General features: G+C 37.1%; 2 protein-coding genes across 2 annotated transcripts; both read left to right on the top strand.

Annotated features, from left to right (window-relative positions):
• Positions 1-10176: 10176 nt before the first annotated feature.
• LOC127791637 (uncharacterized) lies at positions 10177-12520 on the top strand. Its single transcript, XM_052321618.1, has 3 exons — positions 10177-10200; positions 10995-11205; positions 11877-12520. The coding sequence occupies exons 1-3, from the start codon at positions 10177-10179 to the stop codon at positions 12518-12520; spliced, it is 879 nt and encodes a 292-aa protein (XP_052177578.1).
• Positions 12521-14436: 1916 nt separating this feature from the next.
• Positions 14437-68068, top strand: LOC127792073 (transmembrane E3 ubiquitin-protein ligase FLY1-like). Its single transcript, XM_052322403.1, has 15 exons — positions 14437-14911; positions 17653-17725; positions 24480-24607; positions 25771-25886; positions 27705-27765; positions 30748-30814; positions 30895-30969; positions 40810-40967; positions 41145-41204; positions 41409-41502; positions 63314-63481; positions 65383-65711; positions 66935-67051; positions 67130-67294; positions 67744-68068. Exons 1-14 carry the CDS (start codon positions 14732-14734, stop codon positions 67229-67231), a joined length of 1728 nt encoding a protein of 575 aa, XP_052178363.1. The 5' UTR covers positions 14437-14731; the 3' UTR covers positions 67232-67294; positions 67744-68068.
• The last annotated feature ends 938 nt before the right edge of the window (positions 68069-69006 follow it).

The raw sequence follows: 69006 nt of genomic DNA, 5'->3' as shown, positions 1-69006 counted from the left end.
TCAAACCCCAAAACGTTTTTCAAAAGATGTCCCTACTCGTTGGAACTCAACTTTTAAATTACTTAATCAATCTTTTGAATATAAAGATTTATTGTGTTCTTTTGCAGCAAATTATATTCCACAATATCCTATTTTTCCAACTATGTGGAATGTTTGTAGTTCAATTTTGAATATTTTACGAATTTTTAATGATGCTACTCATACACTTAGTAGTGTTTATAAACCAACTTCACATCAATTTTTAATAGAAGCAATGAATGTGGCCGGTGTATTAATGGAAGGAATTAATGTTGAAGAAATTTGTCATGCTGTTTTAGAAATGAGAGAAAAATGGTTACGTTATTATCAATTTATTCCTGAAATTTTTCTTGTTACTATGGTATTTGATCCTAGGTGTAAATTTGATGGTTTAATTGAGTGTTTGTCTAACTATTATTCGTTGTTAGGATTAGAAAATAATGAAGAAATTGATGTGAATATTATAATTTCTAAGGTTAGAACTTTATGCAATCAATTATATGAAGCATATGTTATTGCTCCTAGTAGTGAAGAATCATTTCCATCCATGGCTCCGCATTCCTCTTCCTCCCAACCAATGAAATGGGGTCATAAATTTTTAGATCAAAGGAGGAAAAAACCTAGATCGAGCTCACATTCGGAGCTCGAAACTTATCTAACCACAGTTTTTGAGTTTGGTGATGATACAGGTTTAAATTTTGAAATTTTGGAGTGGTGGAAAAGGCACAAGGAGACATTTCCAACTCTTGCAATTATTGCAAGTCAACTTCTTGCAGTTCCAGCTTCAACTGTAGCCGTTGAACAAACATTCAGTAGTGGAGGCAACATTTTGGACGAAAGAAGATCAAGATTGGCTCCAGAATCATTGGAAGCTCAAGTTTGCCTCGATGATTGGGAAAGAGCTAACATGCGACGTCAAGAAGAACTTATCCATTCATCATCATCTGACGAATGGGTTAATGATGGTTCAACAACGGCGACTTCCGACTCCAATGAAGATGCGTAGGATCCAAGTCCATATTTTATTTTTTTTCACATTTGTAAAAATTAATTACTTGTATTACATTTTTGTTGTAATTATTTTTTAATGAAATTAAGTCTAATTCTATTTTTTATTTTTTATTTTTCACATTTGTAAAAATTAATTACTTATATTACATACTTGTTTAGTTGTTTTAATTATTTTTAATGAAATTATTACTTATATTTCTTCAATTTTTAGTAGTGTTTTTTTATTAAAAATATGGTTGAGAATATTTATATTTACAATTACATTTAACAATTAAAAATCGAAACCAAACCGAACCGAACAACGGAACAAGGACCAAAATTGAATACAACAATATTTAAAAAAAATTAAAAAAATTCGGTTTGAACCGGAACCGGAACCGTTGACCGAACCGGCTCAAACCGTTGACCGAACCGGTCCAAACCGTTGACCGAACCGGCACGAACCGGAACCGGAACCGAACCGTCCCAAACCGCCCTTGGGCGGTTCGGTTCAGGTTCAAAGATTTCTTGAACCGGAACCGGCGGTTCATGAACCGGAACCGGCGGTTCATGAACCGTGGCCATGTCTAGGTCAATAGTATATTTTAAAACATATTTCTTAGTAGAGACCTGTAAACGTAACTCTGTATGTATGAATCTAGTTGAGTAATCGATGAGTTTGTGTCAAAATTGTCTAGTTTACATGCTCGGGATATTAAACAAACTTAATTAATGTGCTTATCTTATTCATATAATGATTTATCATCTACTTCTTATTTTTAGTCATGTTAATAATAACAAAAATAATGGTAATAATTAAAATAATTTTAATTTATTTTAACTTCAACGTTTTGTCTTCCTTGATTTCATAATAATATATTGAATAAAAATTAATGAAATACCTAAGGGTAAGTTTTATATATCTATATTCAATTGAGTATCATTGTATTTTAAAAAATAACACGTACTTCCCTTTTTATCTCTACCAAAATGAAAAAATTAATATTTATCTCCATTTTAAGCCATATTTTTCTTTTCCTTTATCTTTTCCCTTTCACCTTGATGGTTTGTCGTTGGCAATAATGGTCGTCACCAATGACAAATTTCGTTTAACAAACCTTATTATCATTCATGACAAAAAATAAATTCCATCACAATGGGTATTCAGAAATAGAAACCTATCATGAGGTTTATTCTCATCATAATAGTTTTTAGCTTGTGTGAGATATACCAACCACCATTATAAGAAAATATCACTTACTAATTCTTATATATCTCTATATCTTCTCATGATAAATAACCTATTATCACCATCACTTATATAGTATTTATTGATATTTTTCTTTTCTTTTTTACATGAATAACATAAACATTTATCGCAATTGACGAGCTTTCTCTAAAATCTCATTGGTCACACATGAGAACTATTAAATTTGCGATTGATGGGTTCCATTGAAAAAATCATAAGATTAAAAACCATTATCACACCCGATAAATTTTATAGTGAAACCCCAATATTTATCATGAGCCCCCACTATAGTAAAGAACAATAATTAGTGATATGATAGCAATGGTGGCCAATTGGTTTTGGTAAAAATGAACATTATTTTTATTTTTTTACTATAGTATAAAGAAAAATATAAGGTATTTTTATTTTTATGTATTTGTTTTCATATGGTCATATTTAATATATTTTTATTATAAATAAAAAAACTAAACATGTTATCTTCTTATTTTTAAATATAATGATTAAACATATTATAATGATAATTTATATAATTCCAAATATTATAAAATAACTTTAAAAGCTATATAGGATATGTTGTTAGTTAGTGTAAATTCTACACACCATTATTAAGATTCGTCTAAATTACATTGATTATTTTTATGTTTTAAAAAGTAAGACTGACATCTTTTGAAATTAATTACCTTATCTTTGCTTTATTTTTTTCTAAAATCACATAAAAATTACAAAAATATATAAAAGAAACAAGAATCATTTAATGATGCTAGCAATTGGCATTGCCGACACTGTGAGAGAGATTGAATCTGGTTCGAATACAGTTTGAACTTAGATTTATAGATTCGAAATCCTTGATATATAGGTTGAATTGAAAAAAAAAAAAAAGAAATAAGAGAAAGTTGTTATAATTCATCGTCTAATAGTAGGAGCCCCAAACTAGGGTCCCACAAGAAAATGACATAAATGCCAAAATCCATTAAAACATTACACATCCTTATTAATATTGACCACGGAAGCCACACTCATACATTATTACTCATAGATAAACACAATAGTGTTCACATGCTTGCATAAACAATAGCAACTCAATATTACACACTACATCAGGCTCTATAAACTCACCATATCCCTTCAAGGTACAATCTAAAACAAATACAAGCATAATTTAATATTACACAACACAAAATACCCCTACGGATCTTTGAATGAGACGGCTCTGTACACATTGCTACCCCATGGATCCTAACTCATTTGGCTCGCTCTCTATTTTAACTTTACCCTTACCTGGAATGATGCAAGCAAACATGGGCCACAAGATCCAACAAGTATAACTGAAAGAAAGCCAGCACAAGAGTCATGGGTATTAAGAAGCAAAAGAGTCATGAATGCCTTTTAGAGTACTTTCACATGATAAAATGATGATACATGCATCCATGCTCATATGTAGTGCTTTTTAGAACTATAAACATGGGACCGAACTCTGAAACCTTGGGACCAAAGTCCATAACATAAACTTAGGACTGAAGTCCAACTTTGAATTCAACACTTTCTTTGCGGATATATCATGCAGACTTGTCCGCTACGTTCATCATAAGGCCTTTACACATTTATTTAAAAACCATTTTCATGCACATGTTTCATGCATCCTCATAACATGCACTTTTGAAATAACTTCTCATATATAACTGACATGCAATTAATGAAGCAAGATACAAAATGGGACAACATTCATGCAAGACAACATCAAACCCTTGCATGTCCACAATAAAGTATCATTCCCAAGGAAAGATAGGGTGATACAAACCCTATTTGAGATTCAATAGGTATAAATGTAAATCATGGAATAATTTACTGGTAAAGGGGGAATAACTTGTAAAATAAGAAAATATTATGGAATTTAAAAAATTAAGAGGTAGGATCTTGCAATGACAAGAGTTAGAAAATAAAATTTGTAATTTAAAACATATATTGAGAAAAAATGAACTGAACTTGTAAAATAGGAAAAGAACTTGCAATTTAAAAGATCAGGAACTAAGAGCTTGCATAATAATAAGAAAACTAAGATCTTATCCCTTAAATAAAACAAAGAGTAAGAAGAATTTGCTTTAATAGGAATAAAAACTTGCAAATTAAAAACATGAACTTAAAAAATGGGAGAAACTGAACTTGCAAGATAGAAATAAGAACTTGCAAAAATTAGGAAGAGAACATGTCTTAGGTATTCTTCTTTAACCTCTACTATGAATCAATGTTGCTTACGTCACAAGCTAAATTTACACGGACAGAATTTCCCTTAATTTCTCCCAAAATTCTCCCAAACTTTCCTCAGATTTTTCCCTCCCCAAAATCCCCTCATTCACTCAAAGTCATATCCTATTTATAAACCAATTGGTAGGAAGGTCGTGGGAGAAAAATTCCCTTTTTTTTTTTTTTTTTTGGAAATGGGTTGCTGGATGCTTGGCTACAGGAGGCAGCCATGTGGGCGCGTTTGGCTGCACGCACTTGGCCATGCGGCCGCCCGCATGTGGCCCACATGGCGCACATGCACGCCTAGACCTAGGCTGCTCCGAAATTTCTCTTTTTTTTTTTTTCAAAACACTTTAAATAATTATTTTCTTTAAAATTTTCACATATTCCATAATATCCTCAAATAATTATTTTTAATCCAAAAAATATACCAAATTTAATTTTTTCATTAATCTCCATAAAATCTCACATAACTTGATAAATTACCCTAAAATTCATAAATTAATTATTTTACTTAAATCCTCAAATCACTTTAAATGTCAAAATTAAAAATGACCAATTATCTTAAATTTCGAGATGTTAGAGTTAATTTTATGAATAACATCTTTATGTAGATTCAATCACTACGAATAAAAAGAAAACTTTTAAAATATAGAGAGATTCAATTTGAGTTGATTCAGATTTAGATTAATAAATTGAATTAAAAAAATATATAAAAAGAAAGATATGTTAGATGATGGAAAAAATCCCAATCAGTCTATCGTGATTGTTGACTACCAGCAAGAGATATACATACACACACATATATATAAAAGATTAGGCGATAGGATAAAATAAAAAAAATACAAGAATAAGAGAAAAAATAAAAATTAAAAACCTACTGGATGACCATAGCCTGCAGTGGTTGTGATAGAGAGAGATATAGAAAGACGAGGTATAGGAGAATAGAGAGTGAGAGAGAGATAGAGGAGAGAAAATAAAAAATAATTTAAATAGGAGAACAAAATGTTGAATTTAGTCAAATCTTTAATTAAAAAAAAGAGATAAGTGACAATTTTTTAAAATAAAGGGATATTTAGTACAATTTGACCAAACTTGAAGTACGTGAAATTTACCCCATTAGTCATAATTTCTATAGGAAAAATGACTAAATATAATAAAAACATATTAAAACAATTATTATTCCAAAATATAATCTCACTTAGTTGAAATTATTTTAAAATTAATTTATTTTTTATCATACTAAATTTAGCATTACTATGTTAAAAATAATATTATATTTTAAAACTCATATGTTAAAAAAAAATGCTATTGGTACATCCATTTTGTACATCTTGAACTACGTAAAGGGGTATTATGACAAAAAACTCCTCATGAGACGCATAGAGGCGCGTGAGACGCATGTGAGACATATGATATTTTGGTCATAATACCTCCTTATATAATATAAAATGTACAAAATGAGTGTATATTTAGCATGATTCTACGTAAAATAACGAGCATAATTTAATTACGCTATGACACGCTCGTATGATGCCACGGCTGCCTACAATTTTAAACACTCATTAGTCAACTAATATATATAATATAATAGCCATAGAAACCTAATATGATATAATATAATATAATACGTGTTTTTATATTGCGTGGCCAAGCAAGCACGCGCATCGAACGAACCAGCGTGCACGCGGGCCCCTAAAGCAAATTGTGTAAAGAAAATTTAGAGGCGCAAGTGTGAGGTTGACAATTATTTTTTTTTTGACATTATCTATATTTTATTTATTTTCCAAACTAAGTTATAGTTTTATGGGTAAACTATTATCTGGCATAAAGTACCCTCGTATTTATGAAAAACAACAAACATCTATTTTGTCCTTATGAATTTGTTATACTTTTTTTAGGCATTACTTTATCATTATTAAAAATATTAAAATACCTTTATTACTATTTATTAATCTATTTTCTCTTTTTGGTCTTGACGATGAACTGTGAGACCGACTACCATGCGCTTATAGATTTGTCACGTGTCAGTCTCTTAGGCAATCTACATGGCGAGTGAAATTTCTAGTACACGGGGGTATTTTTATAATTTAGATAGTGTCACATCGCGTCTTTACATCATTGTAAAGTTCAATCAAATATTCAATAATACATATTTTTCTCCTGCTTTATCTTTATTATTATTATTATTTGTTATATCACGGTTGAGAAATATAAAAGATATAAAATAGATAAGAAAGAAAGAGATAGGAGACAATGAGAAGGATGAATAAGTAAGTTTAAATCTCTTATTGTTTTCAAAATAATGACAAAATAAACAATAATAATGAATAGGTCTCTTGTTCATTTTTCTAATTCATTATTTTTTTTAATTTTTAATTTATATTTATTTCTCTCTCATATAGAAATGACAAAATCTCATTGGCAACGATTGGGTTTTATATTCCCATTGTTTTGGTAATGAAAATCTAGTATACAAATCAAGGGACCTTATTAGCCATGAGATTTATGCCGAGAGAGAGAGAGGAGTAAATTGTACAATAATTTATAAATCAGGTTGTATAAATCAACAAGTAAAATGTGTAAGAATTTGTGTAAATAATATTAATCTTAATTATAAAAGAGACTAGGATAAATTACAAAAGTACTCAAATTTCATTGTGTTTTAAAAGTTGGAGTTAACCTTTTAATTTTACTTTTCAATAGAGACATTAAACTTTTTATTAAAGATTTGTTATAGAATGTTATATAATTTTGCTAATATCTATTATTATTAAATAATGTATGTGTAATGTATTCATCACGTAAATATGAAAGTATGGGAGAAATCCACCCGCCATTTAAACAAAAGCGAACCAACCAAAATCAAGAAAGAGCTCTTAGTTAAGAAAAAGCTCTCAGTCAACTTTGGGGTTAAAGATAGAGGCTCTCGTTGGGAGAGGGTGATTTTCCGTTTCCACTTCAGTGCTGCCTCAACTTGTGACTACGTTGCTTGGTTCTTCATGTGTAGATCGACGAACCTTATCTCAGTGGTTTATTGATTATTGGTTGTTTATTGTTGAATGACATCGTGGATCTGCTCACAATTTTAAAATTCAGAGTAGGTCTCAGACTACTTTCTAGAAAAGTAGAGTACAACATTTCAAAAGTGAGAGTTCCTACTCTTGCAAATTTGAATTTTTTGCACTGATTTAGGAAGCAGTGGCCATGCATCTGCTTGAGAATCTTCTCTGAAGTGGTCCCCGACCTCCATTACGATCATTCTTCGGTGTTTTCTTCATTTATTCTTCAACTAATTGAAGAAAATCTTTCGAGCCATGCCAAGTCAGTGGGGTTCTGGAGACATCTAGGTGGCTAAATTTTGTCTTCATTTACTTCAGTCAACTTTCATGGCAAAAAAGAATATTAATGCTTCAAGCAAGTTGGTCCCAGTTGTCGAATCGAAATCTAAAGACGATGGTCTACCATCATGCCACCCGTCGCTCCTAAGTGGGGTCGATATTGATTCATCTACCAAGTCATGCACCCTTGGCGATGAGGACACATAATCGAACACCTTGGCTAACAATCCTAGAGAAATCAGCCTTATTAATCCATTCGAACTCAAAATGGCAACCCCATGGATGGGTCTGTTCAAAGGCAACAATAAGTAAGTGTAAGGTTTTCCTCTGCCGAAGTTTGAAGACTTAGGCGAGATGTTCGTCGTTGACCCCCTAGAGCTGAACAATGTTGAGAAAGTGATGGGTTATGCTTAGTCGGCTACTTTGCTAGGAAGTTCCCAGGGAATCTGCTTTGCTCAAGCTTTGCAACTCATGGGAAGTTCTTCACTCCAGCGGATGGTTGATTTTTAAGTTTGATAATGCAGAGTCGAGAGACCAAGTGCTCAGGGGCGGGCCTTATTTTGTTTTTGGGCGTCTCTGCTGCTTAAAGTCATGCCAAGCTATTTTGAATTTGATGATATGCTAGATTTTTGGATGCCTTTTTGGGTTAGCTTCCCAGGTTTCCCAATCGATTTCTAGAACCCAACTCTTCATGGGATGATTGCTTCCAGAATGGGTTCACCCATTACAAGTGATAGGAACATGGCATCTAAGAAGGTTGATGTTTCTAAAAATCTTGTTTGCAAAGTTAGATTCATGATGCCATTGAAGGATCATGAACGAGGAAACAAAGCATGCAGCGGAAGCGTTTTAAAATCAAAAACGTTCCTCGTATTGTTAAGAATCTAGGAGAACTTACTTTTGCGGCGGATTACCGGACGGAATGGAGCGATGGGAGCTTCTTCGCGTTGTGGAGACGACGGCTGTCCTGCTAGCCTTCGGCTTCGTCGCATCAGAAACTCAAACGCACCCTTTCGATCTTCCGGAGTATGACTCGAACTCGTGGCCTCTCTTCGGTGAAGAAGAATGAAAAATGACTTGGATAGAAAAAACAACTAAAGAGAGATATATATAGGGAGAACCCTAGGGTTAAAACCCTAGTGGGCCAAACCCTAATGGGCCAAGATCTTTTAATTAATTTTCTAATTGGGTTAGCCCAATTAATTAATTAAAAACCCTAATGAACTATTATTTTATTCTAGCCCAATGGACCATTCTGAATAAAATAATTCTCTCTTAATGTGATTCATCCAACAAGCCAAATGTATTAAAAAATACATGAGTTACATCGAGCTACCCCGGGGACCAAAAGACAAATTATTCACGGCTACTAAAATGACCAAAATATCCCTGCTACCTAGTAGCTATATTTTGTCATTCTAAGTGTTCCAACTATCACCATATGGTAACACTGACCCCACGAATAATTTTGCATATGCCATGTCCTTGACCTACTAGTGTAATGACGAAAATACCCCTCTGCGTAACACCCATCATTTAGAAAGGAATAATGTACTAACACCTTTCTAAATGACTTCTACCATCCTTAGATCACTAGTCCAATAATCCGTGACTACTCGAATGTACTTGCTCATCACTGGGAGCTACCCAGAAGCACACACTCTTAAGTCACGTTCCCAGGGCCCTGGATTATTCGATTATTCTTGGACAATCACAAGGGGGTGAATCACAGAAACTATCTTGTATTAGTCTGTCTTAGCTAATTAGAAACCATACTCCCAACTCAAAAGGATATTGATCTTTGACAGACCTCACCTACAATGAATCTAAGAATATAGCTCTAGGTTCACTAGACCACCAACTAATACTCAAGTATTAGAGTACTCGTCCACGTAGTAGCAGTGATAGACTAGCTCCATGATAATTAGTACTTTGTCATTAGCTTCTATCACAGGTCCACTCTACGCATTCCAAATGCGCTTGTACAATTAGAGTAAACGGACTGTTTACTGGCTAAGGCAAGCCATCCTCCATTAGGATCTATTGCACAATGATCTTATCATGATAGAATGCCCAGTTCTATCAAAAGATCAAGAGTTATATTTTCTTGCTTATTAAGTACCCATGATTCATGCCTAACTGTGAAGAACGACCCATCACATGAATCACTTACTTAATAGCATGGACACCTTTCCAACAATTAAATGCAAATAATATATGTGCCATAAACTGAATAAAAGAAACATCATTACCATAAATTAAACAAAACGTGTCTTTAGGGCATACATTTCCAACAGCCATGTGGCAAGATTCGACACCAACAGGTTGTTTATGACTATGAGCCCAAATGCTGCTCGTTCTGTAAGTCTTTCAGCCATACCCTTAGTGGATGCAAAGCCAATCATCAGGAGCCACTTACTCAGAGTGCCCCAATAGAGAATCCTGAGGCCCCCTATCCTGAAAGATGACAAGGTCTTGACAGATCCATGAATTATTAGCTCAAGCCAAGTGGATTCTTTCTCAAATGAGTAAGAGTATATTCATGTTGCGGATAGTGAGAATGTTTTGGAGCATGCTTCAGATAAAGGCCAAGGGGACACTCCGACGTTAGAGGATGAAGGACAATTTTAGTTGGTGTCGAGGAAGAAGAAAAAACCTGGCCAGCCAAAGCAAAAAAGCAAGGTGAAATCCTTTGCAAAAGAAATTGACAGACCCGAAAGCCACAAAGCTTAGAAGCATTCCTTCCAAAGCTAACAAGGTATCATGATGTCCAAGATTTATGAGGATGATGACAACCATTTGGCAGAGAATTCCAAATTCCTACAGGATTCAAGGAAAAAGGGATCAGCCCTTCATTCTCCATCATGATTATCTCTTGTTGGAACATTAGGGGCCTCAATATGCCCCTGAAACAAAATGGGGTTAAATGCCTCATAGATCAACACCAAATTAATGTTATGCCAATTTTAGAGAACAAGCTTAATCTGATTAAGTTGTAGCATGTTATGAACCGAAAATTCCCTGGATGAGAGAAAGTTAATAACTTCTAGACTCATTATGCTAGTTGCATTATGGTGTTATGGGACTCGTTAAAAATTAGCTTGGAGCCCCTGGGAATAACTCATCAAGTTATTCATTGTCTTATTCATTGTAAGGTTTCTGCCTTCACTTTTCACCCTAGTTTTGTTTATGCTTTTAACTCTGTGTTGGGCAAACGTCCTTTTTGGCAAAATCTGATGGATTTCAACAGCCTTTGCTCTAGTTTGTGGATTTTCATAGGGGATTTGAACTGTGTGCTTAGAGCTAAGGAGAAGATTAATGGCGCAAATATCACCCCGTATGAAACCAAAGACCTTTTTGATTGCTGTATCTTTCATACCTTTTTGATTGTTGTATCTTTTCTGGCCTCATGGATATGGCTTCAATTGGATTTTTTTTACATGGACGAATAACTTTGTTTGTTCCAAATTTGACAAAGTAATGATTAACCAATCCTGGTTGATGAGAAGCCTTATTGGCCAAGCCAATTTTTTACCAGTAAGGTGCTTTGTCGGACCATTCTCCAAGTGTTGTTTCATTTCTCCAACAAAGCAGCCCCCCAAGCAAGCATTTTCGATTTTTTAACATGTGGGCTAATCATGGTGATTTTCTTAATATCATAAGATCCGTCTTCCAGCAGCATGTTCTAGGAACCAAGCAATTTAGTTTGTGTAAGAAGTTGCGACAGCTTAAGGGTCCCTTGAGATGTTTGAATTCAAAGCATTTCAGCCATATCTCATCTAGAGTTGCTAGAGCTACAAATGAGATTGAGGAGGCCCATTTATCTCTCTAAAATATGTCGCATGACCAAAGCCTTCAATCTCGGATTTCTTTGATACATAAGCAAACATTGTTCTTAAAAGAAGCTGAAAGATCGTTCTATTATCAATAGGTGAAGTGCAGATACCCGAAGCTTAGCGACAGGTGCACCAAAATTTTTCACGCCATTGTTAAGCTTAACTTAGAGCGGAACTTTATTATTGCTATCTCCTGAGCAGATGGGTTAGTGACAACTTATACGAATCGGGTTGTTGGGGAGTTTATTCGATATTTTGAGGACTTGTTGGGCTTTTCCAAGTCTTGTGATCTCATTGACCTTAATGTCCTAAGATCTAGGCCCTGCATTTCAACGGATCAGACAGCTTTTCTCTCGAGTAATATTTCCTGCGAGGAAATTAAATCTACTCTATTTAGTATTGGCGATGAGAAGGCTTCGGGGCTTGATGGCTACTCTGCATGTTTCTTTAAGAAGGCCTGGCTTATTATGGATGAGCAGTTCACTGAGGCCATTCATGAATTTTTCTCTTCGGGCTTCCTCCTTAAACAACTTAATCACTCAGTCATTTTTTTTGTGCTGAAGTCCAAGCATGCCAACACGGTTGGTGAGTTCAGACGTATAGCTTACTGCAATGTTGCCTACAAATCCATATCCAAGGTTTTGGCTTCAAGACTTACTGCTGTTTTGCCATCCATCATTGACCATGCCCAATTTGCACTTGTCAAAGGCATGAGTTTAATGGCAAATGTGCACTTGGCCCAAGAGCTTCTTTGTAATTACAATCACAAGCGAATATCTCCGAGATGCCTTATTAAAGTTGATCTTTGCAAAACCTTTGATATTTGCAAAGCCTTTGATTCTTGATGGGCTTGGATTTCCCTCAATCTTTTCCAAATGGATTATCGAATATGTATGTTCAGCTTCCTATTCCATCATGATTAATGGTGGTATGTATAGGTTTTTCGAAGGTCGATAAGGCCTCATATAGGAAGACCTTTTTTCTCCATTTTTATTTGTTCATCTGCATTGAATATCTATCTAGATCTCTTAGAGTGGCCACTGTGGATCTTGATTTTAATTTTCATCCGAAATGTATTAGCCTTGGCATCTCTCACATTGCCTTTGCAAATGACTTGTTGCCTTTTACTAGGGGCAATGTTATTTTAGCCAAGATTCTCATGGATTGTCTTCTCAAATTTGGAGCTTGCTCTGGGCTGAGTGCTAATGGCCTCAAATTCAGCATCTATCCTGCGGGTATTAATGATAGAGATTTGCATGATATTCTTGTTGTCACGAATTTTTCCAGAGGCATAATTCATTTTCGATACTTGGGTATTCCCTTTGTTGCGGAAAAGCTCAAGGTCATTCACTATAGGCCCTTCACAGACACAAAATTTCAGACTGCATTAAGGCATGGATTGCATCATCTTTCTCTTATGCAGACAAATTTGAGCTTATTAGAGCAGTTCTCAAAGGCGTTGAATGCTTATGGCTTTCCGTCCTGCCCATGCCTGCTGCTGTCATTGAAAAAGTTTACAGGTTATGCAGGCTCTTTTTATGGAAACCCAAGTCGGCTCTTGTTCCTTGGCATGAGGTATGCCTTCCCAAAAATGAATGGGGGCTTGGCCTTAAGGACCTCCAGAGTTGGAATTCGGCTCTCTTAGTCAAGGTTTTCTAGAATATTCACCGTAAGAAGGACTTCTTATGGGTCTAATGGGTTCATCACCGTTACCTTGTTGCCTTTTTGATCTGGGAGCTGAGGGTTAAGAGAGATGACTCGCCCCTCATCAAAAAGATCCTTGCCATTTGAGATGCCCTTTACTCAGCACAAAGTTCTCCCTCGGTTGCTGTTAATCTGCTTTCCAAATGGGCTAAAGCTAAGAGTATCAATCTTTTAGATGCTTTAACTTCTTTAGGCCCAAGGGTAGAAAACAAATTTGGGCTTCTATTGTGTGGAACTCTAACATTATTTCAAAGCATTCTTTCATTTTATGGTTGTGTTAAGGAGAGGATTCTCACAAAAAACAAGCTCTTATTCAGGGATATAGATAGTAGTTGCCAGCTATGCAGTTTAGCAGATGAATCATTGCATCATATTTTTTTCCAATGTTCTACAAATTCGCTGATCTAGAGCCATATTAAAGCATGGATGGGGCTCGCTTGGTCAATGTCCACCATGACTAGTTCCCTCAAGTGGATGAAGAAAGAAGCTCAAGGATATTCTTGGCAAAGCAAGGCCAAGCGGATTGCGCTGGGATACACCATCTACTAGACTTGGTATGCCCACAACTAGCTTATTTTTGAAAGCTTGTCGGGCCGTTCTGATTGTATTATTCGCATGATTAAAATTTGTGTATACAAGGCTTTGTTTTCCTTATATCTATAGGTTTTAGTTCATTTTGAGGTTTATGCCATTGATCGTTAATTATTTTGACAATTGATTTGATTTCTGGATATATTTGATGTACATGGTACATTTTAATTAAAGAAAATGCAACCAAAGATAAACAAAGTGAGTTTAACCACTTAAAACAAAACAAAAGAGATGGATGGATCTCTCTCAATCTCAATTGATAAACTTAAAAAGAAATGTCCGAATTTCACCATGTTTTCGAAGGGAGACGTGTGGGGCGTGCAGTTCACCTTCCTGCAGGCACGTATCCTTCTATCATTCCACACACAAAGTAGTAGTTTCCCACCAGCATAGCCACGACGATAGCTTAGACCCCGTGAAAATTCACACAATACCAAACCCTCCACAGTCCCCCACTTCATCCCGTCGTCTGCGCAGTATTTATTATATTGTACACATATTGTGGGATTGACTGGCGACGGCACTATCTGTTGAGGAATCCTTTGTTATAATCGGCTGTTGTTGGTCTCTCACTTTCGCCCCCATCAATCGGTGTCGTCGACGTCGTCGTTGTTGGGTTTGTTGGTTCGTATTGTTGACTCCGCTTGAAGCAATCGTTTCAGCCAACTCTCTCTCTAAAAGTCGCTTTACCTTCCATGGCTGTCCTCGTCTGGGTCGCTTGGGGATCGGTCGTTGGAGCGGAATCACGGCTGAACTGTTAGATGGAGTGTTCTGATTCTGAAGTTTCGATGGTCAGAAGTTTGGGATTTATGGGTTTGGAGTGGACGAGGTTGAATTTCATGGGTCGGATTTTTCTGGGTTTCTTGATCTGTTCCGCGTACTTTTGGCCTGTGTTTGGATTAAGGCCTCTGAAGGACACGCCCCGTTCTTGGGGTGACGAGGTTAGATGGAATTCTTCTCTTTTTCGAGCTTATTTATGGCTTAAATTGAGTAACTAACTTAGGATCCCATGTTACAAATTCTGATACGGTACAAATGCCTTCAATGTGTTTGTTTGTGAAAGACAGCACTACTATGAGTTGTCTGATTAAGGTTGAATCTTTAAGGCATACGAGCTCTGTCCATCTCCGCTTGAATTTTCCATTTTCCCACCAAGCTAAGTGTGATGCAAAAGAACAAAAAAGTACTTGAATTGTTTGTTACAAGTTTGGAAGCAAAATAAAGCAGCAGTGAGGGGATCATCTGAAAACTTTGAGTGGTGGTAGAATCTGAAACCACTTGTAAGGTCGTGTCGTTATGCATTGGTATGTTCATGAAAAAGTTGGGGGAAGGGGGTGGGATAGGTGTCCTAAAGATATGATGGCGATGGTGCCATACAATACTATTGCTCTGGTTAATGAACAATGTAAGATGTACTAGAAACATTGGCATGATACTTTGAATTACGTTCATCGTGCTGTTTCTAATTCAAATTGTTTGGTTTCAAATTTTCATGTGGGCAAGTGATGTGGGACAGTAGAAATGTCGCAGACAGTTGAAGAGGAAGAGAAGAAATTGGGGGGAGAAGAAGAAGAAGTATAGAGGGAGAAGGGCGCCCAAGAGAGGGAGAAAGAGAGGAGGAAGGAGAGAGATGTGAATAGATGAAATATTTCATCTTGTATTCAAAATCAATATTCCAAAAGATCAGATTTCCTATTAAATTCTAAGCCAATTTATAGGCTCGATAAAACTCCTAAAACTACTGTACATCTTTTCAACCTACTCCCCATTATGGTAACCTAGTACCACTCAAACTTCTATTCACAATCAACAAAAATTCCTAATAAAATTAAAATACATTTAGATAAAATAAAACACTTCTAATTGCATAAAACTAACATCTTTATTTGTTTTTTGATTACAGAACCCAACTCCATCATTTTCCCTGATCTTGAACCATTTCACTATTCCTTTTTGTGTGTTTTAGTGTTGACAGGACCTTGGCCCAAAGCATATAAACTCCTTAAAAATAAGCAGAATTAGTAGGACACAGTTGAATGTGTATCCAATATTTTGGGGAGTGCCAAAACAGTGATGGTGGTTGGTGTATTTTCAACTTGATCATCGTGCTTTCTTTATTATGTCCGTGCTTCTCATAAAACAACGACCAATACAATGTAGAAAATAGAGAGAATATGGGACCTTTGGAGGTTCAGTCTGCCTCCACTTGATGATCCATTGGGTGAGTGTCAGGATGAGCCTCCAGATGTCTGCCATTTTAGGCTTACTCAATTTGATTAACACGGTAGCTCTTAGCTATTCTAGTAAAAAACAAGCTCAAAAATTGGGCTAAAACAATGTAAGATAAATTTGCAATGAAAATATGAAAATTAGGGTTTAAGAAAACTTCAAAAGTTGATTTAGATAAAACTGCTGCATGCAAAGTGTCTTAAAAGGCTATTTATACTAGGGTTACAGCAATAACTAAATTCTAGTCCTTGATCACTAAGGAATCCTTTTTATGCTAACCATCTGTCTATTTTAAAAGTCACATGCTAGTCACATGGCTACTTGTTAACACTAATATACTGAAAAAGTTTCCAAAGCCTAATAACTTAAATACTAAACATAACTAAATAAATAAAAATTAAAATAAAAAAGTAATAAATAAAGCATATGCTCCTGCATCACCATGACCATGAGAATCGATTACCTTATCTTCTTCCACAAAGTTTGTGCTTGATTGCAATGTTCAGAACCATTTCCAGTAATTATTGTGCACAAAAGCACAAAAGCAGTCTTTTAGGTCTGAGCTTCCCCTCTGGAAGTGTAACAAGTAACACATCAAAATCCAAATCCAAATTTGTCACATACTGTTTTGAACTTTTCCCCAAATGTTTGGTTTGACTGTGAAGGAAATCATATTACCGTTCCATTGTCACATCAATATTGACATCCTCTCCTGTATGTATCCAGTCTGTTACATCAAGAATCAAATAGCCATTTGTACTCCATATTTTATTGTTTTATTCTAATGGAATCCATGTCGGGCTGTAAAAACACTTATTGTATACTCTTTTTTCCCTTTCTGATCTATTTCAAACTACCAAATTAATACTGTTTGATTGAAGTAGTTTAGCAGATAGCAACCGTTTTTGGTCAATTGCTTATGGTTCTTTATTTTTCATCTTCTGTCTGTTTGAACCTGTAAGTTTTGATTCCATTCATTAAAAAATCATTTTTTTGGGACATAAATATACTTTGCTTGAGGGCAAGCTTGGGTAGCAATGGTAAGATTGTTCCTTTGCGACCGGAAGAAACAGCCTCCTTGCAAAAAAAAAAAGGGAAGGCTGTGTATGGATTCGACCCTCCCCTAATGCTTGTAGAGCGCAGAGCCTTGTGCACTAAGGGAGCCCTTTTATAAAAATACGTTGTTCACTCAAGGAGGAAAATAAATCACAGCTTTCTTTCAAGGGCTTATCGCTTATTTGGAATTTCTTAACACTTTTCCAACATTACTTTTGAACACACACACACACACACACACATATTTACATAGGCATATTTTATATGAGTATTGCAACTTTTTTAAACATTGCATCCAACATTACTGGCTAAGGTTAACATGTGGTATCATAATACAACTAAGTTCTATTTCATCTGATCTGGTTCTTTTCTTTGTTCTCGTTATTACTTCTTGCAGTGGCTTTCTATTAGAAAAGATGAGAATGAATTGGGCCAATTTTCTGCTTGGAACATAACAGGGACATACAGAGGTCTGTAAATTACGTAGTTGTGAATTTCATCATCTACTTAATGCATCTTTTTGTTTCTTCTTAATTGCATTATATGTTCTCCTGTTTCGAGGGTGTTCAAGTAACTTCCATTTTTCATTTTGATTAGTCAGGGAAATTTCTTATTATCTTCTTATTTATGCCTTACTCCTTCATTTAAGTTTGTCTGACTTGATTTCTATTTAAACATCTATCAACCAGATTTTTTTTGTTTTGTTTTACTGGCTTAAGATAGCTGTAGACAAACGTTATGATGTTTTCAACTAAAAAAGAAAACAATTCTTTTAGTTGTTTGCTGCATTGAGATCCAACTTGAAGGTTAATGTAAAATTTTAATATTCTGACTCCTAAAAATTCAAATGCTATATGTATTTATGCATATGATTGATGGTGAAGATTTTAGGTTATAGAAGGACTTGACCACAAACACATTGGTATTTGCCACCTTATTGCATGTCATGTACCGCCTATATAATAATTGTAACAGAATAACTAACTCTCATGCCACACATGCTGGCCAGTGGCGCGGAGGCAAGTTGCGCTTGGCGGGAGACTTCAACTTGCAGTGGGAATCGGTACAAATAGAAACTGATCCCACCAAAGAGCTCATGAATGAATTGAATCTCGAATTTCCCTCTTAAATTTTCCCTCTCTTTCTCTCGTTCTATACTTCTCTCTCTCTCTCTCCCTACGGTTAAACTTCTATCATAACTCCAAAATTCTTTGCGGAATTCTTGAGAAAACTCTTGCTAGATCTGTTAAATCTGACAATTTGGTATCAGAGCCCATCCGGGCCAGTTCTGATTAAAGTGAATTTGGAAAGATGGCAGAGGGTACCAGGATGAAGAACATGGAGATGCAGCTGCAGCAGTTTGGCTCCACAATGTCAGATCTAACGACGAGGGTGGATCAGCTGGAGCTTGGATCCAATCGCAACCATGAAGCAATCATATCCATTGATCGCAAACTAGATGGAGCAGTCAATCAAATATGTGAAGAAGTGGGAGCGCAGATCAGGGAGCAATTACAGGGGTTTATGGTGATGTTTACACGACAGCACCAGGTAAGTCTCTCGCCTGATTTCCCTCCTCGAGACAGAGAAGAATCGATTCTTCCCAACCATGGGACGAATCGAAGGAGGCCGGGAACATCCGAGATGGAGGAGGATCAACTGGAAATAGGAGAAACTGCAGTCGGACGAAGACAAGGAGTAGTTGGGGTCCAAGGTCATCTGGGAATACCCATGCCTAAATTGGATATTCCCATGTTTGATGGAAACACCCCTAGATGGTGGGTGAGGAGGTGTGAAAGAGTCTTTGAATGGTATGGTGTGCCGGAGCCGCAGCGGGTGACTTTAGCTGTAGCCTATCTCAACGATGCAGGGGATGATTGGTATCAAGGATGGGCCAAGGTGAAAGAGGAGTGCCATTGGGCAGAGTTCACGGTGGAATTATGTGAGAGGTTCGGAGAAAGGGGAATAACTGATGTAGTAGAAGAATTCAATAAAATTCGGCAAGGAGGATCGGTGGCGGAGTATCAAAGGAGGTTTGAAGAGTTAAAAAGCATTGATGCTCAACCACAATCCGTATCTCACAGAAGGATATTTTGTCTCGAGCTTTATAAGTGGATTGAGTGAGGAATTGAGACCTATGGTGAAAGTCTTGCAACCAAAGACCCTTAAACATGCCACAGATAGTGCTAGGTTGCATGAGTTGACAGTGGAAGCACTTATAAAAAAACAGAGGTTGCTGAATAGGGGAGGAACTCACAATGTGTTGACTCCCGTGGGAAGGAATCAAGGAAGAGATAATTTCAGGGGTATGCAGGAGATGAAGGGCTTGCCATCGATGGGTCCTAAAGTACCAGGGGATAGATTAATAGAACAGAGAAGACAGGCTAACCTTTGCTTCAAATGTGGAGATAGGTATTTTCCGGGGCATCAGTGCAAGAAACAGCTGCTGTTGCTAGAAGGCGAAGAGGACAGTCTTGAAGAAGAGAATGTAACGGAAACACAGGATGAATGAGAGGAAGATAATGGAGAAATTTCACTGCACGCATTGCGGGGATTGGCTAACAACAAAATCATTAAGGTGGAAGGAAGAGTGGGGGAATACAAGTTGATGATTCTCATAGATAGTGAGAGCACCCACAGTTTCTTGGATGAGGAAACTGCAAAAATTGAAATGGCCCCTCATTAGTACACAACCTCTCATAGCGGCGATAGCAAATGGAAGTAAGGTGGTGAGTAAATCTGCATGTGCTGAATTTTGTTGGGCCATGCAAGGAGAAAATTTCAAAACTGATCTTAGATTGCTCAAATTGGGGGGCTGTGATGTGGTCCTAGGAGTAGATTGGATGAAGCATGTGAGCCCCATATGCTTTGATTTTAATAGGATGGAGGTGACATTCGAGAAGGAGGGAAGAAGAATGACTATAGTGGGGAGCAAAGAAGTGGGAATGTGTAAAATGATTACAGGAAAACGGCTGCAAAGGATACTGAAGCAAAAAATGAGCAGTGTGGCCCAACTCTTTTCCATTCAAGCACTTGAAGAGGAAGAGGAGGAACCAGTAAACGCAGGAGAACTCAGGCTGGTGGTCAGCAGTCCAACCCAACAGGCATGGGAGGTACACCAACTTGACTTACTTGATTTACTTTTGGTTGAATATGAGGATCTTTTTAAAGAGCCTAAGACCTTACCTCCACCTCGAACCCACGACCACTCCATCATCCTGAAACCTCGAACAGAACCCTGCAACATCCGAGCCTATCGTTATCCTCCACCACAGAAAACATAAATAGAGAAAATGGTTAAAGAAATGCTGCACCATTCTCTCATTCAACCCAGCCATAGCCCGTTTGCATCCCCGGTTCTATTAGTTAAAAAAAAAGATGGAACGTGGCATTTTTGTGTAGATTACCGACAATTGAATGCTCTAATTGTTAAAGATAAATTTCCCATTCCCCTCATTGAAGACCTCCTAGATGAATTAAAGAGTGCCACCATTTTTTCTAAATTAGATTTGAGGGTAGGCTACCACCAGATTAGAATGAACCCTCAAGACATTCATAAGACAGCTTTTCGAACCCACCAAGGCCATTACGAATTCTTGGTAATGCCTTTTGGTCTCACTAATGCTCCAGCCACTTTCCAATCCTTAATGAACCAGATATTCGAACCGCACCTAAGAAATTTCATTCTCGTATTCTTTGACGACATACTCGTGTATAGCCATTCTTTTGACCAACACCTTACACACCTCAAGGTTACTTTTGAGATCCTTCGATTCAACCAATTGTATCTTAAGAAGTCAAAGTGTTCATTTGCACAAGGACAAGTTAAATACCTGGGCTATATCATATCAGGAAAAGGGGTTAGCACTGATCCGCAAAAGGTGGCAGCTATGCAGGCATGGCCCAGACCGACCACTCTCAAAGCACTAAGAGGCTTCCTAGGCCTGACCGGGTACTACAGGCGGTTTGTGAAGGGATATGGAATGATAAGTCGACCCCTAATGCAGCTGCTTAAAAAGGAAGGGTTTAGATGGGGGCCTGAAGCGGAGGCAACTTTTAAACAGTTAAAACAAGCCATGGCACCAGTATTGGGATTACTGGATTTCAACAAGACCTTTGTAGTTGAGACCGATGCATGTGATAATGGTATAGGTGCGGTACTGATACAGGAAGGCCGACCCATAGCATTTCTCAGCCAAGCACTAGCTCAAAGACACGTGGGCTTGAGTATTTACGAGAAGGAATTTGTGGCAATCTTAATGGCAGTGGAGAAGTGGAGGCATTATCTAGAGGGTAGTCAATTTGTGATCAAGACTGACCACCAGAGTTTGAAGTACCTGCTGCAACAGAAACTCCACACACAGCTACAAAAGAAGGGTATGGCAAAAATGATGGGACTTGATTACATTATACAATATAAGAAGGGCAAAGATAATGTGGTGGCAGATGCTCTTTCAAGATGTCAGGAGCAAGGAGAGGTAGCAGCCATCACAACGATAGTACCAGGATGGTACCAGGAGGTGTCCAATAGCTATGATGCAGACGACCACATCAAAAGGATCCTCGAGCAATTGATCTTGGATCCTAACAGTAGAATAGGATACAAGCTACAAAATGGAGTGCTCCGGTATAAGGGAAGGATAGTAGTGGGAGACTGTCACCAAGTGAAAGACAAGATCCTTCAGGCCTTACATGGGTTTGCTTTGGGAGGACATTCAGGAATTCAGAATACTTACCACAAGGTAAAACAACTATTCTTTTGGCCTAAATTGAAAGACATAGTAACTCAGTTTGTAATGACTTGTGACACTTGCAAACGGTGCAAGTATGAAACTGTGGCCACACCAGGGTTACTGCAACCTTTAAGCATTCCGGAGCAAGCTTGGGAGAGTGTTTCTATGGATTTTATTGAAGGTCTTCCCAGATCAGAGAGTAGGGATTGTATATTGGTGGTGGTTGATCGACTTACAAAATTCGCACACTTTATTGGTATATCGCACCCTTACACCACTCAGGAAGTTGCATGAGTGTTCCTTGAACAGGTTATCAAGCTACATGGTGTTCCTCGCACCATAATATCTGATCGGGACAAGGTCTTTACCACCCTTTGTTGGCAAACGTTGATGAAATCAATGGGAATCCAATTGAACATGTTATCCGCCTATCATCCTCAAACGGATGGGCAGACCGAGAGGGTCAATTAGTGCCTGGAAAATTACCTACGATGTTTGTGTTTTCAATAGCCTAAGAGATGGTATAAGTGGTTAGCTCTAGCCCAGTGGTGGTACAATTCTAGTCGCCACAGTTCCATCAAAATGTCACCATTTGAAGCTCTCTTTGGGTACAAACCTCCCCTACTTTCGACCCCACTTGAGCTAACTAATGTTGTAGCAGTGGATGACCACCTTCAGCAGAGACAAGAGTTATTGCAACAACTAAGACGCGATCTGGTTATGGTACAAAATAGAATGAAATAGCAAGTAGACAAAGGTAGAAGCGAAAGGGAATTTTTAGTAAATGACAAGGTGTATTTGAAGCTCCGATGCCCTCAGATAAAGGCCATCACCGACAAACCTATAACCAAGTTTAGCCCAAGGTACTACGGCCCTTTTCCCATTTTAGTGAAGGTGGGCAAGGTAGCCTATCAACTGTAACTACCAGACAGCTCCCATATCCACCTAGTATTTCACGTGTCTTTACTCAAGAAATACATGGGGGGTCAACCAGCGAGCCTTGAGCTACCAGTGGGGACCAAGAACCAAGAACCTATAGCTGAACCAGAAGCTATCCTCGACAGGCGGGTCATCTACCTGCAAGGGGCGCCCTTAATTCAAGTACTGGTCAAGTGGCATCATCTGCCCATGGCGGACAACAAGTGGGAGTACCTTCCGGACTTACTTCAGCAATTTCCTAGGGTAGCCAGTTTACTCTGTATTTCTTGAGGACAAGAAATTCCTCAAGGGGTGGGTATTGTCATGTACCGCCTATATAATAATTGTAACATAATAACTAACTCTCATGCCACACATGCTGGCCAGTGGTGCAGAGGCAAGTTGCGTTTGGCGGGAGACTTCAACTTGTTGTGGGAATCAGTACAAATAGAAACTGATCCCACCGAAGAGCTCATGAATGAATTGAATCTCGATTTTCCCTCTTAAATTTTCCCTCTCTTTCTCTCGTTCTATACTTCACTCTCTCTCCCTACGGTCAAACTTCTATCATAACTCCAGAATTCCTTGCGGAATTCTTGAGAAAACTCTTGTCAGATCCGTTAGATCTGACAATGCATAAAGTTTAACCTAGTCCAGTAATGATTCATCATAAATGCTTTTTCCTTGAACAAGCTTAGAATTGCAGAAGACTGCTCCATAAATTTCACAGTGTCATCTTTTCTTTTCCTTTAGTGCCCTGTGGAATTTTCCTGCTGAGGTGAACATTTTTGCAATACAGATTGGCCGTCTCCATTCAACATATACTTTGATCAATGGCATAGTTTTTGAAGTTCCTTAGCTTTGTCTTAGACATAAGGGTCTGAAGGAAAGGCCCCCCCCCCCCCTCCCCCCGCGGGTTCAATGTTTGTTTTCTTGTAGTGCTTCATTGTGTTGACATCCATCATTATCTTTTGGCAAGTTTGTTCTGTCTGCTTTCTACCTTAGCCCTACAGACACTGACTTAGGGGATCCTAGTTAGCTCCTCCTGGATAAGGCTTGCATAGCCTTCGAATGGGTTATAAAATAAGTCAAGAAGTGCGTGACAGCTTTAAGAGGTGGATATAAACCTCTTTAGTCAGGAAGGTTCAACTAGGGGAAAGGGGTGGGCCATAGTAATATAAGTTGGAAATCAGGAGTCATTTGCTGCCCTATTAGTCAGGAAGGTTCATATCTTCCTTGCAACGTGAGGGGTCTTCATGACTTCAGTAAGAGTTTGGTGTTTGACACATTTCAAAATTGAAGGGGATCCTATGCATATAGATAACCTAATTCATTCAATTCATCTTTTCAATTTGCCCCATTCACTTGTGGCTTTAATCTTTGCTTATTTGGCTGTCTAATGTAGTAAAAATAATTTTTGACTCTCATATTAAGTATGTGTAGAATCTGTTGTTAATCAGGTTGCTTTGGTGGCTGAACATGCACACTGAATGTGCCAATTTTATGATATCCGTGTTATGCTTAGTTCTTTTCTGGAACTGATTTTATACTTGTTTTGGGCTTGTTGATGCAGGGTCTTGGAGGTTCGTAGATCCTGCAAATAACTCTTCTCGGTTTCGAAATTTTAGGAAATCAAATGGCAATTCTGTCTTTGAGTTAGTTAGTACGCCAACAAAAATAAATGGGGTACATTATGTTCAGGTTAGGAGGTCATTTCATTTGGTTACTATGGTTATTTTGTATCCATCGTTTGTTACTTTTGTTATCCTTTCATTGTATGAATATTATTTTTGAATTAAGGAAAATATTACTTTTCCACAAATCATCATTTCTTCTGTTGTTAGATCATCATTTCTTCCAACAATGTACAGAAAGCTATAGTTTGAACAGTTGAAGCTGTTAGAAAATGAGTCCTAAAATTTATATCAAGCTCATAACACTCTCCTTACACATGTAACTGTCTCCCTCATGGACTGGGGCAGCTAATAGAACCAAGCATGGGGCACCAACCCATGAGCGAAAAGAGTGCAGCAGAAAATAATGGAGATGAAACGCAAAGATAATGAGACCTGAATCCATTGCTGCGTTCAGTTATAACTTTGGTACCGTGTTGAAACACCCATATCCCCAATAACTGAAGGGTTGGGAAATGATCCCAATAATGTATATAAATCTCCCTAACATGTAATGAAATTTAATCAATTTAGCAGAAAATAACATGGGGCAAGAACAAAAAGAAATGCATTTGTTACTTTTCAGTTAACTCTCTGAAGACCATTTCATCTTTATTATATTGATATATGATGCTGGGATCATTCTAACAGTTGTTATTGTTTCATTTTGAACAAAAGTGAAACAAGCTGAATAATGGAAAGCTTACTCGAGTAATTGGGAAATTTAGTTGAGTAACTTGAAGGTTTACTTGAGTACTCAGGAAGACTTGTTTGAGTAATTTAGAAGACACTCGAGTAATTGGGAAGAATTACTCGAGTAAAAAAGAAGGCTTACTTTATTACTTAGGAATGCTTTCTCAAACTTTTATTGAACTCAAGTTTGGTATGTATATACATGAAATCATGTAAAATATCTCCTAAAATACACAAACAAATTTGAACTAGTCTTAGACAATAAAGTTAATCAACGAAACTTTGATCTTTGCTGGAATTATCTTAAGTGAACTGTCTCATCCCTTCCTTCTCGGAACCTTATCACCTTATCACTTTTAATCTTGTAATCCTCTCTTATCTCTTATCACTTCATCTTGTAAACTGCCAACAACCTTATCACTTGGTTCTCGGCCATGATAGAGATAATCAGGATTCGTCTTTTAATTTTTCCAACACATTTCATACTGTTTACCACAGGGGATGATTATTTTTCATGATGTGTTTGACAATGAACATGAAGTTGGTGGTGCTCAAATCAGGGTAGAAGGTGTGTACATATGGCCTTTCAGACAGCTTCGAATGGTGGCCAGCAGGTAACTCTCCTGTGTGATGGTCAATTGGTTGACAGTCTGACATTTCTTCAAATTTATTATCCAGTTGTGAGTTCCTCACTGTTTTGATCTTTTTTGCCTCTAGTTATTCAAATTTGACCCTTTTTCAATTAGCCTAGATCTGCTTCCATCAATGAAGGATATTTTGAATACTGAATCTTGTCCGCAAGCCCATTACAGCAGTACAGTGTCTCCTATCTGATGCATTCCTTCAAAACTCCCCGCATTCTAAAAGTTTTATCTATAGTCTGATTTACATATAAGTTTTTATGGTCCCTATTGTGTAAGAATGTGGTTAAGCTAATGCCCTAGCTTGGATAATGTTATTGTTATCATCATTTTCTAATATCAGACTAATCAAGTGGATGCAATGACTGGTGATGTGTATGTGTCAGGCTGAAATTGGTGGCAGTAATTTCTATAATTATTATTTGCAATAATCAAACCAAGGTTATTACTCTGTGTGATCGTAACACTGTTGAGACTTTATCTTATTCATTATAATTTTTGGATGCAAGTCCCTAGTTGTGGAAATTGGTTTGGAACTTGTTGCATTTTAAGAAAATCAGGGTTTTGTCTTGTATAGATATTTTAATTCAAACTTAGATGGTGTAACATTTGAACTATTATACTCATTCCTTGCTTCAGTGACATGCCTTTTTAACTAGCTTTCATCAGGAAAGTAACTCAGAGAAAAGTAAAGCAACACACTGCTTAAGAAACAAAAACTAAATGCATTCAGTCTGACTGAACTCTTGTCCTCTTAGCGATATCTTTTGATTTAACTTTCAAATTTTAGTCATGGTCAGAAACATTTCCATATGTTCAGAAGAAACGTGACTTGGGATAGCCTTGGTCAATAGTTTAACTTTGTCATATGAACATGATTGCTTAACAGTAAGTGTGCATCTCACAGCTCCCTTTTTTGCCTTATTTTTTGCATCCATAACAAGTATTTATGTTCATTTTTGATGTCACTTGTATTTGGGATCAGTGATTCAAAAAGATGGAGAAATCCACGAGGATGTCGCACATAGAATTAAGACAGGTTGGCTAAAATGGAGAAATGCATCGGGGGTGTTATGTGATGGTAAAATCCTATTAAAATTGAAAGGAAAATTTTATAGGACAGCTATAAGACCAGTCTTGCTGTATGGCTCAGAATATTGGGCAGTCAAATACCAGTATGAGCAAAAGACGAGTGTAGCGGAGATGAGGATGTTAAGATGGATGTGCGGACATACAAGAAATGATAAAATTAGAAATGAAGTTATTCGTAATAAGGTCGGAGTAGTGTCAATCGAGGAGAAGATGAGAGAGACTGTACTAAGATGGTTTGGTCATGTGAGAAGGAGACTGAGAGACGCTCCTGTGAGGAGAGTTGATGAAATGGAACAATTAGTCACAAAAAGAGGTAGAGGTAGACCCAAGAAGACTTTGGGAGAGACATTAAAATTTGATATGAAATATATGGATCTAAATGAGGATATGACAAAAGACAGAAATACATGAAAGTCTAGAATTCATGTAGCCGACCCCACATAGTGGGATAAAGGCTGGATATGTTGTTGTTGTAATATTCTCATAATATGTTGTCATGACAGTAAGTTAACCATCCAGTAGAGAGGTTTTGCAAACTTTAATATGGTTTGCCTGATTTTCTTGTTTAAATATTTTAAGTTCACCGTTAGTAATACTCAAAGCTTGAGGGCTGCATCTTAAGCTGAAGATTTCATCAGGTTATCTAATTACAGAACTTATATTTTAATAATTTTATGCTTGCACACTGTTTCTTTGCAGTGGGAAAGAGGGAGAATTCGGCCAAGAAGAAGATTATATATTGTCCAATCCATACCACTTGGTAGCCTCTATATCTTTTCCTTGACTAACATGCTATCATGATAGTCCTGTGACAAATTTTTATTGCATTACATCTAGCTGTGCTAGTAATGTCCTATATACTTGAAATTTGGGATGTGAGTCTAGATATATAAAATTATGTTTTCCATCAGTTAGGCACCAATTTAATATGAATCAATGAGAATGCAATATGGAAATATAAAATTACCTTGTAGTTTATTTGGTTCAGAACCTGAAAGGATATTTCAGCCCCATATAATGAATGAAAGATATTCAAAAAGTTCTCATGAATTAAGAATACTCTAGAGATAGGAAAATCTAGCAATACTCAAGAAGGGTCAATCCTTATGTTGAGGCTATTAAGACTGTTTGAAGTCTTTGAGCTGCTGATTAGTAGTATTGTTTTTGTTTAGTAGTTGTTGTCTCTTGTAGTTGGTTGTGTTATGTTTTAAGATGTTATTAAAGTAATAGATCAGTTGTATAAATAGGTGGTTCACCTATCAATAACATTCATTGGAATGAGGCATTTTTCAGAAAGCTCTCCTTCACTTTTGTTTCTCTCTCTCTCTTGTTATTTTCTGATTTCATTTTACTTGATTCTATTCAAATTACACAAAGGATCTTAAAAATCCTATATTATTATTGCCGCGACAGACATATAGGAGAACAAGGGAAGAGAGAGCTAACGCAGTAAAAATTTATCATTTTCAATCAGAAACAATGAAATATCCTTGCACCTATCTGAAGATGAATCACGTTATAAATATTTACCAACAATTACTAACTTTGCAAGTTGTCAATTTCTTTAAGATGGAATGTCATTATAGTAAAATGAACTGTTAGAAATTAACAATAGCAACAACAATCCGAAGCCTTAACTTGGGTTGTTGCTAACCTTTGTCTCTATGTTCGTTAGTTCATTCTGGATGCATTTGCCTGATGTACTTCCCTGTAAAATTTGGTATTATGTTATTTTGTCAAGAGGGTTTTCTTACACTGGAAAAATTATTTTTAAAAGAAAACTTTACTGTGCTTTTTTAAAGAAAAATTTTCTTGCATAAAAACTCATGAGTTTGCTAGTCCCAATTCTGTCATAGAATGCATTATCTATTCACTGAGTCGTTGACTCTTTCTGTTATTTTTCTGTCTATTTCAAATCCTAGGTTGGCATTAGAATCAATGAACCTGTCTATGTAGAAGCACTTTACTCCTTTTGGTAGGCCCTACTATTGACCTAGTGAGACAATGGTTCACCCAGGGTGACTGGTGCCTGTTTTGGGTTGTTACATGACAGATATGAAAGGTTGTTTGGTGGGGCAATGAATCGAGATTTAGACTCTAATTCCAATTTGGTACAGAACCAAATAAGAAGAGAAAAAGGAAAGAAGAAGAAGAGGAGAGAGGAGAAGAAGAAAAGAGAAGAGTTAAAGAGGAAGAATACCCAGGAAATATAATCCAAATATTGTAGTCAAATATCAATAACCAAAATTTGAAAATTTACTAGTATGGTATTTGTAAATTCACAAATCCTAACAAGCAAGGAATCTACATGAAACTAAGAAACAAAAACATAAGATCCTAATTTCTTACTAAACTAGGAATCCTAATTAAAGTAGAAAAAAAATTCCATTCTTAAAAACTAATATTCTGAAATAACTAGAACTATGAAATTGTAAAATAATCAAATGTATAAAATTTTAAAAATATTAGACTCTTCATCTCTATCTCTTGGTCTACATCAATCACAAGTTAGTCCAACTGTCAACTAGGGATCCTTTTATTACTCCCACGATCTCACATTGTGTCATTACCATTGTTTGGGGTTCAAGCTGTCAGAAACACATTGGTCAAATTGGGACTCTCTCTCTCTCTGGTGATTGCCTAGCTCTCTCCCATCCCATCTTTGGTGGTCCAGGTTCCTTGATAGCTTTCATGCTTCCGTCTCATTGCATCAAGATATAAGTACATACGGAAAATGTTTCTGATATGGGAGAAATTCTTTATGAAATTAATCAATTGAAGAAACTTTTATGAAGAAGAATTATTCTTCATGATGCAAGCTGAACCTGTAGGTCTAAAAAAAAGTCCAGCAGAGGAGATGAAACATTAAGGTTAGGAGATGTAACAAGTGCGGAATTCACTCTAACAAGGAACAATTAGAAGAGTTAACTAAACACCAAGAGGCTATAGTTTTATAAGGTTTTTATAAATTTTCAAATTTTCTAATCTTCTCAACAAGAATCCTTTAATAGATAGTGTAAATAACTTTATTCAGATACAAGGGTAAGTGTCCTTATTTTTCTTATCAAAGAACAATTGCAAGATGCAAAAATAGATATTAGATTAGATATATTCATATTTGATCAAACGCAAATTTGAAAAAATTATTTGTTAAGGAAAAGGATTGACACTGAATTCTCTCAATGGTTTTACATAAAAATTTCTCTAACCATTAAAAGGTCTATCAAGGGAACCCTATCCAAAAAGTTAGTTGTCCAACCTGAGCTAATGTAAAACCAAATTATTTCATTTTGTAAATTATCAACATGTAGAGGACACAGTGTGGATCGCATTTAACACACAAGAAATAGAGATGCAACCTGAGTCACATAATTTATCAGTGGAATGGAAAAGAATCATTGAATTAACAGAAATGAACTACAAGATCTCAATAAAATGGTATTATAGAAATAATTGACTGAAGACCCTTTGACTGAAAAGATTCAAAGATAGCGGGGCAATGATTGATTAGTGAAATTTATTCTTCCCTGGCATATGATTTGTGGAGTGATGCAGTCTGGGAAGTTCCTCCAGCTCAGTTTTATGTGGTTGTTTATTCTGTTAACCTGGACCAGGTTGCATGCTGCGAAAAGATATACTCGTATAAGCTGATGGAAAACATTAAGCTACTTCGTTTTTCATGATCCTTGGAATATGTATACCCATGAGGATTTCTGATGTACTTATTTTATCTTTTGAACAGCTTGGAGTTTTCTCATCTCAGGTGTTCCAGGAGTCTCCTAGAGACAAGATTTGGAAGAGAAAACATTGTAATTTTTTTTCTATACTTCTTACTTTTTAAGTTTGTTTTATCCTTGCCTTGGGTTGATTTTAGTTTTACTTATTGCAGCACCCATGTTTGACATGGAGAAACATTGTAACATAGAAATTGCTGCTCAAATTTCTCGTGTGTCCACCCAAAATGGTATCTGAGTTCTCTCAGTTTATGGATTCTTTCTTAATTTACCTTCTCTTCATTCCATGTATTTTATTTGCTTACCTGCATGACCATAAATTTCTTGTGCTTGTCCTGGTCAGATTTTTCCCTGCACGTGCTGCTAGTAATGCCAAATGCTACATCAATAGGGCAGTGTTTTCAAAAGCACTAAGCGCACTTAAGCACAGTAAGTCTATGGAGCTTAAGCTCAAAGTGAAGCACACAAAACTGAAATAAAGACTATAACTTTTATAAGCATATAAAATATGAACTATTAAAAAAGCAATCATTAAAAAAAAAAAAAAAAAACTAAACAAGGAGGAGGGCTGCAAATTTATCAAATAATAAGATATCATTTTTCATTTATATTTTATACTTGTTTACAAGTTCGTACAATCATAGCAAAAAAACATAAGGAAAAAGAATCATCCCTAATTTACAACAATCCCAATCAATCAATCAATCACTAATTTGTAGCAATCCCCAATTAGTCAATCCCTAATTTACAACAATTAGGAATCAATCACCAATCCCTGATTTATAGCAATCAGGAATCAATCATCAATCCATAATTTACAGCAATCAAAAATATATTTTCTGATGATTAAAAAAAAGAAACCAAGATCATTCTGAAGTGCATTTTTAGCTCTTTGAAGCTTAGGTAAAAGCGCAATTTAAGTGTGCTTCAATTGAACTCAGCTAAGGACGCTGAGCTTCATACACAAAAAGGCCAAAGCATGCTGCATTTTGCTCTTAAAGCGCACTTTTTTAAACACTGCACTAGGGTATAGTTGCTTTATTAGTGTGAGTTGTAGTTCTTGTCAGCAATAAAGGACCAAATCCAGTTCCTATTCTCGGTAAAGAGCAAATCAGTGAAATCAGTGATTGATTGATATGTTTCCTAAAATAAAGATGGTATTTTTGATTTAGAAATCTGCTGTATATTTCCTATTATTGGCTGTATCTTTTAGCTGTTGTATTTTAGGATTGCTTTCCCATCCATTCTTGTAATCTTTCTTATTAGGAACCTCCTGATTTAGGAAAGGAGTTTTGTATATATATTTTGTCCTACCCGTCTATGGGAAATAAGATTCAAGAGAAGCATTTTTTCATCTTTCTTGACATGGTATCAGAGCCCTAGGTTTCTTTCCTTACAGATTCCTTGGGACGTTTTTTTTGCCTATCTCTTTTAGTCTTCTCTCTACTCGTTCCTCACTCAGAGGCTTAGTTTACGATGTCTACCATCCAAAATTCTACTCCTGATTCAGCAGATTCCAGCCATACTTTGGAAACTCCGATGGCTGGAACTCAAAATGGTGGCTCCGGAGGGGAACTACAGAATCTTCAGGTTGCTTACCGATTGAATGGTAAGAACTATCTAAAGTGGTCACAGTTAATTCGAACTTTCCTCAAAGGAAAAGGAAAGCTTAGTCACTTGCTGGGAACTGGCCCAAAGGAGGATGATCCGGCGTTTGGAGCATGGGATGAAGAAGATTCTTTGGTAATGTCCTGGCTCTGGAATTCCATGATTCCAGAGATCAGCGACACTGTTATGTTCTTGACAACAGCCAAAGATATTTGGGACGCCATAAAGATGACGTATTCAAAGGTTAAAGATGTGGCTCAAATCTACGAGATACGGACAAAGGTGGCAGCAACTAAACAAGGTACAAAGACCATTACAGAGTATGCAAACTTGTTGCAGACCCTTTGGCAAGAACTGGACCATTATCAGTGCTTGCAAATGAAATGCAACGAGGATGCATCACCACACAAAAAATTTGTTGAAAAAGAAAGGACGTATGACTTTCTAGCCGGTCTCAACATAGAGTTCAACGCGGTAAGGGTACAAATCTTAGGTAAAGAAGATTTACCTTCATTGAATGAAGTAATTTCTTTAATAAGGGCAGAAGAAGGAAGAAGGGGTGTCATGTTGGAACCTCCTTCGATGGAAAATTCTGCTCTAGTATCCTTGAAATCTAATAAAGGGTATAAAGAAGAAAAGAAAGCGGTGGACAGAGACACTCTATGGTGTACCCACTGCAAGAAGCCTAGGCACACCGTAGAGAGGTGTTGGAAGCTTCATGGCAGGCCACCACTAAAAGGAGGAGCAGTACGAAATCCAGGACAAGGGCAGGTGTATATAGCTAACTGCCAACAACAACCTGAACCTAAGGATCCAAATCAAGGAGATGGTTTTGAGCTCAATAAAGCTGAGATCGAAAGGCTGAGAAATTTTTTGGGATCCCTCGACAAAAAGGCTGAAAAAAGTACCTGCTCTCTTGCCCTTACTGGTACTTCTTCCCCTTCTTTTTCCCTACATGCTTCAGAAATTGCACACTACAATTCTTGGGTCCTAGATTCTAGAGCTTCAGATCATATGACTCATTTTCCTCATGTTTTCATTACTTATAACCCCTATCCTAGCTCCAAAAAAATCATGATGGCAATGGCTCCTTGACCACTGTTGGTGGCTTAGGAGATGTTCTTCTCAATGAACATCTCACTCTTAAAAATGTCCTACATGTTCCTAAACTACTTACAAGTCTCATATCCATCTAGAAACTTATTGAGGACACTAATTGCAGTGTTATTTTTCATTCAAATGTCTGTGAGTTGCAGGAACTGGGCAAGAAGAGGATGATTGGGCTTGCTAAGGCAAGGGCTGGACTTTACTATCTTGCAAAACCGAGTGGACAGGACAATAAGGAGGGTACTTCTCTTATGTCATACTTAGCTCAGTCCAACCGAGATCTAGTTTGGTTACATCATTATCAACTTGGTCATCCATCTTTTCTAACTCTTAGGGTGATGTTTCCTGAGCTATTTAGAGGTCTAGACATTAGAAGTTTACATTGTGCTGTGTGTGAGTTTGGAAAACATAAAAGAGTGTCATTTCCTCTATCTAATAAAAGAACCGAGTCTCCTTTTACTTTAATACACAGTGATATTTGGGGTCCATCAAGTGTTCCCAATATTTCTGGGGCAAGGTGGTTTGTTATCTTTATGGATAATTGTACAAGAACAGTGTGGTTATATCTGTTGAAAACAAAGGCTGAAGTCAGTAATATGTTTCCTGTTTTCTACAACATGGTTAAAAATCAATTTGGAGTTGGAATAAAACGATTTAAGTCAGATGAGTCGTCTATCTATTTTCTTCCAACAGAATGGCATTATACATGAGTCGTCTTGCCCCTACACTCCTCAACAGAATGGTGTGGCTGAAAGGAAGAATGGCCACCTTCTAACTATTATTCGAGCTCTCTTGATTCATCATAATGTCCCTAAACACTATTGGGGAGAGGCAGCTCTAACAGCCACCTTCATTGTCAATAGACTGCCCTAAAAAACTCTTGGGTCTCAAAGTCCAATCCAACTGTTAACTAAACACTTTCCTAATTTTCATGTAACCAGTTGTTGGAACCCCAAGGTATTCGGGTGTGTGGCCTACGTTCACATTCCTACAGTCAATCGAGGAAAATTAGACCCTCGTGCACAAAAATGTGTGTTCATTGGATATTCTCCTACTCAAAAGGGATACCAGTGCTATCATCCTCCTTCAAAGAAACTCTTAGTGTCAGCAGATGTAACTTTTTCAGAAAATGAGTCCTACTTTGGATACTCGAATGCTCAGGAACAAAACCTATCATTCTCTAACCAGGACCATTCTCCCATTTCTTTTGGTCCTAACCTATTATCCTTCCCTACGTCAGTGTCTATTCCAGAGGGTCCACTAGGTATGACATCTGAGGAGCCTAATCTAGAGACTCTTAGACTACTACAGGTATATTCAAGAAGGACAAGACTAGAACCTACTCCTATGCAAGCTTTATCATCCACGGCTAGCCCAGGTCTTACCACAGACAACACTGACAATTTAACCAATCCTTCTGACCAATCACCAGGTAATTCTCTTTCTAATCCTATAATACCTGCTGATAGCCCTGCTAAATCTACTGAACTCTCTCTTGATACTTCAAAGAGTGACCTTGATTGGCCTATTGCTCTTAGGAAGGGAACCCGAAACTGCACTAAACATCCCCTGCATCTATTTTTATCTTTTTCTAAGTTGTCATCCACCCACAAAGCCTTCCTTACCAATCTCCATACAATTCCTATACCCAAGACCTTTTCTGAAGCAATAAGGGATAAGAATTGGAAGGATGCCATGGAGGCTGAGATGGCAGCCCTAGAAAAGAACCAAACATGGGAACTTGTGCAATTACCTAAAGGGAAGCATCCAGTGGGCTGTAAGTGGGTGTACACAGTGAAATATAAATCTAATGGGTCGTTGGATAGGTATAAGGCACGGCTGGTGGCTAAGGGATATACTCAAGTGTATGGGGTAGACTATCTTGATACCTTTGCACCAGTTGCCAAGCTAAACACTGTTAAGAGTCATTTTATCTTTGGCTGCTAACCTAGGCTGGCCATTACAACAATTCGATGTGAAGAATGCGTTTTTGCATGGGGATCTAGAGGAAGAAGTGTACATGGAGATATTGTCGGGATATGGTCCAACAACACAAGAGAAGGTAGTTTGCAAACTAAGGAAGGCCTTGTACGGACTAAAACAGTCCCCAAAGGCCTGGTTTGGCCGGTTCACAAATGTGATGCTTAGTTTGGGCTATAAGCAAAGCCAAGGGGATCATACTTTATTCATTAAACACTTGGCTGTAGGGGGAGTGGCAGTTCTTATCGTGTACGTTGATGACATTGTTGTCACTGGAAACGATGAGGAAGGAATATGTAAGCTAACGGAGTGTTTGGTAAGAGAGTTTCAAAATCAAAGAATTGGGGAGGTTGAAATATTTTTTGGGAATCGAAGTAGCTCATTCAAAAGAGGGAATCTTCATCTCACAACAGAAGTATATAGTAGACCTTCTCAAAGACACTGGGTTGCTTGGCTGCAAGGCAGCAGAAACTCCTATTGAACCAAATCACAAGCTAGCAGAAGCCTTGGAAGATGATACGGTTGACAAAGGGTCCTACCAAAGGCTGGTTGGGAAATTAATTTTTTTGGCTCATACTCGACCAGACATAGCTTATGCGGTTGGAGTAGTTAGCCAATTTATGCATAATCCAAAGGAGACACATCTAAAGGCAGTTTATAGGATCCTACACTACTTGAAGGGGACACCTGGGAAAGGTATTTTATTCAAGGAAGGAGAAACCATGACTCTTGAGGCTTACACGGATGCTGACTATGTAGGATCCATGGTGGATAGGAGGTCGACGTCGGGTTATTGTACTTTTCTAGGAGGTAATTTGGTAACATGGTGAAGCAAAAAACAAAATGTGGTTGCTCGATCAAGTGCAGAAGCTGAATTTAGATCCATGGCCCTAGGGATGTGTGAACTTCTATGGCTAAAGATATTGTTGGATGATCTTAAGATTCAATGGACAGCACCCATGAAGCTGTTTTGTGATAATAAATCAGCAATTAGCATTGCCCACAATCCGATTCAACATGATAGAACAAAGCATGTTAAAGTGGATAGACATTTTATAAAGGAAAAATTGGATGATGGTTTGATTTGTACTCCTTATATTTCTTCAAATGAGCAACTAGCGGATGTACTAACTAAGGGACTTCCGGCTGCTATGTTTCACAGAATGGTAAGTAAGGTTGGGATGCATGATATCCACTCCCAATCTTGAGGGGGAGTGTCAGCAATAAAGGACCAAATCCAGTTCCTATTCTCGGTCAAGAGCAAATCAGTGAAATCAGTGATTGATTGATATGTTTGTGATATGTTTCCTAAAATAAAGATAGTATTTTTGACTTAGAAATCTGCTGTATATTTCCTATTATTGGTTGTATCTTTTAGCTGTTGTATTTTAGGATTGCTTTCCCATCCATTCTTGTAATCTTTCTTATTAGGAACCTCCTGATTTAGGAAAGGAGTTTTGTATATATATTTTGTCCTACCCATCTAAGGGAAATAAGATTCAAGAGAAGCATTTTTTCATCTTTCTTGACAGTTCTTCATAATACAAGTGTTAATGATTAAATAATCTTTGTGGGTACTTATCAGATCAGGCCATGTTTCACAATCTCCTCATGTCGCTGTGCATTTCTCATTGTCAAGCCTAATCTGGTGATACATGGACCACTAGTATTCCTTCATTATTCCCTCCTTGGCTTGAGTTCAAGCTGGCTAGAGAAAGAATATATGGGTCTGCCAGGATTCCCGAGAACATTGCCATCCATTTACAAAGAAGAGCACTCAGATCTTTCAGCTCAAGTACACTATCTAATTTTTAGTATACCTCCCCACCAAACATGTCTCTAATTTGATTACCCTTGTCTCAGCCAAGTATATTACCTCCTAGTGACATTTATCTCATGCTATTTGGCTTTACAACCAAACATTTGTAGGACATTTCTGGAGGTAGAACCTAGGAACTCTATGCTTAACTACTTTGGATTACTCCTGTACCCTCAAGCAATGCAACTATAGGGAATGCTTTAGCAAAAGTGTGATATCTTATATCTTTCTTTGTTAATTTAAATTCAAGTCAAATTTTGGCCTCCCTCATCTCCTAGCTTTTTTGCCAATAAAGGATATTGGCTAGGCATATGCTGGTCTTTGTTGTGCATGCCGAGACCATCTCAAGTGGTTTTTTCTCATTTTATCTTAAGTAGATGTAAAATCTTTCATCCTGGGATTCATCTGTTCTCAATTCATCTCTCTTGGTTTTTTCACAAGCCTCTTTAGTATATCTTGATTACATTTATTTTGTTCAGATATTTCTCTATTGCTTAGCAGTCATTCAAACTTCTTGGTTTTGCATAACCATCCAAAAGCACTTCTGGAAAAAAAAAAAAAAAAAGAAGAAGATTCTCCGAAGTTCATCATCACCTCTGGATGTTATGGAAAAATATAAATGCATTGTTTTTGCTAGATGGGGATATTTCTTAAGGCTTCTGTCATGTACCTAGCTGCTAGGCATTACATTGTGACACGTTTGTAATAATTGGTAGCTATAGTCGTTAGCTATTTCTTTTGATTGGAGGGAAATTAGCTTGCTGGCGGCATGTGCTGGCAACGCTGTCTCTACAAGTGGGTAGGCAAGTTGCTGATTCTAGAAGGGATTTGGGCAACTGTTTTGGCGCTTATCCCCAGCTGAGCAGTATAACTACTCTGTCTCAGCTCAATTGTAATCATCCTTGATAATTGAATCAGCCATTTTTCCCTGTCAAACTCTCTCTCGTTCTCTCTCTTATTCTCTAATCTTTCCCTCCAAATTCTCAAACCCTACTTTCCCCTGCAATTCCCCACGAGTTTCTCTCCTAATTGGAGAGAATTCTCATTGTTAGATTTCGGATTTGACAGCTTCTTGTTGGATCTCAATCTTTAATCTTGGATTCAATCCTAATTGGAAGAACATAAATGTTAATGCAATCCAAGCTACTATTAATTTAACCTCTTTCTTCTTCTTTTGTTTAGCTCTGTCGTATGGTATACAATGTTGGATACTTAAGTACCAATATTGCAAAATATGAGCGTTATTGGTTTGGAGATATTACGGTGGATGTGTAGTCATATAAAAAAATGTAATTAGAAATGAAATATCCATAATAAGGTTAGAATGAAACTTTTTAAAGATAAAAGATAGCAGATGCACTTAAGATGATTTGGACATTTGAGATGAAGACCAATAGACATATCTGTGAGGGGAGTGGATGGAATGGAAAAAGAATTCTAAAAAGTAGGCATAGGAGACAAAAGAAAATTTGTTAGGAAACTCTTAAGGTTGACATGGGATATAATAATCTTATAGAAGATTTGGCCATGGATAAAATTGGCAAGTTGGAATCCCTGTAGCTGGCACCACCCAATGGGTGGTGATGGTATATAAACAAGCAATGTCAAGAATATTGAATCCAATTCCAATGAAAGCAAAAAGAGTCCAAACTAGAAAACTTGTCCAAGGAAATATTGGCAAAAGAAGACAAGGGAAGTGTCAAGATCCTAGGGTTTACCTAGGGTTTATAAGGGAAACCTGAAAGAATCTGAGGGAAATAAGACCATGAACAGAGAGAATTGGAGGGAGATAACAGAATGGAGGAGGAAATGTAGTCAGAACAGAACAAAAGAGAGAGAGAGAGAATTAGAGAGAAACGAGAGAGATCAGACTTGAGAGAGAAATCTGAGATTCAATTATCATTCATCTATATGACATTCTCTAATTGATCTACCCTATTTATAGGCTGTTCTATCCTATACAACTGAAAGATACAAACTGTTAGAGCAAAGTACAACTAAAGAGAATTACATATAATACATAATTACTACTATATCCTTGAGGGATCCTTGGGGTCGTGACAGGAAGAAGGAACTGAACACACTAGAGAAAAGGTGAAACAAGGATAAAGTTCTCTAGAGTAATTTGGGAACCTTACTTTATTTACTTTAATTGTTTAAGTCAACAAATGATTATTCAACGGTCACTAATAAATACATTTTTAATAATATCCTTACAGAATATATTGAAACTAAGTAATATTACCTTTCTTGGTGTTTTGGCTAAGATCTAGTGTAGAAACTAAGTAATAATTTGTTTAATCAATGAATAGAAACTTTTCTAATTAAAACAACTTCATCTTGGGATTATAGCAATTACAACACCATTATATTGTATGGATACTAAGCCTTGTGATTGCTATATTAGATTGTTAGCTCTTTAGAAAATTTCACAGAACTTTGAGTCCAACTTTGTCAGTTGTGTTAAGACACTCGACAGCTCTTGAAACTAATTCAATATATAGAAAAATACCTGACTTACTCTAAAGTCGAGATCTCAATAAACGCCACCCCGAACTGTCGAAATGCTCATTCAACTTATGGAGATACCGATCATACAAAATCTCAATGTCAATTAATGAAAGTGTACACTACCAAAGGTTAAGTCCTTAAATCCCTTAGAGTTTATACATACTTTGCTCTATGTAATGGGATGAGATTCAAATTTTAGGCCTGACAGTTATAATAATATTGATTCCATTCTCAGCGTATTCTACTGCACACAATTGGCACCAACACACTAATCTACAATCTATCCATGTCTGAGATAAACCATTCCTGCAATTTAGAGATTATGTCTCTTATGTTACCCGGGCAAGTTTTTTTGGTCACTTTGTGACTAAGAACTCTATTTTGAGATGTCAGTATCCAGATAGATCATGACTCTCCATGTATACTTCTCATGTGTACATATGCTATTCTTAACGTACAAATTGTTGAATAATATATGCCATGCATATTTTATAAGTGCAAAATATATATGCTGAAGGGCTGATGACCTCTTCCACTTGGTCAATTTTATAATCATGCCAACATTACTAACTAGCCCTTTATTCAGACTTTGCTTTTTACAAATTTCATTATTTTTGTTTATATTTAGTTTTTACGAAACATCTTAATTCTGAAGTTATTCTCCAAAGTTCTAACTTAGCATTTTTCTTTCTTTTGTTTCATCCGCTAAAATAATATCGTCACTATATAGTAACTGAATGGTACCTCATCCTATGCACGTGCAGTTAATTCATTTACAACTACTGCAAAATGATGAGGTTGAAGTAGGTCCTTGATATGAATCTGAATTACTAGAAATATCTACTGATACAGCTATTGCAGATATGAAGTTCAGCATCCAGAATGTGTCCATATGGATTAAACATCTTGTTTAATTTTCTGTCTTGTATTTTGAGAATTGTATTGTCATTTCAATTGCAATTAGAAATTATGACTTCTAACTTCCATCAAGTTAATTGCTGATTAGGAATGTTTCACTCATTTTGAGCTGCTTACATTCTTGTAGATGGTGATCATGATCGTTATCATATTGAAGGATTAATGGAAAGTCCTTCAGTTGACGATGATGGAGATTGCTTCTCCCCTGTGCTGTTAAATGCTACTGCTATTAACATTGAGGTTTATTACAACAAAGCAGTAAACTACACCTTGATGGTCACTTTTGTATCCTTCATTATGCCTTTAGTCTTGAAATGATAGGCAGAATAGAATTCATAGCTGACTCCACCTAGTGGGGTTAAGGCTTGCTATGTCATTGCTGCATTATGTGTTAGTCTTCTGACTTAATCACATTTTTATCACTACTTTCGGTTTGGGTTCCTTAATTGCTAAATGCATCAGGTTTCATTCCTTCAAGTTCTTTTGTTAATACGACAAATGGAACATAGCAACACACAATCAGTAAGATTTATTTTCTCTTTCATGTTTGATACCTTTTTTTTCCATAAATTCTACTCTGCTTGATATTTGATCTCAATATTCTCATTGCATCTAGATAGTATATTTTACACCGTCTGGCGTCTGTATACTAAGTGATACTTGCCCATATTCCAATGCCTTGCAAATATTTGAAAGCAAAATAAATGTGTTTATATCATTTATTAGGGAGCTGCCAAAGTTTCGATATTAATGATCGGGCAGCAAGCTATAATGGATGCTTATCTTTGCCTTCTACACCTGACTGCGGGGATACTAGTTGGTAAGTGTAATAGAAAGTTGGATTTTCTTCTTTTCTGTATTTTTTTTTCCTATTTATCTCAGTAGTTTCACAAATCAAATTATGTTATTTTTTAGTGTGATTTCTTAATGCCTTCTAATGGACTTAGAAGAGGTAATTGCTGAGTCCTTTGATCTCAAATACAAATCACACTTTTGGCCGGCCTTGTATAGAAAGTTATTATTTGCATGTTGCACGCCAATCACAAGAACTAACAAAATAGTTCCAAAATTTATATGCTAATATACCATGATTTATGATTGTTGAAGTGTAAGTATATAGTAAGGGGTATTATTGTAATTAGGGTCTTAGTATATTCCTGTATATATACCTTGTCTATATATTTTAGAGATATATATTATTTTATTCCTCTACATGCTATCAGAGCCAAACGCTAACCCTAGCTAGTATTGTTGCTGCCGCCTCTGTTGACCTGGCCAGTGCTGCTCACTGACCGCCGTAGTCTTCACTGGTGCTACTCACTGCAATTCCCAGTACTTCGCCCCTGCAGGTCTGCTTCACTGCTCACTGAAGCTGTCAACTTCACTGGCGCTGATCTCCTCACTGGTTCTGCTCACCACAATTTGCCTGCAGATCTGCTTCACTCCTCTGATGCCATCGACATCACCGGAGCCAATCTCCCTACTGGTGCTGCTTGCCATGCCTTCCAGTGCTTCCTGCCTGCTTTCAGTGGTTTGCAGACCTGCAGATTTGGTGTAGATCTGCTTTGCAATTGCAGATCTGGTTGCAAGTTTGCTATCCCTTGCTTTCTAGGTGATTTTCAGACTTGATTTCTGGCTCTCTCTTTCTAATTGTTGTATTAGGGTTTGTAATTATCGTCATGCCTTCGTCAACTCCAAGTCTTCATCCACGACTGTCTCATCAACATCAACTGTTACTATTCCCCAATTGGTTTCTTGGGCATGGACTTGAAGATCATTAAATACATACCATCTCAACCATTCCTGAGAATAATTGATCTCTTTGGTGAAAGGTGGATGTGTGCAGTTACTTAGTTTGATGTGGTAGATTGTTGAGCCCACTTTGATTCCTATTTTTTGACCTCTTCATGAGTATAGTTCCTTATGGACTCATGCTCGTGAGCTATATATGAGTGACATCACTCGTTTATACGATGTGATTGGTGCTCTATTTTGTCTTCAATAGAATGATTTAGACATGACCATCTATCTTGGTAAGGTCCAGGCTTCCATTATTGATTTTAATGAACTAATGCCTTTTGATACTGATGTGAAAAAGCAATAAGATAGGATGTTCACCATTCTATCTCCATGGGATTCGATCGAAACTTGAGTCGATTAAAACACAAATTCTAGATAGTGCCTCTCTTCCACCTTAGGTATTTGGGCAATTACTTTAAGTTTCTTTAATTATTGTTAATCATAATCCCTCTCTACCTATAGACCACTCTACTCTTGCCCCTACCCGGGCCAGTTTGCCTCCTAGTCATGGGGATACCTTAGGTGGATGTCCTGGTGCTAGTTGTCGTGGTGGACACACTTGATTCCATTGTTCCTATTGCAATCGTATTGGTCTTCTTCGAGAGACCTGCTATAGCTTACGTGGTCGCCCTCCTCAAATAACATTGCCCACATTGCTATTGGTACTTCAGAGGGTTAGGAGGCTATCACCCCTAGTGCTTATTCACTAGCGACCATTTTTGAGGGAGAGTATGCTCAATTCCTTAAGTTCTGGGCAACACATCAACCACTTCACCTATCACATCCCTTGCTCACATTTGGTAATCTCATTGCTTGCTTTACAAAGTCCTTATCTTGTCTTGGTCCATGGATCTTTGACTCTAGTGCTACCAATCATATGTTTGGTAATCATGCACTCTCTTCTCACATCTTCACACCTTGGGGTCTTTACCTATTGTTACCTTGGTTGATGGTTCTCAAGCCTTAGTCTAGGGTATTGGAAATGCATAACCCCTTCCTATTTTACCCCTATCATTTTTGTTACATTTACCATAATGCCCTTTTAATTTGCTTTATTTTTAGTTAACTAACTTATAATATGAATTGTTTCATCACCTTTTTGTCTAATTCTGCTTTTGTTCAAAATTAGAGGACCATACAGATTGGTATGGGGTATGAGTCTTAGGGACTCTACTATTTGTCTTGACTTACTTCACCAATGGCTTGCATGACTAACGCTTCACCATTACACATCCATTGTTGACTAGGGCATCCATCTCTATCTCATCTCAAGAAGATGGTTTCCAGTCTATCTAGTCTTCCTACTTTAGAGTGCAAGTCTTGTCAACTTAGGAAACATAGTCATAGTTCTTTCCCAAGTTGAGTCAAGAAGCGTGTCAATTCTCCTTTTTCAATTATCTATTTTGATGCATGGGGTCCAAGTCATGTTAGTTCAACAGAAGGTTTTGCAGGGGGTCAAGAAGGTTTTGTTATTTTGTAACCTTTATTGATGATTTGTCTTGCACTACATGGTTATATTTAATGAAACATCATTTCAAAATGTTTTCTGTCTTTACCGCTTTTTATGCTGAAATTCAAACTCAATGTAATGTGCCTATTTGGGTCCTTTGTGGTGATAATGCTCTTGATTTCTGTAAACACCCTTTAAATCTTATATGACATCAAGAGGGATTATTCACAAAACCTCTTTTCTTGGCACCCCACAGAAAAATGGAGTTGTTGAACGAAATAATTCCCATTTAATCGAGACTACATGTGCATGTTCCTCTTCCACATTGGGATGATGCTATCTTAATAGCATGCTACTTGATTAATCGGATGCCCTCTTCTATCCTTAACAACCAAGTTCTTCATTCCATTCTTTTTCCTCAAGTTAACTTGTATTTTATCCATCCTCGTATATTTGAGTGTACTTGTTTTGTTTATCAGCTGCCCCTAGTTGTGATAAGTTGGCTGCTCGTTCTCTCAAATGTGTTCTCCTTAGTTATTCACATCTTTAAAAGGGGTATCCATGCTATTCCCATGAGTTGGTTTGCTACTTTGTTTTTGCTCATGTAACCTTTTTTGAGTTCCTTCCTTATTTTCCTCTATCTTTTACATTGCTCGAGTCGGTATCGCCTAACCTACCATTGCTTGTTCCTTTTCTTGGTCTTCCCTTTTCTTCTCCACCCTCATCTTCATCACACCTTGATTACCCTAATCTTTAGACTTATCAGTGGTGTCCTTAACATGAGGACCCTTTGACAGGGCCCGTCATTGATAGATCTATGGAGCCCTCAATAGACTCATCTTGCGTGTTGATTAGCCCTTCCACCTCTAATTTGTCTCTCACTGTTTCTAATCTTTACTTGCTTGTTGCTCTTCGTAATGGTACTTATTGTTGCATTATTTAACATCCCATTTCCAATTTTGTTAGTTATCCCATCTAGGTTGGTGATGCTATGGTTGAAGAAATGTCTGCTTTACATTTTAATGAAACTTGAAACTTGGTACCTCTTCCAAAGGGTAAGTCTATTGTTAGATGTTGTTGGTTTTTATTGTCCAGGTTGACCCTGATGGCCACATCAATCACCTTGTAGCTAAAGGGTATACTTAATTTTTTGGCCTTGATTATGGGACACCTTTTCTCCTATTGCCAAGATCACCTCTGTTCATCTCTCCTTGTTGCTTGTTGCTATGTTTCATTGGCCTCTCCATCAACTTGATATCCAAAGTGCTTTCCTTCATGGTGATTTAAAGGTGTATATGGAGCAACCTCCTAGGTTTGTTGCTTAGGGGGGAGTTTGGCCTAGTGTCACCTGCGAAATTCCTTTTATGGCTTAAAGTAGTCTCATTGAGCTTGGTTTGGTAGATTCACTTCAATTGTCTTGGAGTTTTGGGTTGGCTCAGAGTGGAGTTGATCATTCTGTCTTTTATTGTTCTTAGTTTGGTTGCTATATTTTCCTAGTGGTATATATTGATGATATAGTTATTACATGGATTGATGATATTGGTATCATTTAGTTGAAAGCTCACCTTTAATGACAATTTTAGACCAAGGATTTGGGCTCCTTGAAATATTTTCTTGGTATTGAGGTGGCTCAAAGCAGGGAATCTATATTTCTCAAAGGTAGTATGCCTTGGATATGCTTGAGGAGACAAGCATGCTTTGATGTAAGTCTATAGTGACTCCTTTGGACCCAAATATCAAGTTGCTTTTGGGGTAGAGGAAGCTTATTTTTGACCCTTGGCTCTATTGTCGATTAGTTGGCAAACTTAATTACCTCAGATCTTGATATTTCATTTGCTATGAGTGTGGTAAGTCAGTTTCTAGATTTACCTTGTGACAGACATTGGGATGCAGTGATTTGTATTCTTTGATATATTAAAGGTGCCTCGGGTTGCAATGTGATGTATTGAGATCATGGCTATAGCCAGATTGTGGGATACACAAATGCTCTAATCAAGTGGGATCTCCTATAAACAGATGATCCACGTTTGGATATTGTATATTTGTTGGTGTCAATTTAGTCTCTTGGAAGAGTAAGAAATAAAGTGTTATTGCTAGGTTTAATGCAGAAGTTGAATATAAGGCAATGACTCTGTAGGAAATATGTAGTTATTTTATTTTGAATATTCCATTTGAGTGTACTGTTTGTTATAATTTTATTTCTAGGATATTTCTTTTCCTTGTTCGGCAGTTTCTAAGTTATAACTGACTCTGATGGAGCAGTTACATCTGTACCATATATATTGTCTGTAAATTTTGAATGAAGTTATGTTGATTTTTTGTTAAATTCTACAAGGTATCAAAGCAGTCCTAACACCGGTTTGTTCATTCCAAATCTGTGACTGATTTCATTCCAAATTTGCATATGATAATATCGGTTTGTTCTTCTTAATTCTGCACCTGATTCCATTTCTATTCCATCGAGCATTTGGATCTTATTTCTCTCGTGTTTTTCATCTGCAATGGCTTCTACTATTGAAGTTTCTTCTTCCTCTCAAATTTCCTCAATTTTGAACCCAGCTGGAGGATCCGATTCCTTAGCTCTTCTTATTATTGGACATAAATTGAATGTCCACAATTATCTGCAGTGGTCTCATTCAGTCATGTCATTTGTGGCCAAGGAAAGGATGATTATCTGACTGGTGCTGCCCCTAAACCGAATACCGATGATCTAATGTACAAGGTGTGGAAGACAGAGAACAATATGGTCCATTCTGTAACGGCTGGGGTCTACATAGTAACGTATTGTCCGATTTTGGTCGCAACCAATCTCCGATTTTGTCACTTTGAGATTTAATCCCAAAACGCGTGTTACTATGTAGAACACCCTCCGCACTTGTATGCCTAGTTCCCCCCCTTTGCATGGCCGATGTGAGATTCGCCTAAGGTGCTTACACCCCCCCTTTTAGGGACTCAGCGTCCTCGTTGAGGTTTGCCTATCGCGCTCAGAGGCCCGCGGGTCGGCTCTGATACCATGTGAGAAAACAATTATGAGAGAAAAACCTAAGAGATTAGTCTCTTAGTGTGTTATTTATAATAGGCACAATGGGCCTAATAACCTACGGGCTTAGCCTAATTACACATACAACAATATGCAATGTAGTCTGCAAACTCAAGAAGTCTTTCTATGGCCTGAAACGATCTCCATGAGCGTGGTTCGGTTCAACATTGTGGTTCAAGCCTTTGGTCTCACTCGAAGTGAAGCTGATCATTCAGTTTTCTATTGATATTCTTTTTCTTTATGTATCTACCTCTTTGTTTATGTAGATGGTATTGTTATCACAGGGAGCGATCAGGTTTGTATACAAAATCTGAAGGGACATCTCCATCAGAACTTTTAGACTAAAGACCTAGGCAAACTCTGGTATTTCTTGGGTATTGAAGTTGCTCAATCAAGAGATGGGATCTTAATCTCTCATAGGAAGTATGCACTTGACATCTTAGAAGAAACTGGTATGGCAAACTGATTGACACCCCAATGGACCCAAATGTCAAACTCTTACCGGGACAGGGGAAGTCTTACTCAGATCCTGGAAGGTATAGAAGATTGGTAGGCAAACTGAACTATCTCATAGTCACTCGTCCCGACATTGCTTTTGCTGTGAGTGTGGTGAGTTAGTTTCTCAGTTCTCCATGTAATTTTCACTAGGATGCTGTTATTTGGATTCTGAGATATATCAAACGAGCACTGGGTAAAGGGCTACTCTATGAGGATAAGGGGTACACATATATTTGTTGTTATGTAGATGCAGAAGGGCCGGCTTTACTTCTAATCGTCGATCGACCTCTGGATATTTTGTTCTTGTGGGAGGAAATCTGATTTCTTGGAAAAGTAAGAAAAAGAACGTAGTAGCTAGATCCAGTACAGAGGCAGAGTTTCGGGCTATGACTAATGTAACTTGTGAGCTCATCTGGCTTAAGCAACTTCTGGAGGAACTCAAGTTTTGTGAAGTGTCCCCTATGAAGCTTGTTTGTGATAATCAAGCTGCCTTGCACATTGCTTCCAATCCAGTGTTCCATGAGCGGACTAAGCATATTGAAATCGACTGTCACTTTATTAGAGAAAAGCTGGTTGAAGGTGTTATTGTTATAGAGTTTGTTAACTCTAATGATTAACTTGCCGATGTCTTCACCAAGTCTCTAAATGGTCTTTGGATAGAATATATCTGTAACAAGTTTGGTGTATATGATATCTATGCTCTAGTTTGAGAGGGAATATTAGAGTTATTAGTATAATTAAATATATTGCATACTGTTTTATGTGTAATTAGGCTAAGCCCATAGGTTAAGCCCGTAGGTTATTAGGTCCATTGTGTCTATTATAAATAACACACTAAGAGACTAATCTCTTAGGTTTTTCTCTCATAATTGTTTTCTCACAGTCATGTTATGGCTTATCAACTTCATAATGAATGAAGTCGGTGAAAACTTTATTTTCTATGAGATGGCACAAGAAATTTGGACAACTGCCAAGGAGACATACTCTGACACAGAAGATGTAGCGGAAGCCTTCGAAATTGAAGGAATATTCCATGATTTTTGTTAAGGGGATGTCACTGGCACCCAATATTTTAGTTGACTAACAAGATATTGGCAACAACTTGATATGTATGAGACAACAACATGGGAATGTCAAACTGATGCTGGAAAATACATGAAGATTGTTGAGAAGAAGCGAATTTATAAGTTTTTGTTGGGTGTTAACAAGAATTTAGATCAAGTATGAGGTCGGATTTTAGCCATCAAACCTCTACCAAATTTGCATGAAGTTGCCTCATAAGTGTGATGTGAAGAAAGTAGAAAGAAGGTGATAGGCACAACAAATTAGCCACTAACTATTGAAGTTTCTGCCATGCTTTCTCAGGGAACGGACGCTCAGTCGCTCCCTGCACCAAGAAAGGTAGACCTTGGTGCGATCTCTGCAAAAAGGCAAGACACACCCAAGATACTTGTTGGAATATCCATGGGAAACCCCTTGATTGGAAACCTAGAACTAAGAAAGAAAGTCATGGACATCACACTGCAACAAAGGAGAATTCTATTGTAGTTCCAAATGGTCAATTCAACACAGAACAATTGGAAATTATTCAATAGTTAATTTCCCAAGCTTAACAAACATCAATCACTCCAACCACTGCCAATTCAACAACTACTATAGTAGCTCAAAAAGGTAATTTTGTGATTGCACTTAAGGCTAAAAAGATGGACAACAATGGTATTTAGATGGTTGATTTTGGAGCTTCTGATCATATGACTGGTGATATATTTCTAATCCGAGATTTCCAACCTTGTTCTAAAAATTACATTATGTGTATTGCTAATGGTTCCATATCAAAAGTGTTTGGTATAGGTTCTGTTATCCTTTTCAAGAACCTTACACCTGAATAAGTTTTATTGGTTCCAAAGTTGGATTGTAATCTAACTATCTATTAGTCAGCTTGTTCGGGAAAAGAATTGTGTTACAAAATTTTTCCCAAATCACTATGTTTTTTAGGATTTAAATTCGGGGTTGATGATTGGTAGTGCTGAGTTGTATTCAAGACTCTATATGTTCAACGTGAACGAGTCCTCTAGATGACAAACTTAAAAGACAGTTGATGGGAAATGTTCTTTTTCAACTCTTAGGTCTAGTAATGATAGTGAAATTATGTTATGGCACTATCGTTTGGGTCATCTTAGTCTTTTGTATCTGTTGGATCATGAGGATATCTGAGATTTGGGTAATAGAGATTTGGTCTAATATAACACCTTCCTTCTAGAGATATCTGAATCTGGTTAGGATTAATTCCTAAACTAGAATTAGGATATTTTCTTAAAGGGCTGTATATATCTTTCCTTTCCCTTATTGTTGATTAATCCTTCATTTCCTTTCTTGTTATTTCCTTTGTTGTTGTATTCCCTCTCTATAAGAGACCTGATTGCGTTCATAGTTTATATGAATAAAATTATTGAGTTTCTCCTAAGGTTTTTACATGGTATCAAAGCCTTGTTAGGTTGGTACACTAAAACCCTAGTGCTTTCATTGCACCAGTTAGCCCCCCTTCATAAGATTCTTCTTTCACTGCCAGTCTATTCGAGTGCCTTCATTGCACTGTCGGACCACCACCTTCCAGCATCACCACTGCCATTGGGTTCGCCGCCATTAGATCAGCCGACCACAGGAGACCCACTGCTGTCGGAGCCTTCACGCGCTGTAGTCTAGTTCGTCTCCGACGCCACCCGCCGGCGCGTGCGCCTCCCTCTCGCCTCCAGCTGCTCCAGATCAGCTCTCCGACACTCTTTCAGCCCATCCCTGGTGTCGAAACCCTTGTGTTTGTGTTCAACGTGCCTTCATTGCATCAGATCTCTTTCTCACCAACTGGAACAACCATGTCAGGAAGTTCAATAGTGACTCCAGATCCAGCAATTGGAGACTCGACTTCATTGGCTCAATCAATGGAAGTTGGAACTAGATCAGGGATTGGAGAGATGCCCGGAATCCACCAATCCTACTTATTAGATGGTAGGAATTATTTACAATGGGCCCAACTAGTACAAATGTTCCTCAAGGGTAAGGGAATGATCCGCCATCTGACTTCGACTCCTCTAAAACCTACAGATTCTGCATTTCCAGCATGGGAGGTAGAAGATGCTCAAATCATGTCATGGCTTTGGAATGCCATGTAACCCGAAGTAAGTAAAAACTACATGTTTTTGGGTTCGGCTAGAGAGATTTGGGAAACTGTAAGGCAAACTTACTCCAAAATCCATGATGCATCAGTTATATTTGAGGTTAAAACCAAACTTAGCAGCACTAAACAAGGGGGCTTGAGTGTTACTGAATACTATAATAGGATGCATGGATTATGGCTAGAGTTAGACCATTACCAGAATATTAAAATGGTATGCAGGGCTGATGTTGCAACTCTTAGTCAAATGTTTGAAAGAGATAGAGTGGTTGAGTTCCTAGCAAGCCTCAACTCTGAGTTTGATTAGGTTTGGGTGCAAATCTTAGGGAGAGAAAAGCTTCCAGCACTCCATGAGGTCTTCGCTATGGTTAGAAGTGAGGAGAATCGAAGGACAACAATGCTTCATGAAGCTGGATCAGAAGGATCAACCATGATCTCCAATCGAAGGGCTGCTGTAGTGACTGAAACTGGTCCAGAAAAATCTACCATGGCGTCCAACAGAGGAGGTGGATCGAGGATGAAAGCAGGAAGGGGAGAATTTTAGTCTCGGGCTGGGCGCTATGGTGCACCTTTTGTAATAAACCGAGACATACTAGAGAGACTTGTTTCAAGCTCCATGGAAAGGAAGTGGTTTTTGAATCGTTTGGGAAGTTATAAAATTCTGGCAGCCAAGAATTAGACATATGTATGTAGCAAGGGTCAAGAAGAAGAGGGATTAACTACCCAAATTGAGTTTGCTCCAGGTGCTGATTTTTTAAACACTGATGAGATCTCTAAGTTGAAGTTGTTCCTCAAGACCCTACAAGACGGTACATGCTTTCTTGCACACCAAGACTCCTTAGGTAACTGCCTTCATTCAACATCTTTTCCAGCCTTTAAGATTGATAAACAGGATGTATGGATTCTAGATATTGGGGCCACTGATCACATGACACCCCATTCCCATGTTTTTGATGCCTACCAATCTCTTTCCACCTCTAAACAAATCACTATAGCCAATGGAACATTTGTTCTAATTTTAGGCCAGGGTATAGTCACTCTAAACCCTCGATTTTCCATTAAACAAGTCCTTCATGTACCTAGTTTATCAACCAATCTTGTCTCTATTCACCAACTAATCAAAGATTTGAATTGTCGAGCTATTTTTTCCCCTCATTTGTGTGAATTTCAGGCCATGACAACAGGGAAGATGATTGGTGCCGCTAGAGATTGTAATGGGCTGTACTACCTAATGAGGGAAGACACTTATCCTTCAAAGGAACAGCTTCCAGCTGCTACTTGCTCATCTCAGCCAACCTCAAATTATAAGGATGTATGGCTGCTACACTACCAATTGGGTCATCCTCCTTTCACTCTATTAAAATTCATGTTTCCTACATTGTTAGGATCTTTAAATCCTAGTCTTTTTCATTGTGATGTTTGTGTTTTGTCTAAGCATCATCGTGTGTCCTATCCTCCTAGCAATAAAATCTCTTTTATACCATTCACTTTGATTCACTCAGATGTGTGGGGACCCTCTAAAATCCCTAATTATTCTAGGGCTCGTTGGTTTATCTCTTTCATTGATGATTGTACTCGTATGACTTGGATTTTTCTATTAAAAGATAAGGCCACCATTAGTTCAGTTCTTCCCACTTTCTATAAAATGATTGCAACTCAGTTTGGTTTGCCTATCAAAAGATTAAGAACTGATAATGCAAGGGATTATTTTAATTATCACGTGCACCAATTCTTCCAGCGAGAAGGAATAATCTATGAATCTTCATGTGTTGATATTCCCCAACAAAATGGGGTATCTGAAAGGAAGATGAGACACCTCCTTAATGTGGCTCGATCTCTTCTTCATCACCACAGTGTCATAAATCCTTCTGGGGGGAAGTTGTCCTTATAGCGGCCTATCTCATTAATCGAGTCCCTGCCAAGTTACTACAAAATCAAAGTCCTCTTCACTGTCTATCCTCTTTCTTTCCTGATCAGTTCTTCCATTCCTCTCTTCCCCTTCGGGTGTCTGGTTGTGTATCATTTGTTCATATTCCCAAACAACACCGTGATAAACTTGATCCTTGAGTAATCCGATGTGTTTTTCTTGGATACTCACCCACTCAAAAGGGGTACAATTGTTACCATCCTCTCACTCGAGAATTTTATGTCTCCAAGGATGTCATGTTTGTGGAATTTACACCTTTTTTTGGCTCATCTCAGGCTGGTCCCCAAGGGGAGACTTTGGTTCAAGGTGACCACCCTCCTAGTGACAACCTCCTTGTGATAGTGACATCTTCTTTCCTTCTGTTCATCCTATTCTTACATTTTCTCAGCCCTCTAGCCATCCTATTATCTCTCCTCAATCTCCAAACAACAGTCATGAATCAGACCTCAATCAAGGTATGACTGAGTAGGAGTAGGGGCAATAAGATACTCAAGAGTTGTCACCCTTTGTCAGGTATAAGGGTTCTCCTTATGTATTTAAATGTAGACAACCCTAGCATGCACCATCATTAGCTCCTAGTGAAGCTATGAATCCTATTCAACCTTCACCCTAAGTCCAACTTAATGACCTAAACTTACCTATAGCCATTCGAAAAGGGAAAAGAAGCTGCACTCAACACCCATTAACCAACTTCTTGTCCTACCATCGTCTTTCCTAGAATCATAGGGCCTTTTTAGTATCCTTGGATTCCATTGAAATCCCTAAGTCAGTTGATGAGGCTCTAAAAGATCTGAACTGGAGGCAAGCCATGTTGGAGGAGATGAAAGCTTTGAAGAAGAATTATACATGGGACTTAGTGCCTCAACCACAGGGTGTTACACCAGTTGGCTGCAAGTGGGTTTTCAATATCAAATACAATGCTGATGGAACTCTAGAGATACAAAATTAGATTGGTTGCTAAGGGCTACACTCAATCATAGGCATAAACTATCTTTAGACATTTGCTCCTGTGGCAAAGATGGCAACTGTGAGAGTTATTTTATCCTTAGTAGCTTATTCTGGATGGAGCCTACATCAGTTGGATGTTAAAAATGCATTTCTACATGGAGATTTGGAAGAAGAAGTTTTTATGGAGTTGCCCCCTGGATTTCATGAAGGGGAAGCAGGGCAATTGTGTAGACTAAGGAAGACACTCTATGAGCTCAAACAGTTCCCAAGAGCATGGTTTGATAGGTTTTCCAAAGCCATGACAGGTATGGGATATAACCAAAACAGGGGTGATCATACACTTTTCTTCAAGCATTCCGCTCTATTGGTATATGTAGACGACATATTAGTCATAGGGAATGATGCAGAGGAACAAAAGATTCTCAAGGACAAGTTAGCCAAGGAATTCGAGATTAAAGACCTTGGTCCCCTCAAGTATTTTTTAGGGATTGAAGTTGCTTATTCTAAGGTTGGAATATTTCTCTCCCAAAGGAAATATGTGTTGGACTTGTTAGCTGAGACATGGGTATTAGGAGGAAGAGGATCTAATGTGTCAGTAGAGCCTAACAAGAAGTTGGGAGTTGATCATAATAGTCAACCAGTAGATAAGGGCAGATACCAAAGGCTGGTAGGCCGTCTAATATACTTGTCTCACACTAGGCTTGATATTGCTTTTGGTGTTAGACTAGTGAGCCAATTCATGCACAACCCGACAGAAGAACATATGTAGGCAGTAAGAAAGATCTTAAACTATTTGAAGGCTACCCCAGGTAAGGGGATCTTGTTTAAATCAAGAGAAGAACTGGATATTAAGGGGTTTACAGATATAGACTATGTAGGATCTCTTATTGATAGAAGATCAACTAGTGGGTATTGTGTATTTCTTGGTAGAAACCTTGTGTCATGGAGGAGCAAGAAGCAAGTGTTGTGGTAAGTTCAAGCGCGGAGGCTGAATTCAGAGCAATGGCTCTTGGCCTATGTGAGGTGTTGTGGCTAAGAATCATCCTAGAAGATTTGAAAATCAGGGTTCAAGGTTCAATCAAGGTGTTATGTGACAACCAATCAGCCATGAGCATTGCCCATAATCCTGTTCAACATGACAAGACAAAACATGTTGAAATAGATCAACACTTCATTAAAGAGAAGTTGGATGCAGGCCTGATCAAAATATCCTATGTTTCATCCAAGGACCAAGTGGCAGATGTGTTAACTAAAGGGCTTGCAACTAAGAGGTTCAAGGATTTAGTATGCAAGTTGGGAATGATTAACATACATTCCCCAACTTGAGGGGGAGTGTTAGATCATGAGGATATCCGAGATTTGGGCAATGGAGATTTGGTCTAATATAGCATCGTCCTTCTAGTAATATTCGAATCTGGTTAGGATTAATTCCTAAACTAGAATTAGGATATTTTTTTAAAAGGGTTGTATATCTCTTTCCTTTCCCTTATTGTTGATTAATCTTTCCTTTCTTGTTGTTTCCTTTGTTGTTGTATTCCCTCTCTATAAGGGAGTTGATTGCATTCATAATTTATATGAATAAAATTATTGAGTTTCTCCTAAGGTTTTTACAGTATCTCAAAGAACTCTTTCCATTCGTATTTAATAAAAATTCAATTGATGTTACATGTGAAGTTTGTTAATTATCTAAGCATGTTCGTAATTGTTATCCACATCAAACTTACCAAGAGTTTCATCATTTTTCATTAATTCACAATGATGTTTGGGGACCTGTTAGAAGGCCGGAGGTTCTATGCTTTCCTAATATGGAGATTTCTGAATTATGATTGGTTTCCTAATAGTGTTCGTATCGTATATTCTTTGTATTCATGACTGATTTGATTGTATCAGTAGCTGTATGATTTGTTTCCTTTCTGTAAATATTTCCTAAGTTAGATTAGACAACTATTAATTAAGAATCCTTTCTAATTAGCCTTAGGATCTTGCCTATTTAGGATAGGCGTATGTGTATATATGTCTTGGCAATTCATTGAGATTAATAAGATCGGTTTTTTCAGTCTTCTTGACAGGGTATCAGAGCCACTTCCGATTGCCCTCTGATTTCTAGCCTCAATTGTTTATCTTTTTTAGTGTTGCAGTTTCAGCCCACCCTTTGGCAGCACGACTGAGGTTCCTTTCACGAGCAGTTCTGGTAGTGGTCTAACTTCCGATGGGGAGTTACAAAATATGCAAGCAGCCTACAGGTTGAATGGAAAAAATTATCTTAAGTGTTCTCAATTGATTAGGACTCTCCTGAAAGGTAAGGGAAAGTTGAGCCACTTAGAGGGAATTGGTCCCAAGGAGACGGATCCTACACACGCTACATGGGATGAAGAAGATTCACTCGTGATGTCTTGGCTTTGGAACTCTATGGTTTTAGAAATTAGTGATACTGTGATGTTTCTCACAACTATTAGAGAAATTTGGGAAGCAGTGAAAATCACATATTCAAAGGTGAGTGATGTTGCACATATTTATGAGATTCGAACCAAGGTTGTAGCTACTAAGCAGGGAACTCGGTCTATAACCAAATATGCTAATTTGCTACAGACCTTGTGGTAGGAGCTGGATCACTATCAGCGTATCCAAATGAAATGTAGCGAGTATGCTGTTGTTTTAAAAAATTCAGTGATTCTCTAAATATGATGCATGGGGAACAAGTTTATACTAGTCCACTAAAGGTTTATTCAAGGAGAAAAGTCTCAGATCCTGAACCTAAGCATGCTGAATTACTTGCACCAAGTCCAGATTCTCATCCGAGCCTTGATTCAGAACCCCAGCCTATGTGTTGCCTTGATCTAACACATCAAAACCAAATTCCTCTACCCATCAAGAATCTGAACCTAAATTTGATGATCTTGACATTCCAATTGCCCTAAGGAAGGGAACTCGAACCTATACTAGGCATCCCTTGCACCTATTCTTGACTTACTCCCACTTATCTCCAACTCATAAAGCCTTTCTAACAAACCTACACTCTATCCCCATTCCAAAAACCTTATCTGAAGCATTAAGCAATAAAAATTGGAAGGATGCCATGAAGGTTGAGATGGTAGCTCTTGAAAAAAATTAGACCTAGGAATTGACTAAGTTACCAAAAGGGAAGAAGCCGGTAGGGTGTAAATGGGTTTTTACAGTGAAATATAAGTTTGATGGGTCCCTAGAAAGGTATAAAGCTATAAAGCTCGACTAGTAGTTAAGGGGTATACTTAAACATATGGGGTGGATTATCTTGAAACTTTTGCCCCGGTAGCAAAGATGAACATAGTGAGAGTTTTACCATCATTAGCAGCTAACTTTGACTGGCCTTTTTTACACTTTGATGTAAAAAATGCCTTTTTGCATGGGGACTTAAAAGAGGAGATTTATATGGAAGTGCCTCCTGGTTTTGGAATTCAAACTCAAGGAGAAATGTAGTGTGCCATTTAAAAAAAGCTCTATGTGGATTGAAACAGTCACCAAGAGTTTGGTTTGGGCAGTTTGCATGGGTTATGGTTGGTTTAGGGTATAAACAGAGTCAAACTGATCACACTCTCTTTATACATTATTCAAAAAAGAGGAAATTTATTGCCTTGCTAGTCTATGTTGATGATATTATTGTTACTAGGGATGATAAAGAAGGAATGAAGCTCTTGAAGATGTGTTTGATTAAAGAATTTGAGATAAAAGAGTTGGGGAAATTAAAATATTTTTGGGTATCGAAGTTGCTTGATCTAAGGAAGGAATATTTATTTCTCAACATAAATACGTGCTGGATCTTTTGATAAATGTTGGTATGCTTGGTGGTAGGGCTGTTGATACACGTATTGAGCCAAATCATAGGCTTGGTGCTAATTCGGAAGAAGGTACAATAGATAAGGAATCCTATCAAAAGTTGGTAGGGAGACTTATTTATTTATCTCACTCTCGACCAGACATTGCTTATGCGGTAAGTGTGGTTAGCTAATTCATGCATTGTCCTAATAAGAGTCATGTAAAAGCAGTGCATAGAATTCTTCACTATCTTAAAGGGACTCTTGGTAAGGGCATTTTGTTTAAAAAGGGGCATTTTGTTTAAAAAGGGAGGAGAATAGACTTTGGAAGCATATAAAAATGTAGATTATGCTGGCTTTATTGTTGACAAGAGGGCTACTTCAGGTTATTGCACTTTTCTTGGTGGAAATCTTGTCACTTGGAGAAGTAAAAAACAGAATGTGGTGGCTAGGTCAAGTGCTGAAGCTGAATTTAGATCCATGGCTCTAGGTATTTGTGAGTTATTGTGGCTGAAAATTCTGTTGGAAGACTTAAAGGTGAGTTGGTCAGCTCCAATGAGGCTTTATTGTGACAATAAATTAGCCATCAACATTGCTCACAACCCAATCCAACATGATAGGACTAAGCATGTTGAGGTTGATAGACACTTTATTAAAGAAAAACTAGAGAGTGACTTAATTTGCACACCCTTTGTTCTTACAGGAGAGCAGTTGGTAGACATCTTGACTAAGGGTCTCTCGGTTAATGTGTACCACAGGTTCTTGAGCAAGATGGGCATGCATGATATACACGCTCCATTTTGAGGGGGAGTGTTAGAAAGCCAAAGGTTCTATGCTTTCCCAATATGGAGATTTTCGAATTATGATTGGTTTCCTAATAGTGTTTGTATCATATATTCTTTGTATTCTAGATTGATTTGATTGTATCAGTAGCTGTATAATTTGTTTCATTTCTGTAAATATTTCGTAAGCTAGATTAGGCAACTGTTAATTAAGAATCCTTCCTAATTAGCCTTAGAATCTTGCCTATTCAGGATAGGCGTATGTGTATATATGTCTTTGCATTTCATTGAGATTAATAAGATTGGTTTTTTTAGTCTTCTTGACAGGATCTTCTAAAATTAAAAGTGTAACTGAGGCAAGATGGTTTGTTTCATTTATAGATGACCACACTTGTCTTTCATGGTATTTCTTATGAAAGAAAAATTCGAGGTAGGTCAACTATTCGAAAACTTTCACATCATGGTTCAAACTCAATTCAATGCCAAAATTCAAATTCTTTGTGTGAGTAGAACACAGTGATCCCCAAGCCTCTCACAATCGGATAACTCACAGAAATAACACTCTACACTTCCAAGAACACAAACGATAGGACGAATAAAACAAGAACAAAGAAAACAGTATGAACAACAAGAGATTTATTCTGGTTCGGTCTCAAAGTGAGACCTATGTCCAGACTGAAGTTGCCTCCTTCCAATCCACTATCTTGAAACAACCATTAGAATGATTACAAAGAGTACCCGAATCCACTCTAGCCCATATACCCTGAAAGCTAAATGGTTTCCTGAGATTACAAGACTTATCCCCAGCCTTATTCTCTCAACTTCTCAATCGATCCCAACCCACAAGATAGAAACATAAAAGCTTTCTCGGAATGAAGCACACACATTGCCTTGCCCCATGATCCCTATTTATAGACTATAGGGTCGCGAGTTACACTAACTAACTAACTGACCGGAACTAACTAAATCGGTTAGCTGCCCTTTTAGAAGAATACTTATTCTAACCCTAAAACAGAAAAGAGAACATACTGCCAATATACATGAACTATCTGTTTACACACAAAATCCTAATCTAGTACAAATGACATAACACTCCAAACTGATAATGCCAAAGATTATTTTAATTCTATTATTGGGGCATATCTAGTTCAAGAAGGTATAGTTCATCAAAGCTCTTGTCCTAATACCCCTCAACAAAATGTGATTGCTGAAGGGAAAAACAGTCATTTGTTAGATATTACTCGAGCTCTTATGATATCCTCTCAAGTTCCTAATTTTTTTTGAGGGGATGCTGTTCTTATTGCTATATGTCTTATTAATCGAATGCCTTCTCGGTTCTCAAATTTCAGACTCCATGTCAAATCTTTCTCAAGGCATATCCCACTTGCCGTCTCATCTCATCTATACCTCTTAAAGTGTTTGGTGGTTCTTCTTTTGTCCATATTCCTCATCAAAATCGAGATAAATTTGATCCTAGAGCCATTAAATGTAGCTTCCTACTCTAAATCAAAAGGGATATAAGTGTTATTCTCCTATCTCAAAGAAATTCTATTATTCTATGGATGTTACTTTCCTAGAAAAACAACCTTATTATTTCAAAACCAACATTCCGCGGGGGGGGGGGGGAATTTTGAAGAATTTTGGTTTTGGGATTTTGAATCATCTCCTACTACTGTCCTTCCTTCTATTCCTAGTCCAAAGTCTCACGTCGCTGAAAATCAATCAAATTTACAGCCTTTGAGTGTTCCATTACAATAGTTATAATCTTTGAGTATTCCTTAAATTGTTAACAACAAAGAGTTAATTGTCAATTCTAGAAGGAAGAAAGATCAAGGACATGCAGAAGAACAAGTTCAACTCACTACTAACCATGAAGTTGAACCAAATTAAATTCCAAAAGAGACACAAAAAAGTAACATTGTTTCTAATTCTGAAAAGGTGAATTTAAATGATCTTGATCTACCAGTTGCCCAAAAAAAAAGGTGTAAGGTCCTGCACAAAGTATCCCATTTGCAATTTCTTATCTTATAAGAGGTTGTCCCTAGAATATTGTGTTTTTACTACTAAACTTATAGATATTCAAGTTTCTAATAATATGCAAGAAACTCTCCAAATACCTGAATGGAAGTAAGCTGTAAATGCAGAAATTAGAGCACTTGAAAAGAATGGAACTTGGGATGTAGTCAATTTGCCTCCTGGAAAAAATCTAGTTGGATGCAAATGGATTTTTACAATTAAGCACAAAGCAGATGGAAGTGTTGAAAGGTTCAAAACCCGATTAGTTGCTAAAGGTTTCACACAAGCTTATGGTATTGACTATCAAGAGACTTTTGCTCTTGTTGCTAAATTAAATACAATTCGAGTACTTTTATCTCTTGTAGTGAATAATAACTGGAAATTACATCAATTAGATACCAAGAATGCTCTTCTCAATGGAGATTTAGAAGAGAAGGTGTACATGGAGATACCTACAGATCTCAAGGATCAAATGAATTCAAACGAAGTCTGTAAGTTAAAGAAATCTCTTTATGGTCTCAAATCCGTCTCCTAGAGTTTGGTTGACAGATTTACTAAAGCAATAAAGAAGTTTGGTTATTCACAATGTCAATTTGATCATACTTTGTTTATAAACAGTTCTCCTAGTGAAGGAATATCCATTATTATTGTTTGTGGATGATGTAATCCTAACAGGAGATCATGAAGAGAAGATTAGCAAACTCAAGAGATTTCTTGCAAATGAATTTAAAGTCAAAGACTTGGGAAATCTGAAATATTTTTGTGGGATAGAAATTGCAAGATCTAAGACAAGTATTGTAGTTTCTCAACGTAAGTATGTTCTTGATCTACTTAGGAAAACTGGAATGCTTGGATGCAAATCTTCACATACTCTTAATGGAGGTTGTAACTGAAGATAGAGAGGAAAGGAAAAATTCTCCCGCTGACAAAGGAAGATATTAGAGACTGGTTGGCAAGACTTATTTATCTATCACATACAAGGCTAGATATTGGTTTTGCATTAAGTGTAGCCAATCAACAAATTAAAGAGCATATGAACCGATTGTATTACATTTTGAGATACCTAAGGAAAACTCTTGGGGAAGGAAGGGCTATACTTTAAAAAGACTAAGAAGAGGAATATTGAGGTGTTCACTAATGCAGATTGGGTTGGTTCTATTACTGATCATAGGTCGACTTTTGGATATTGTACTTTATGTATGGGAAAACTTGGTAACTTGGCATAACAAGAAGCAAATGGTTGTGGCTCAAAGTAATGCAAAACTAGGATTTAGAGCAATGGCTCATAGCATTTGCAAAGGAATGTGGTTAAAGTAATTGGTCCTTGAACTTAAAGTTATATCAGGTAAACAAATTAATATATTGTTTGATAATCAAGCTGCTATAAGCATAGCTAAAAATCCAATTCATCATGATCAAACTAAACATGTGGAGATAGATAGACACTTTATAAAAGAAAAAGTTGAAGATGGGACTATTAATATTTCCTACATACCTACTGCTCCTCAGATTGCAGACATTCTAACCAAGGCTCTACCTAAGATCAAGTTTGAGGATATGAGATCCAAACTGGGTTTACTTAACATTTACAACCCAGCTTGAGGGGTAATTTAGAAAATATGTAGTTATTCAGTTTTGAATATTCCATTTGAGTGTACAATTTGTTATAATTTTATTTTTAAGATATTTCTTTTCCTTGCTCGGCAGTTTTTGACTCATAATTGACTCCTATGGAGCAGTTACATCTGTACCATAGATATTGCTCTGTAAATTTTGAATGAAGTTACGTTGATTTTCTGTCAAATTCTATAGACCCTAACAACTTGTGAGTTACTGTGGCCAAAATAATTAATTGAGGAGTAAGTCACTCTCCCCCAAAAGAAGCTTTACTTAATTACCTTAACCATGAAAGAAGAACCATCCTGAATTATCTGCCATTGTAGAAGTGGATTCAACGAAGTGTCAATAGCATCTCATTTGTCCTTATCCAGGTGGGATTATGGGAATATCTTTATTATCATTGTAGAGGAATAAAAAAAATATGTATATCTCTAAAATGTATCGACAAGGTATATATATAGGAGAATGCTAAGTTCCCTAATTACAATAATATCCCTTACTATATACTTATACACTTCAATGCTGCCACTTAGTTGGAGCATATATATTAAGTATGCCTAGCTTGATACAAATGTCACTCACCTGAGGACCTCTAAGTAACTTAGTAAGTGAATCAATCAATTGATCATTGGAGCCAGCAAATGTTGTTACAGAAAGTACCTTTTCTTTAATAAAATGACAATCAATCTCAATGTACTTGGTTCTCTCGTGGAATACAAGATTTGAAGCAATGTGCATAGCATCTTGATTGTCACACTTCAATTGCATAGACTTGACCTTAATAGCAGTGCACACAACACATGAATAAACTGCAAATATGAGTCCAACAAATGCATGAAGAGGAAAAAAATAATGGCAAACATGTACAAGAAGAAAAGATGTCTGAAATATAATTTTTTATGTAACTCAAAACTATAGTTTTTTAGTTCAAGTTTTTGCCATAAAGCACTTGTTTTAAAATCCCATCCATGCCAGGATGAATCTTTCTTTCCTCCAACCATGCACTTGTCCCTCCATTTTCCTTTATGTAACAGGAACAAAATTATACAAGCACATGTTGATTGTTACGAATTTTTATTTTAATACAACCCAAAATGAGTTTTTGGTAAAGGGGTGTGTAATTGAGTACATAAATGAGCTGTTAGAAAGGGTAGGAAATGCTTTTTGTAACATCTTTACTTTATACTTCGGGCATATGATATTAGAAACAGGATATCATCATCAAATGCACCTTATCCTAACCAAGTTAGGGCTGGTGGCATGGCATTCATAATTTCAATTGACTTCTTAAAGTCACACTAACATTACAAATCCATGCAAAATAACAATGTGGCAAAATTTTACATTGGATGTCCTTCCTAATGCAACCTCTAATGAAGAAATGAGAGATAAGGTTCCAACACTATCTTCATATGGAAAATTTTTATGACATGGCGGTGAGTGAAGATAATTTATATGGTTCTGTTCCATCACATTGTATATATATAATAAAACGTGGCTTCTTGTTGCATACAAATTCCTCCATTTTGTGCAGATCATCAGCGTTTGATAATATATTTTCAATAACCTTTTCTTGTCTTTTGTGTGCAGAATCCCTGTTCAATGCTTTTGCAACTGCTGCATTTTTCAAGTTTGTTGTCTTTTCAATATTTGAGATGAGGTATCTTCTTGCTATATGGAAAGCAAGTCGACCTATGAATAATGGAGAGGGCTGGGAAGCGATGAGACGTGAGCTTTCTGTTCTTTATAGCCGATTCTGTGAGTATTTCTCCTTGCCCTACATACTCTCTGAATTTTTAATGCAAATTATATTCGTGTACTAGAGTTTGATTTAAAGATTCACTTGGTGCAGGGATGTATATTAAACCCGTCCTCTTACTTATATATATTGTGAAATTTTATATGCATATCCATGACTAGAATATTGCACGATCTGAACTGATGTGTCAATCATAGTTTTGAGAGTTCCTAAAATTTGTAAACAAACAAAAACGCAGGAGTTAATATGCATGACGAAATAGTAGAAGATAAATGCAAAGCCAATATTATACAAGCATAATGGATGTTACCCTTCTGTTAAAATATTGGATGTACAGCGTTACAAAAAGTTGTAAACAGCCAAGGATAGGCCTTATATCTGAATAGAAGTTAAAATATTGACCAATCTTTGTTCTCTGTCTTCTTTTCTTTCTTCTCAGTTTCGTTTTCTTTTCTTCTGCCATTTCCATCACTATCATCTGCCTAGGCCCCACTTCCCACCACCCAGCACATAATATACCATCTATTCCCCAATTTGCCACCCTTTACTTACTACTCGCTGTCATGACCCCAAGGGCCAAGAATTGTGTCACTCACCTTCCCAGTTTTTCTCTTCCACTTTATGCCCCAACCATTGGCTAGCCCCTTCACCAGCATCACCTGCACCTTACTACTGCATTGCTCCATCACATATCTTCCCTGCCAAACCTTTCCCCCCACCCCAAAAAATAGAACGTGGAAGCCTTCTTTCATACCTTTTCTTAGCCATATCCACTACCTTCATGGAAAAGCTTTCATGCTTTCCAACATCCACTACCTCCTGTACATCAAGCTTGCATAACGGTCAATATTGACCATCCCCTGCAATGGGTCAGTACCTCTCAGCTCTCCTCACCTCTTTTCACTGCCTGGAATGCCAGTAGGATAGCCTTTCAAATAGGTTCTTCTCCTTCTATAGACTCTGAAAGTAGGCACTCTGGGGAACTCAATACACAAAACAGAAGAGCAAGTTAACTCTCTTCTCAAGTTTGATCAGATCAAGCTTGAAGAAGACAGTTCAGTTGTTTCGAATTTTGATTCTGGGAACTGAGTGTGCAGTGTCATTTTCACTGCCATTATGGTTTTTTATTGTCAAAATTTGTTTCCAGGGAGATCACACATTCTCCATTGAGGGGGGAAGTTAAGGTTGAGAGGTAGGAATTGGTTCAATGAACAGTTAAGAGTAGTTATACAGTGGTAGGTAGTGCAGGTGGCAATTAGAGAAGGAAAGAAAAGGGGGAAGATAAACAAATTGTTTCATACATTTTCCCTGACAGGATTGCTCTGAAATACATGACTTGAGATGTACTTGAATAACTACATATGTATAACTGAAGAAACAATTCAAATAATTGCTTTCCTTCTTTTGTGGTCGAGACAAAGCTCCTTTTCTTTTAGATATTTTTCTGTACAGCATTTGGTCTCTGTAGGCAGTTCTGTTTATATGTATACTCTTACTTATCAAAAAATAATCACATGTTTTTATTGTTTTTGAGAAAAGAACAACTAAAACTTTAAAGACATTTTTTATCCATGTCACCAATGATCTCTTCTATATAAAAACATAAAGATTTACCGCCATTTAAAGTTAATGGAATAATTTTTCCTTTTTCTTTTTTATGTTTTGGTATATCTAGCATGTTAAATGGGTGGGCTTCCTTTTTTTATCTGTTTGACAAAGAAATGTTATGGCTAATAGAGTGAAATGGTTATTAGAATCTTTTGCGCAATGTATAAAATGATTAAAATCTCCTAGCTTTGGATTCTACATATTTGATCATAAAGCAGTGCTTTGATGTTTACTACCATACAAATTGGGAAACTGTCATCTGAAATTATTCTAACCATTGAATGATTTGCAGATGGGATCCTTTTAGGTGGCATTTTGGTCATGTATGAGTTCCATAAATTTCTGCGGCCTATTCTTCTTCTTGTACACTCCTTTTGGATTCCTCAAATCATCACTAATGTCATCCGTGACTCAAGAAAACCGTTGCATCCTCATTACATCTTGGGCATGACTGTCACACGGCTAGCAATTCCACTTTATGTTTTTGGTTGTCCTCACAACTTCATGCGCATTGTGCCTGACAAGACTTGGTGTATTTGTTTGGGTGCATTCATGGGATTCCAAACATCAATTCTTCTTCTACAGCACTATCTTGGATCTCGATGGTTCATTCCACGTCAGGTTTGATGCAACTATGATTTTCTGGTTTCATTAATATATATATATATATATATATTGGCACTTCAGATTGCTCTATTAAGAAAGCATTATGGCCAGCATGAATTAGGAGCTTCACACTAAACCTTAACTATGATGCTATCTCCAAACTGGACTAAACAGTAATTTTGTTCTTGCAACATTTTGAACTTTTCTTTATAGCAATCTTGGTACGCAAATGAATTCTTGCTACAACATGCATGTTTAAGGATTACCCAGCACATGAAAATCCTCCTTTCTGATCTTTTCGTGCCATGGTTTTCTAAAACCACAGTATTATGTGTTTGAGTGCCTCAATTCATTGAGATGAATACCCTAAAATCTATAATGTCATAAGATATGGAACCTTGCAACTGAGCCAAAGAACACTGGCCTTGGCTCTATGATACTCAATAAGGAATTTATGGGAACCTATGGCTTAACTGTCATTGTTACTTTGTCATATTTAAGATACTTATAAATTCTGTACACCATGGAAGTTTATATGTCAAAGTATACAAAAATTGTACACTTGCATGTTGTCTGAATACTAGGACTACCGTGACATCGTGCTATGTGTTCTCTTACTTTTTTTTGATGTACATTTGTCATTCCAAGTGTTAAATTTGACATTTGTTAGAAAAATAGTTGTGGCATACAAGCAGATTAGTGAACTTGCTATTTGACTGTCACACAGTTTAATAGCTACTGATGCAGCTGCAACTTTTAAGGTAAATGGACAGAATTTTGTTGCCTGGGTTTTCAATTTTGTTGCCTTGGGTTTTCAAGTTGAGCTGACCTTAGTGGTCACTTGGTGAATTGGAAGTTCATCATTAAGTTATATCTTCGCCTGAGCTGAAGGCTCTGACATACAATTGAGAGCCTCTATCTCTCTCTTTATTTCTTGTGTTCTTTTGTGTTGGTCACACCCTAATATGTCTCCTCATTTGGCTCAAGGAAGATAGGGCAACAGCTGATTATGCAGTAGTTGGTTGATCGTCATCATTAAGAGTGAGCTTAAAGTTCCACAAAAATGTAGTAGTTGATACATTATTTTAACTGTAAGACCTGCCTACTAAACGTAAAAATAGAAGCATTTATTGTCTGAAGCATTTACTGTTGTGGCTTCTTTTCTACTTCCATTTTTGGTTTTGCTTTCCAAGAATAAGTGTATGGATAATTTTATATTTAATTATTCAATGGTGCAGATCCTACCCGAGAAATATAACTATTATAGAAGGTTTGATCGGGAGTCACATCATGCTTCTGACTGTGTCATTTGCATGACTGCCATTGATCTCACTCAGCGTTCTAATGACTGCATGGTATGCTGTTTTACCAATCTAATCTTGTGAAATTACGACCAAGCTTCGAACCTTTAATGACTGAAAATTCTATGATAGGTGACTCCATGTGATCATTTCTTCCATTCTGGGTGTTTGCAAAGATGGATGGATATAAAGATGGAGTGCCCAACATGCCGCCGTCCACTACCACCAGCCTAAGGAGTCATTAGTTTATGCTTTTATCGCTGTTGATTAACTGACTTCTGCAACCTATTCGTTGAGGTAAAATATGATTTTGTAAAAAGAACAATTTCTGCTATTAGGGCCAGAGACTTTCAAGCACCAGGTTTATCCTCTGCCTCTCCCACAGAGATGGACAGAGTTTCATCCCCTTTATTTGAATGTTCGTGGCGGGTTGGGAGGGTGGTTTAATTTGTCAACTTGTGGTTAATTACCAAAGTAGAAGAGATGTTAGATCATCGCGACCATTGCTTGAAACTCTTTTGAGCTTTTGTGGACTGTTGAAAAAGTAGGCTTTTTGTGTTGGCATTTGATATAGATTCGAAAGAGTCACTGGGGAGTTGGCATATCATTATTCAGTATGATGTTTTCAAATGCACTAGATGCTGCTTTAGTCTTTACTTGGAACTATTTTTCATTCCATTCTTTCTTGTGCGATTGTCACGAACTGGATATTGCATGTATGTGTTCTAATGCGCGATTTCTTCCAGGTGAGCTAAAAGCCAGCTCCGTGACAGCAAATTAACACGACCAAGATCAGGGTTGTTGGGCGGTTCTACAGAACAGATAGTGTGGATGGCACCATCCATTTGTTGTTTGTATGATATGTATAAATAGTAAGTCATGTAGTAAGCATTCAGACAACTTGAAATTCTTCTCAGGTGTAATTGATTGCTCTTGCGAAGCATTTGTTCTTCCTTCTAATGTAGGTTGCTAAATATCAGCAGAGTAGGTCAAGGGAGAGAGACCCAAAAGCTGAAATTTTCAAGCTGCCAATTTACCAATAGATTTGGTTTGGTTGGGATTGGTTCGGTTCGGTTGAATTCATTTAGTGTACATTCAGATGTAGGAATTGTTGGATCTTGAAATAAGAGAGGAATGTAATGTCACGGCCATGCCTTTGAAATTTGAAGTTCACCATTCTAGGGCCCAAGGCATTGCCCCCAGAGAACTTAATCCTCATATATTACATAAATATTTATTATAAAAATAAAATTTTAATATTTAAGTATACATTGTTTAAAATTATTTTATTTTATTTTATTTTATACAAGTCCAGTTTTTCATCTTACAAAAAAAAAAAACTAAAATTTTCCTGTTTTCTTATGTTTTTTTGTTCTAATTGTGGAACCAATGATTATAAATTTTGGTGTGTTGTTAATTTTGCATGAAATCAATTAATTAGTGGAAGCCATGAAAACATCTTCCTATTATGTCTCTGCAAGTATGATGTTTGAAATCAGCAGTTCATCAAAGACATTTTCTTCACCAACAGAATCATCAGTTTCTGAAACTACAATCTGCAGTCCATCTAACATTCAAGAAGATGAATCCGCATGACCATTGACCAGCCACTTCACCGGAACCCTTCAACATGTTCATACTTGTAGATGTAGATAATAATAATAATAATAATAATAATAATAATAATTGATAATGGTCAATTAATATTTTAAAGTGATCAAGTTGAGTCAATTTAATTTTTATTTTAAAATTAATAAAATTATCTTTAAATAAAATAATTTTGGAATTAGAATTTCATTTGACTTTTATCCCTTAATTAAGGCTTTCTTCTTTATAAATAAAGATCTCTACATAGGTTTGGAATACACAAAATTATTGAGTATTTAAGCTGTGACTTGAGTGTACTTTTTGTCTTATGATTGTGCACTTCAAAATCATGATACGGCAAATTTAAAAATTCAAAATTTTTAGGATTAATCAAGTATTTATTTTTGGCTCCAATACCACTC

The sequence above is a fragment of the Diospyros lotus genome, chromosome 15 (genome assembly GCF_014633365.1).
Source record: "Diospyros lotus cultivar Yz01 chromosome 15, ASM1463336v1, whole genome shotgun sequence".
Lineage (NCBI taxonomy): Eukaryota > Viridiplantae > Streptophyta > Magnoliopsida > Ericales > Ebenaceae > Diospyros > Diospyros lotus.
This window is presented reverse-complemented; position numbering and strand designations above follow the sequence as displayed.

Excerpts from the sequence above, each read along its gene's own strand:
- LOC127791637 (XM_052321618.1), top strand. The coding sequence starts at position 10,177 with ATGAGCCCAAATGCTGCTCGTTCT. Across the intron at positions 10,201-10,994 it reads GCCCAAATGCTGCTCGTTCT|GTTTCTGCCTTCACTTTTCA; the intron begins GTAAGTCTTTCA and ends ATTCATTGTAAG. Across the intron at positions 11,206-11,876 it reads CAAAGACCTTTTTGATTGCT|ATGGGTTAGTGACAACTTAT; the intron begins GTATCTTTCATA and ends TCTCCTGAGCAG.
- LOC127792073 (XM_052322403.1), top strand. The coding sequence starts at position 14,732 with ATGGAGTGTTCTGATTCTGAAGTTTCGATGGTCAGAAGTTTGGGATTT. Across the intron at positions 41,205-41,408 it reads AACATAGCAACACACAATCA|GGAGCTGCCAAAGTTTCGAT; the intron begins GTAAGATTTATT and ends ATCATTTATTAG. Across the intron at positions 63,482-65,382 it reads TGTTCTTTATAGCCGATTCT|ATGGGATCCTTTTAGGTGGC; the intron begins GTGAGTATTTCT and ends AATGATTTGCAG.